Below are 65,947 nucleotides of genomic sequence, written 5' to 3' on the forward strand. Positions count from 1 at the left end.
GACCACGCCGCGGCGGCGCGCGCGTACGTCTCTTTCTCCACGTTTCTTTCTGTGTAGTCTTGTACTAACCAAGAAATGATGCATCCAGGACGTACTATGGACACGAATCGAGCTCCGGGACCGGGAGGAGGAGAAAAATACCGGCCGCCAGGAGCACGCGCCGCTCAATCTCACAGCTCGGGAGGAGGAGAAGAGAAATACCGGCCGCCAGGAGCGCGCGCCGCCCAAGGGCACATCTTCTCGGGAGGAGGAAGAGGTGAACGCCGGCCGCCAGGAGCACTCGGCGGCGACTGGCACTCATCGGGAGGAGGAGGAGGCAAATACCGGCCGCCAGGAGCACGCGGCGGCGGCGACTACGGGCACCAACCACAACCAGAACCAGGATTGCATCCACCGGAAAGAGGGGGGAGCACCTACTTCCGAAGGCCAGGAGTATCAGGAGGAGGAGATTGGAGAAGCAAACCGGAAGGACAGACAACAACAAGGACATGGTACAGCCTCTTCCATCTTTGAGTGCAATCTTGCTCTTGAATCTTGAAGCATGCACGTACTCACTCGTCCGGGACGTCAAGGATGCAGCTTTGTTTCTTCGTCTTAACGTTGGCCACCTCTTTGTTTGTATATGCAGGGATGGGTTCTCGCGGCGACGGGACGAGGAAATGGATTGGCGGCACAGTCACAGAGGAGAAGGGATTGCCAATCCTACTGAATCTCCTACCGCCGACATGCCTCCAGGTTCATATGCATTCCTCATACTCTGTCGTGCATCAATGTTCACATGCGGATCCATCGGTCTGACCCGCGCAAACTCTCTCCCATAAAAAACCAACCTAGTAACACATTACTTTTTCCGTCCTTGAAAAACCAACATAATATTGGATGTCCAAATTCATAGTAATACTATAATTTGTCATATCCGACACTAGATTGGTTTTTTATGGAACGAGGGAGTATGCGCCGCAACCGTAAGCCGCTCAGCCCCCGCGCAGCCTAGTGCTTAGCGTTTTAATTTAACTTTTATAGTAAAACGATAAATAAATTATTAATTTGGAATTTTGAAAATGAGTTGAATGTTCTAAGTTGGAGTTGAAAGTTTGAAATTTTGAATTGAAAGGACTTAGTTGCAAAAGTATATTGATGTTATATATATTAGAGAAATGCTACAGAACTGTACACCTGCTTCAAATGCCAAGATTGGATTGTTCTTAATTGTTATGATTGTGTGTGTTAAATGACTGGTGCTGCCTTGAACAACTATAAACAAAAGTTGGCTGTTGTACTCTGTGTGTAATAGTAATTCAATTTTCTTATTGCCATTTGGTTATCAACAACAAATGCACCCTTTTTCTGTTGTTGGTTGGTTAATAATCTAGATCTACATTTTACTTATGCAGTTTCCTATGCAACAAATTAAAATCTGATAATTTTGTCACAATATATGTTGTTGTATAATGCAGTTGATCTTGGCCTACTAGGGGAAACCAAAAAAAATACTGTTCACTGCTGTTATCATTTTTCTTTGGTAGCCAGAACTTTGATGATGTTGTTAGGCTGCGTTCGTTTGTATTAGATAGGGTGAGAAAGCACCTCGTTTTCCGTGCGCACGCTTCCCAAACTACTAAACGGTGCGTTTTTTACAAAAATTTTCTATAGGAAAGTTGCTTTAAAAAATCATATTGATCCATTTTTGAAATTTAAAATAGTTAATACTTAATTAATCATGCGCTAATGGCTCACCTCGTTTTGCGTATCTCCCCAATCTCCTACTCCTCAAACACATTAGTTGTCTAGAAGTGAGATGGGATGACCGCCATTAGCCTGATAACAGTTTGCTCATCTAGCTTATTTTCTTTTTTTTTCCTGTGTTGTTGCCAGTGGCAGAGCATAATGGAGGTCAAACTGCGCAGTGGCCCCTCCAGTGTTTTCAAGTTGATGTAGATAGTAATATGTGCAACACTGCAACATCCTAGATTTGATAGGTAGGTTAGCTGGCGGATGTCTCATCCCTGAGAATTAGGGGTTTGATTCTACTTATTCTTTTTTTTTCCTTTTAGGACGTACATAGATTATTTATTTTATTTTCACGCTACTAATATTTTCTTGTCGACATTATACTATATTTTACACTTTTTACTAAAACGTTTACATTTTTAAATACCTGTCCTATAGTAAGAGAAACTTTGTTTTAACTTTTGATATTTTGAACACTCTTTACATGCTTATATAATGTTTCCCCTCTTAAGTTTATGTCAAGCTCCACCACGGTTGTTGCTATTGATGTTGTTTGTCGGAGAAGTGGGAACAAGGGTTTTCACTTTATCATATGCTTGGGTCACTATGAGCCCCACTTTGTCTCAAGGGGAAGATGGCGCACGGCATCAACCTTTGCCCCAAGCTCACGAAGATGACCTGAGGAAGACAACAGCCCGTGGACAAGTCCTTCAGACCCCGGGGCTGAAACGTCTAACCTGGGTGGATTAGGGCCCCGAGCCCCCGAGGATAGCAGCAGGACTCGAGGTCTCCCCGAAGGAATCTGGCCCATTAAGAGGATTTGACTAGGTCTTGTGCGTTATTTTATCCTATCATTTTGCATTAATTACGGGGTGATACAAATCTTGTGAGCTTATCATAGGCGACATAGGAGATGTGGTTGTGCATGCTGCCTCTCACGCGCCCACGTCACCTTGGAGAAAAAGGTTTGCGATGTGCCACGCCCTCAACTATCACCCCAAGCCCTCCCTGTCAGCTTCGGTGGTTGATAGGTGGGCCTAGGGACAAATAAGATGAAGACTTTGCGGCCTTGCTCCAGATGTTAGCTAGTAGGTGAGCCCATTCCATCCGACCGGCCTACTTGGAGGGACAGCGACAAGACCAAGCAAACCAACCCTTGTGTATTGGGTCCCTCTTTCATATGCATGCATGGGCATTGTGGATAGGCCTGCTAATAGGTTGGGTGGGAATTGGTATAATGGATTGGTTTTCATTTTGGGTAGAAATGGTCTAACGAAGCTGTTGGGTTGGGGCAGTTTGGACTTTGCTGAAAGTGGATTGGATCGATCTGGTTTTCGGTCATATACCTTTGGGTCCAAAATGGGTTCAACCCATGGATTTTCATTGAATCGTCCCCAAATCCTCTATGCTAGCTTGATGGACACACTCATCTTCCTCGTGAGCACAAGGATGCCCAAGGCATGCCCGTCGGCATGCGTCGTCGTCGATTCGGGCTTGGACGCCATGCGCGTTAACTTCAAGCACCTTTCAACCATGAGGTAGTTCGAGGACCTCGCGGCGAAAATCTTAGGGAGAAAGGAGATGGTGCGTTCGTAGGAGATCTTCGTTGGCGACAAGTACAAGCAGCAATAGTCCGCCGCCACACTCGCTTTCCTCATGGATGCAACTAGGTCGACTATGACGAACATCCGAGAAAGGAGAGCATCGACTATGACGACATCCGAGAAGTAGCCTCGAGCGGCCAGAAATCATCTATTTGCTGGGAATCAGGCGCCGGCAAGGACAACTCCTCGAAGATCTACCACTTGGTGCGTCATCCACAAGACGACCAATCACTCTTTTACGGACTGCAAGGTGGTGCAACACGTGAGAGCTGAACTCGAAGCCTGCAAGGAACGGGGTATTCAGCGTGCTTCACCAACCAAGACCACCTGGTGTCTGATCCATAAGTCAAGACTCAAGAGGACATGAGCTCTTAGGCTGCAAAGTCTTCCTTGACGCCACCAAACCTCCACGCCCTCAGATCCAAGAACGACGAGTTCAAACTCGAAGCGTTGCATAGGAACAGAGCCCAGGGAGCTCCTGACCGTTTCGGGATTCATTGGTATGGACCCCCACGAGGCCTCGGTTTTACATAGCTTGGAGGATCTAGAGTCCTCGGCACCTAATACTCTACGAAAGGTGAACGTAATCGAGGGAGTAGTCCGAGTAATCAAAATCCAACTGCTCGGGCGACCACAGATCCCATCTGTACTCCCGCCAAGCATTTGAACACAATCAACTCAATATTAAGATAGAGCCCTTTTGATCCGGTCATGTTCCCTGATGGCGGGTCGAACGACTACGATCCACAATGGTGAATCTCAATAGTGCTTTTGCGGCGGCGACTGGACCTCCGGCTCAAGATCCTCCTCAACTCCCAGCTCGAGGAGAAGAGGTGCACGTCGACGGCAGTGTCGAAGAAGACCCCAACGAACATTCGAGCTGAGATCCTGGTCGTAACCTCCCAATACCTCACCTCGAGGACCTCGTCAGGGGACCCCACCCCTCAAGATAATCGCGATTTACGTGACCACTTGAACGGGCGCCGACGGGAACGACGAGAACAAGACAACGCTCACCGACATCAGCGCCGTTCACCTCGACGCAATAATGACGACAACCGAGCGTTCACTCCAACATTGCGAGAAATACGGTGGATCGAAAAATTCTAACCAGGAGCGATGGAAGCACCGTCCCTGAGGAATTCCTCCATGTTTATTCCACGGTTCTTTACGCTGCTGGAGCAGATGACAATGCGCTCGCAAACTACTTGTCGTCTGTGTTGAAAGGATCTGCTCGATCATGGCTAGTTCATCTCCTACCCTGCTCGATCTCAGTTCGTCGCCAACTTTCAGGGTACATACAAGTGCCACGCGATCGAGGAAGACCTTCACAATTTAACTCAACCCAGGTGAATGTTTGAGGGACTATATTCGGCGGTTCAATGAATATAGAAATCTGTCTCAAAGGAATCTGCCCCATTAAGGGGATTTGACTAGGTCATGCGCATTACTTTACCCCACCATTTCACATTAATTGCGGGGTGATATGAATATTGATAGCAGACCACATACAATGTGAGAAACGTGGCCATGCATGCTACCTCTCACACGCCCACGTCTTCCTGGAGAAAAAGGTGTGCGACGTGGCACGCCCTCAACTATCACCCCACTACCCCCTCCCCCTTTGTTAGCTTTGGTGGCTAATAGGTAGGCTGATGGACAACTAAGATGAAGACTTTTGCAGCCCTGCTCCACATGTCAGCCGTTTGGTAAGCCCGTCCCATCTGACCAGCCTACTTGGAGGGACAGTGACAAGACTAAGCATAACAACCCCTATGTACTGGGTCCCACTTCCGCATGCATGCATGGGGAGGATCCATGTCTCTGAGAAAAAAAAAAGTTCGACTCCCTGGAGTAGACTAAGTTCATACACTCCCACTTAGCACATTCCCCCTACACCTGTTGTAAATCTTGTTCATCATCACATAGAGTAAGAACATAAGAGTAGGGTATTACGCTTCTCAGCCCGAACCTATATAAACCACCTGTCCCACCTTCTTTCTCTTGCATCCTGGCCACAAGCTTAGAACCTGCACCTTGGCCGAACTCTGAAGGGAAGGTATCTTGCATTCCCACTAGAGGAGCTCCGTGCTCCGACACGTTGTCTAGAAGAGGGATGAGATAGCGCCATTAGCCTGATAACAGTTTGCTCATTGAGCTTTTTTCATTTTTTCCCCTGTGTTGTTGCTATTTGTAAAGAGATCTTTTACAGTGTTTGCGAGGTACTTGGAGGTGGAACAACGTGAACCATTGATAAGAGAGGGGCAAGGTACGGAACAAAAATATTGTAACATGATGGCAGTGGAGTAATTAACTTGTAAAACATGGGCATTATACGTTAATTGAATACTAACATCCATCTGTCAGTATTCAGATCGGTAAGTCAGTATCCAGATCGGTAAGCCATCAGAGAAAAGAGTAAATCACGGATATCAATCCGATTGATCCGTAACAGATCGCATCTCCATTCTTCTTTCCCTTGGGTTCGTTCTTGTTCTAGGGTTTGGATGTTTCACTGGAAGGAGACAGGTTCGCCAAAAGGAGACAGAGAGAAAAGTTTTGGCATGGTTGAGGGTTGAAGAGGAGACTAGATCGCCTGGTCAACGTCAACCTAACGCATCGGTAAATTATCCTATGCTTATTTACAGAGTTGATTAATTATTTATGTATAGTTCATAAGTTCCTTATATAAGGGATTTAGAATTTTTGTCAATTTGTGGTATATTAAACGAGATCTTCTCCAATGGTGTTCTTCTAGTGTTTTAACGGGTGTACCCACGAGGAGACACGGTTGAGGAAGAAGCTCTGGTATGGTTGAGCGTTTGAACAGGAGGCAAGATCTAATTGACATGTACAGGTGTGTGTATAAGTAAGATATCCTATGCTTATTTACGTAGTTGATTAGTTATTTATGTAGCTCACAAATTTCTTCGTACAAGGGATCAAAAAGAGATATCCTAATATGTTCTTCATATTAGGGTTTGAATAGGTGAACTTGCTTGGTGACATAATTGAGGGAGAAGCATTGGCACTGTCTTGTGTTTGAATATGAGACATAATCTGATTGACACGTACGTAACAAGTGCATAGGTAAGATCTCCTATGCTTATTTACGCAATTGTTATAGTTTTTACCGAGTTCATGGATCCCTAAGTTTACTTGGGTAGGGCCTGAATTGACACATATTGAATTTTCTTATTTACATAGTTTAGTTCTTGTTAATGCAGTGCACTATTCTTTCGTATGTACCGCATGCAAATTAGTTGTACACTAAATTAGCTTTTGTAGATTTGTTTATACAAAGCAATTTGCTATGTACAATTTGAGTTAAAATTATAAATTAACTCAAGATGGTAAAGGGTGTTCTAAAAATTAAATGTTGTTTCTTGTAGGTTTTAAGCTCTGATGGAGGATACAGGGATATCGGTTGAGGAATTGTTGGAGTACCAACAAATTGTCAGCAAGACATTCAATAGTGAGGATGAAGGAATTCACTTCTACAACAAGTACGCTTGGGATAAAGGCTTTAGCATAAGAAAATCATATGCTGAAAGAAGAAATGCCGCAAAAGAGGTCAAACGGAAAAGAACCTATGACCTTTTGTTGTAAAAAGGCTGTTGTTGATGAAGTTTGTCTGACATATTTATCTAGCGGGTATGATATTGGTGTTTGTGAGCATGCTCACCATGAGTCAGACTACTTGTGTTGATATGTTGTTGGTTAACTTGACATAGCATGTTCAATTGGAGGCAAGTATCATAAATTGATGAAATGTATAATTTAAATTGATGCTAACCTTGGGTGATATTTTAACTGGTCATGTTTCTGAAACACAATATAAATATCTTGCTAGAAACAAACTATAATTTTTAACAGAATTAAGGTATGAGTTGTCATGTGTTCGTTGGAACAAAATGTAAATGTAGAAAAAATTCACATAATTAGGCTACAAACGTATTATAACAATACAATGTAAATCTAGAGAAATCTACGCAAAAGAGAACATCAAAGAACACTACGGTGACTTAACTCGAATACAACGTAAATCTTCAAGAAACCACGTAAAAGATACGCTGATACCGTGTAGAGCGTACCTATGCGGTACCTATTATAATTTGGAGGACAATTCTACCCTTTTCACTCTACTAGCAAAATTATATTTTTACCATTAGTACCTAAATACCTATATTAATACTTAAATACCTTTAACATGGTACCTGTGATTGAGGAGCGTTGGATCTTTACCCTTTTTGAAATGCAAACACCGTAAAAGTTCTCATTTGTAAAAACTTATAGTTTTTGTTAATAGAAACAGGGGGAGGTCATCCCTCTTTTCTCTTAAGAAAATGTTGATCAGGGTAGAGGTAGGGTAGAAGGACCAGATGCCCTACATGTTCTCTAAGTATCTCTTGTAATTTTCCAATGAGTAACGCTAATAAATCTTGCTTCGTGACACTTGTCTGTGAACTATTTTATGATTTTATTAGACAAGTTAACCCATATATCTAAAACATTGGGTTTGCCCTGCAGTTGATCCAGAGAAGCCATGGCATGTCCAAATGCTGGAGAAGGAATTCATTGAGTGGAACGTGCCACAACACTTACGTTCCACCAATGATCTTGTCGTTGGAGGAGTTCTAATAGCATACACAATAGATAAAGAAGATGACAAATCTGAAGAGGGTGGATCTGCAAACCTCATTAATGGCAAGATGTCCTTCCTGGTAGAAGATAAACCACATGACATTCTTTGCTCTTTTCTGCTCGTAGACAGTCTGGCTACTGCAGAAAGTTATCAAAGTTGCTCACTAAAAGTTAACCACAAAAGAGTTGCCAAAGCATATTTCATAGGCTATAACAGAAGCTTATGCAAGTATTTTGTCTGTTATGAGCGGCTGAACCGCTTCTCCTTTAAAGAGGATAGAATAGATCACCAACAATCTAGCAGTGAAAAAAAACAACAGCCAAAACAACGCTGGAGGAAAAATATCAGGTAATGTCTTACCCATAGATTACATATGATAGATCTAGCTCAGGTAAAAAAATTTAACATACAATCTATTTTGTAGTGAAATATTTGAAGCCTTGGAAGCACTTCATGTGGCGGGATATGGAAATAACTATATGAATTCAACCATCACTTTTGCTTATGGTCAGGGTAATGATCAGGACAAGCTACTGAAGATAGTCGGTGGATGTCCCTTGCCATGTGATGATACTAGAACCAAAAAGTCTCAGCGAGTGAAATTTTGCACATTCCTTCGAAAAATCGGGGCAGAAAATACACTTGGCTATCAAGCATTTAAGGTGACCGTACAATACGGGTTAGTAACTAATTACTCCAAATTTCATTTTTGTTAAAAAAAATTAATGCAAGGGCTAAAGAAACCACTTATATACATTCCTAACAAGTTTAACAATTAAAATTATTAGCTCTAATCACTACTCAGGATAAAAGAGTAGAAGGTGTATGCACTAGAGTATTTATTATCATATATTACAAAATCAAAGACCTTTTTTTATAGGAGTATGGCTGTGTTTAGTTCCTCCTCCAAATTTTTTTTGACGTATACAGGCGTACATTTGAAGTATTAAACGTAGACTAATAACAAAATAAATTACAGATTCGACCTATAAACCGCGAGATGAATTTATTAAGCCTAATTAATTCTTTTTAGCAAATGTTTACTGCAGCACCACATTGTCAAATCATGGCGTAATTAGACTAAAAAGATTCGTCTCGCAATTTACATGCAAACTGTGCAATTGGTTTTTCTCTCGTCCATATTTAATGCTCCATGTTTATATCCAAACATTTGATGTGATGGAATTTGTAGAAGTTTGAAGGGAACTAAACACAGCCTATATGTTCTTTTATCGGGCTAGCCACTGACCTGCTACAATAACACGTTTTTACATCTCCTGTTACAAATCATCTAATAGCTCAAAACTAGCTAAGCAGTTCACGTAGCATGCATGCACTTCACTTTAGTAAATCCAACTTGACTACTTTCTCAAGAAAACAACTAAGTTTTTCATATATCTTGCACCTTTTCGATCGTTTCAAAACCATCCATGTCTTCGCTTTGTTGGCAGTGATGACGTCGAGGTAATCATGAAACATCCATATATCTTGGCCTCGGATAAAGAAAGAGTCGCTGCTATTGAGCCCATGAATGAGAGATTGTATGACCTTGCTGAGAGCAAACGTGTCGATCTAAACACTTCTCTCAAGCAAAACTTTCGAGACTGGGTGTGGCAGTCGATGGTAAAGAAAAGCACCAAATTTTCTGTTTTCCTCTGCTCAAACCAGATTAATTGGGACGATTATGATGACAGCCTGGTCAGCTTGGTGAGATTTCTCAGAAATTTTGTTGAGCATCAGCGTGACATCGCCATAGGACGGCATCGCTTTATGTATGCTGGTTCGAGCCAGACTCGAGACAGAGTCACTCGATTGTCTCTCTCACCACTATTTTCTTTCACATCTTCTTCCCTGTTAGAGCAAACAACATGTAAGATGTTTGTTTATCACTGGCCCAACCTGTAAGATGTTTTGTCACTTCATTTATGCTACGAACCTTGTTATTTTCTGTTTTAACTAAAATACATCTTTCCAATCAAAATGCCATGTCATAATTATCATCCTCCAATGACCGTGTACGTGTACGTCCGGTTTGGATATAATCCGGTTATTGGAGGACGATAATAATGGCATTGTCATTTAGAGAATCTTTTAAATAAAAACAAGGGTCATGAATAAAATCGGTTTTTTAAATAAAAAGAAAAAAAAATAAATTAAAAACCAGACTTCATTCATTACCCTTGTTTTTATTTAAAAGATTCTTTCATTTAGTAGTCGCTCACTGTGAGACACCTTTCATCATACTTGTCTGTTTATTCCGCTCAAGACTTTATTCAGTAGAATATACCGTTTTGGAGAAAATTTGCAGAAATATGTGTAGGAATAGAATAATATACTTGGTATTTTGGTAGGTGGCAAAATCCCAAGTTGCATAAACAAGTTAATTGATACTCCATGCATTTTACTCTCTATTTTTTGTACGGGACGAAAAAAACATATGGCAATCATATAGTCTCGTTCAGGAAGCAAACATACAAGCCCAGTTCAACAACTCCTTGAGAGCTTCATGGGATGCTAATATTTCCTCCTAAGCCAAAACGATTTATTAGGAGATAAAATTTTTATGTATTTGTTTGTAACAACTTAAAAGCCAATGTAAAAAGAGATTATGTTAAAAGTATTATAAAATCAACCTTAAAAATCAAGCTTGAAAATTTAAATTTTGGTTTTCAAGAGTCGGTTTCGTACTGGCTTGGCTGGGTCGGGCTCGGGCTGGGCCATGAAAAGCAGACGTCGCCCTCCAACTCCTCCTCATCGTAACCATCCTCAGTAAAAGTAGGGCATCGATCAGCCGCGCCCACCCCAATCTCGCTGCCGCCTCCACCGATCGCCGGCGGCGGCCACCCACACCCACCGTCACCCCCAACCCCAGGCACTCTCGCTCCACCGGTCACCGGGGGCGGAATTTGCTCGTTTGTTTGTCCGATCCGATGGATCTCTTCATGGAGCTGAAGGAGCGCCATGATTACGTCCCTCCAGAAGATTTCATCACCCGAGTGTTGCCGCCCGAGGCTTTCGCCGACAGCCGTGACATCCCGGAGTATGAGGTCGCGTTCATCAGAGTGCCCCTGTACGAGCTCCGTGACCCCGTCGACAAGGGCCTCATGAGGAAGCGCATTGAGGAGCAGCGGCGGCGGGAGGCGGAGAGACGGCGGCAGCTTGAGAAGGATATGCGGCGGTGGGAGGAGGAGGAGGAGGAGGAGGAGGCATGGCCGTGGGAGGACGACGACGACGACTTCCTGAGGATGTCACAACAGCTGTCAGTAATCTGTTCAGAAAGCCGTGGGAAGAGAGGGGATTGGCCTAATATGAAGGCAACAAGAAGAGGGAGAAGAAGAACACATGCATTAACCCCAGACAATGAGGAGGAGGAGGAGAATTTGAGTGAGCTGGAGCTAGCCGTGGAGAACACACGGCGCAGGATACATCACTGCAACTGCAACCACATCCCGCGTCACACCCTCTTCACGAGCCACGCCGATGTGGAGGAGCTCTTCCTCCCTTTCAAGCTGGAAGAGCCTTACCTCTGCTTTGCCTCGCGATGCCAGAAGTCTGCGCCCTCCTACGCTCACTTCTTCCCCGACTTCAACCGTTCACCGGTAATTCAATAACTTCCCTCCCAACAATTTTTACTCTTGCTGCCTGACATTGTGCATAAATATTTGACTAGCATGTTATTGACACTTGCAAGCATTGTTTATATCTCTATTTAAATCTTCTGGCTTGATTTCGTGCTCGCGGCATTGCAACATATCTCAAATAATTAAATCATAGGTTCTGAGTTTAGAAAAGAGAAAATTCCAATATATATTGCTGTATCATCTACAGCTAGTAGTTGCACATACACATATGCAAACAATATAATATGTACTTAGCTAAAATAAAATACAACACTCCCATATATCAAGAACCTAGGACTGGATGAGACATTTCCTAGTAATACGAATCTAGACAGCTTAGGAAATGTTCCATCCAATCCTAGATTCTTATATTTTGGGAAGGAGGGAGTATCATTTACTCCCACTACCTTGTCCAACTAATTAGCATATATATTGCTACATGTCAACAATTAATAGGGGTGAAAATGCTACTGAATTACCCTTTTTATCAGTATACCATTTTCATCTAGAATTTCTGAAAAAAAACATATTGTACTGATAACCCATGAAAATAATTACAAAAAAACATAATTCCGATAGTTCTGTTCTGCTATATTCTGATGTTCCGGTAACACTGACATCGTTTTTGTTTCTGTCTCTACTCTTTTGATTTCGTTTTTGAGGAAAAAAATGTTTTTCCAACTGTTTTCATCCTCTTAACAATAACATGTGTTCCCTACTATTGTAGCGTATAACGTCTGATTGGCTGCGTCCTTCTACGTTTGAAGGGGACCTACAATATATCCTATTCTTTCACAAGCTGATGGATACCGTGGAGTGTGGTAACACAGAAGATACAGTTCTAGCCAAAGCCATCACCATTGCAACACAATCTTATCAGAAGATGCTGTACTTCCAAATTGAAGCTGCTGTGCAAGATTGCTTGGAGCTTCTTAAGGAAATGGAGAGGATGAATGATAGATACGACTTCTATCATTTCATTGCATCTGAGATCCTCTTCAACAACAAGTCATATGAAGATGTGCTCAAGCTTATACGCGATGGGCATGTAGAGTTACACTACACGCTTAAAGAGTTCAGCACTCCCCATGCTGATCACCACATGGATGATTTGGTTTGTGCTATTTTCAAATAGACAATCTAATGCTCTTGTGCCTATAATATTCATATTTGTTTGACATTTGTTTGTAGGTTCATCGCCTTGTGGGCAGGACTCGTGCTTATGTATGTATTATTGTATCTAAATATTTCCTTTTTTTATTTTTTTTCTTAGGAGTATAAAATTTCGTCTCCTTTCATTCATCCAGATGCCCACAGATGCACAACGAGAGTGTGGAATGTTCAAGGACTGGGTGTGTCAGCAGGTTGATAAGGAGGTAACTTCGTTTTATGCCAAATCTATTGTCTATTTTTGTCGCATAATGGTGTCTAATTCTTTTGTTTCTTCTGTCCACAGTATGGATCTCTTGGTTATCTTTACATGCATTTTCTTGATAACAAGATGAGAGCTTGGTTTGCCCCATTTCCTGAAGGTAAAATTCTCAACTAAATTTCATCCACAATGAAAAAGTAAAATCTATTCCCTTTTGAAAGTATACGATATTCCTTTTTGAGGGAATTCTAGGATATTCTGTGCCATTGGATTGGGTGCAATAGTCTCAGCCACCACCTCTTTTTCACTGCATGAAAAGTAAAAAAATTGCACCTACAAAGGTTCTTGCTATGCCATCTTTGTTGATGCTTGTTTTCACAAGCATAAATTTTCCATCTTGTGATTGGATAACAACTGCATGCCACTAGGCTCTTCTTGAGTAATGGCAAATTCTTGTTCTTGAGAAATTGGCTATTATCCAATATATGATTGGAAATAATGATTTATTTTTCTGTTTTCATATATACAAAAGGCAAAAAAATTACATATTGGACTCTTTGCAGACCTCAATTCCAGTTACATTTGGCGTGCTACAGTCACATCTATAAATCGAAAGTAATTGCGCACAATAACTGAGCCAAGGGAAGAGCTTATTATCTAGATATGCAAAAGTAATTGGACAAATGGTGATACGCAGAAGCACCCATAAATTTGTTTCAGGGTGCCACTAATTTGAATGGTTCTAGATTTTTCATTTGCATGGTTGAGCTTCATTGCTGCCTGTCAAAACACAGCTGCAGTTACTTATCTTTCGTGTTTTCCCTTTTTCAGTGCTGAAGGATCTGAAGTACTCTGAAACTCATGAATGGGTTAGTGTTGAAGGCGATTATGCAACAATTGGGATTTCAGATCATGCCCAGGTACATATTTAGATGTTCTATCACTCTGAGCATTTTTTTTTTTATTTTAGGGCCTCAGTGTGTTGAATGATCCATTTGCTTCACTCTATGCATGTACACAGAGCATGCGTTCTATTTCTTAAACGTTATTAGGTCCAACATATGTTACCATATTCAGCGTATAGAATAAGGGCTTGTGGTTCTTAAGTTTATTTTATTTTATTTTATTTTGCTCTCAGGACCATTTGGGTTATGTTGCGTCTGTGGAGCTCCCAGAAGTTGGCCAAAGTGTATCCCAGGGAAATAAATTTGGTGTTGTTGTAAGTGTGAAGGGAACCACCAGGGGTATTAACTCACCAGTATCTGGAGAGGTTGTTGAAGTGAATGATCAACTAAGCGATTTACCTGGATTGGTAAGCTGTAGAAGTTGAGTATGGTAAAAAACGCTTTAATAACCTGCTAACTGTTTTTTTTGTCGTTACCTGCATAGGTAAATGCAAGGCCATACGAGACAGGGTGGATTATCGTGGTCAAGATCAGTGATTCAGGCGAGCTCAATTCGCTCATGAATGACGAGGATTACTCAAAATTTTGCAAGGGAGAAAAAGACAAGTATTGAACAAATTGCAGTGAGTCTTGATCCTTGTCAATGCTTGTGATGTGCCATATCACTTACCAATCTGTTGGTCTGTATCATGTTGGCATTCGCTAACACGTAACGTGATGCTCAAACAGACTCAGGAACATGTTGGAATCCCTTCCCTGTTTATGTTGTTTAGGATGAAACTGTTGTCGCAAGTGAACATGCAAGTATAGCACCCCTAATTAAGCTATAATGATGCCAATTCTGCCAAAACCGGTGTGCATAATCAATCAATGATAGTTACAGTTGCTGTCGAGTTTTTGTCCAGTTTTTTTTTTTAGAGGAAAACTGACTGTTTCCATTAACCCATTGTCCAGTTTTTCAAGAAATAAGCTTGCAGTTCTGACTCCATTTTTGTCCAGTTTTTCAAGAAATAGCTTGCAGTTCTGACTCAGTTATTGGTTATGTTCTGGAGGTGCAAAACAAAGAAAATGTTTGTGTAATTTTGTGCGGCACAGTTTTGTCATAGAACATAGACGACAAAATAGATTAGGGAAAACTTTTGGAATGCATAAACTTGGCAATTCAGAACTTGGTCCTCCGATAAAAAAAAACAAAAAACAAAAATAAGGTACTTCTGTTTTATATTTAAGTCGTTTTGATTTTTTCTAAACTTATTCACCTTTGACTAAGTTTATAGTTTATAGAAAAATATGGCAATATTTTCAACCTAAAACAAAGAAATTATCAAAATATATTCAATGTTCAATGTTAGGTTTAATAAAATTAATTTGGTATTATAAATTTTATATTTTCTATAAACTTGATCAAATTGTCAAGAATTTAATTAAAAAAAAAGTTAAAGCACCCTATAACATGAAACAGAGGGAGTACTCCATTAGGATATAATTTATGATAAAACTGATGTTGTTAAATTCACCTTCAAAATACTTAATAGTTATGCTTTTATATTACATAAATAATACAATTGTTATATTAGTAAAGTAATTACTAGTCGGTTGTTCCAAAAAAAAAAGCACTTTATATTTTTGTGCATCACTGCATTAGGAAGGAGAAAAAGAAAAGCGCTACCCCATGTAGAAAATCTCACGAAAAGATTGAAAACTAAGGCAAGGGAGCTTAAAATCTTAAGATTTTGGTGATAATCTGAAAAAAATATATATCTGATTTTCCAACTACTAATAACTTCTAATTTATTTTATGAATTGCAGGACTATATATTCTTAAAATCTAAATGAAAATCTGAGTTTATTGGGGGAGTTTTGACAACTAAATATTCAGACATTAAGATTACTCCTCAATTGACGCTCCAGCCGACCGCCTCGGTGTTGCCTCATCTTTTAGCCTCCAGGTTGCTGCTGGCCTTGGATCAAAATTCAATTATTTTACTCTTTATAAATCATTCGAATACGAGTCTCATAACATTTTTAATTTTTATTTTACTAACTAAGATGCCACATCAGCGAAACCATATATCCATACTGTCGAAGGATCGAAATTGCATGATTTTGTTTAGTCTAGGAGTAAGGATTTCTAGTACTATAGAGATTATTTCTAGTACTAGAGATTAAGGGTCTGTTTGGTTGCTGCCCTAAAGCAAATTCGCCTGAGCTGAAGCATGCCTGACATTTTCATTGGTCTGTTTGGTTCAAGTCCTGAGAAGGTGCTGGACACAGGCGTGGTTGCTCAGGCTCAGGCGCTTGAATTGGGTGGCCTGACTCAGGCAACCGAATTAAAGAAGGTAGATTAGGTGAGGTTGGAATATTCTAGTTGCATGGCGTCATTTCACAATGTTTACTTGTACTAACCGGTTGAGATTGCAATATTTTATATTTTCTTGTTTGCTTTCACATGGTTTCATGCTCTCATGCTTGTTTCTTGTCCAGGGTACCAACCAAACAACAAACCCTCTTATATGCCTGACCAGGGAAAACATTTTATAGATTTTCTTCCACCTAGGCATGCTTTTTTCTTAGGCTCATCACTCAGGGCACCAACCAAACAGGCCCTAAGGTCTAAGGAACTTGAACAAAGTCGACGTAAAGTTGAGGGACGTCAGGTGATTATACCATTGCAGGTTCCAAGTACGGCCCACATAATACAAAACAGTTTTCGGGATCCGACACGGGCTGAATCCGGCCCATCCAAACATGTTCTAGACATGGATGGGCCGCCGAATGGTCCGGTAATGGGCTCAATTTAAGACTGCTAACATGTGGATTAAACCAAACATCCTCCTCGTCGTCGGCCGTGTCATTGGCGGCGCCGGCGCCGGCGCCCCAGGAGTTCTCGACGCCGCCGGGGAGGCGGGGAGCTCGTCGTCTTCTCTCCTCCTCCTTTCTCCGTCCCCCGACCCCCGACCACCGCCACCCTTCCATCCTCGTCAGCGCCCTCTTTGCAGTGCCGGGCCCCTTCGGCATCCGCTGCCGACCCCGCGACCCGAGCACATCCGCCGGCGGCGCCTCTCCGCCACCTATCTCCGACTACTCAGTTCACGCTGGTTGCGCTTGCGCACATCCTGACTAAGGGCACCTGATAGGTAAAATATTTGGGACTTAAGTCTCAGTTTCCCCCACCTGAATTTCATTAAGAAATGAATTGTACAGGATTTTCCAGATTACATAGAGAACGGATTTCCATCTTGCATTTTTCCCCTCATATGTAGCATGGCAACATATCCTATGCACACAGGCCCTCACGTGTACACACGTGCACACCAACTAAAAAATGTCACCAAAAAATCTAGAAAAAATCATACACATACTTTCAATTGTATTACACCTAGGGTTAAGAGGTTAAAATCTTAACGTCAAATTCATTATATTTTAGCCGTAACAAAAAAAAAACAAAAAATCTGACAGTTTTAAGGTTGCAATTTTGTCAGAATTTTATCTTTTTTGTTATTCTCTATGTAGAATGAATTTGAAGATGCGACTTTGCACGTAGATGTAATACTATTGAAAGTACATGTATGATTTTTTCTAAAATTTTTTGTGATAATTTTTAGTTGGTGTACATGGTGTGTACACGCGAGGGTCTGTGTGCATAGGATACGCTCCCATGTAGCATATAGCTCATGTCAAATGTAAAGTTTGTTTTGATATGGAGCATGTCAGTATAAATTTTTTTTGCACCAAAATCCAGGATTTGGGACGTTTGAAGAACAAATTTTGTGATATACATGACATGACTTTACTATTTGCGTCATTTATGCAGCTTCAGCAGAATATTGCAGTTTGATAGTTTAATCTGTTTTCGTTTCATTATACCTGTATATTTCCAATTCTGTGTGTTACCGTAGATCTAGCAGAGAGCAGGATCTTTTGTTTCCCGAAGTGGGGCAGAATAGAGCACACCACACCATCACGCCCACCTCCTCCTTTTTAAAGGAGGGAGGTACTGGGGATTGTCACTGTGATCGTGAGCTGGAGTTTTGCATCTGTGTCAGCAAGCAAATACTCAACAATGTGTACAATGTGTGTTGTTTACCTTGTCAGTAATGGAACTTAATCTCATTATACTCGATTTTTATTATTTCCACCAGGGCAACAGTGATTAGTTCCGTGGAAAAGGACTTTTGGATACGGTTTAGCTAAAATGGCAAACATGAACATAACCACCATCTTGGAGAAGGTATGGGTTTCACTGATCTGCATGTGAACTGTATACCTGAATTTTGCTCTTTATTTATCTATGATTTGATTTTAACATCGTCGTGTAAAATTTGCTTTCAGATGACAGGGAAAGATAAGGACTACAGATATATGGCAACTTCAAATTTGCTTAGCGATTGAACAAAGAGGGCTTCAAAGCTGACCAAGACATTGAGCCAAAGTTGACTACTACCGTTCTTCAACAACTGGAAGATACTTCAGGAGAAGTCTCTGGTTTAGCTGTTAAATGGTATGCATTAAGTGCTTTCTCCCTTTATTGAGAGCGGTATCGTCTTATTAGCATTTTGTTTTGTTAATGGTGATCATCCGCTCCTTCCTGCAAGAATTCGCTGTAATTTGGATCTCGCTACTTTTGTAATTTATGTTAGGTGCAGTTGCTATTGTTAAGGATTTGCACTGCCTCATTCAATTTTCTGGATTAATATAGGACATTGATTATTACAGTAGATGTTATTTTTTTCTGTATCTCTCTAACTGCTGTTTTTTTCACTGCATCTTCATGTCTCAATTATTGCATCCATTGAAGCACATTTAGTATAGCAATTTGATACCCAATTGTTCTGTTATGTTTTCCACATTCCTGTGTTCTGCACTTCATGGTTTGCTATGTTAATCTGTATTATTACTTCTCTTGGTTAGCTTGGCTCCACTTGTCAAGAAGGTTGGTGAGGATAGTGTGGTGGAGATGACCAACATTCTTTGTGATAAGTTACTCAATGGAAAGGACCAACATCGAGACACTGCTAGTATTGCTCTGAAGACAATCATTGCGGAAGTTACGACAACAACACTTGCTGAAAAGATTTTGGTGTCTCTTGCCCCACAGCTAATCAAGGGCGCCACTGCTGTAAGTTCTTAATTCGTCTCCTAATTGTGGTAAAACATGCTTCCATATTAATCTTGCGGTGTGCGCCATTCGTACCATGTAGTTTGTATTTGCCGTTACAATTGAAAGTTTCAGCCTGCTAATTAAGTTTACCGCGTTTCTGATGGTGCATTCTACTTTTGTGAGGTGTAATACCAAAGAACACATTTACAAACCTTGTAACTATGTATTTATTTTTACCTCCCTATTCATCCAGTCTGGTTAGGTGTGCAACCATGTTTGCTTGCCATATTCAATTTAAGGCTGTGTTTGTTATTGGGGGTTGGGAACCCTTCTCCTCCGCATGGAAAACGGAGCAGTCCATTAGCGCGTGATTAATTAAGTATTAGCTATTTTTTTTTCAAAAATAGATTAATTTGATTTTTAAGCAACTTTTGTATAGAAACTTTTTGCAAAAAACGCACCGTTTAGCAGTTTGAAAAGCGTGCGCGCGGAAAACGAGGGAGAGGGGTTCGGAACAGGCTGAAATGAATTCAGCCTAAGTCATTATATGCTGGCTAGTATCATAACTCCAGAGTTATGTTATCAGCACAGAGAGCCAAAAAGAAAGTGTGTTTTAACATTTGTTTCTAGTTTGAGAGCCATGATAGTAAGTGGCATAGTACAGTACCTTCCGCTATTGCAGAAAGTTGGATAGTTTTCCAGACCAGTCAATATTGCTAGATTTTTCTAGCCACCATAAATTTCAAACCGCAATTTTAGCTACTGCAGCAAATACAATGCAAATGGTAAACCACGAGCAATCTTTTATTTGGATAAATTAATTAGGAAACTGTGATATCCTTCCTAACACAAGACAGATTTTAGCTGCAAATCTGGCAATGTCTAGCTATCCACATAACTATAAGAACACCTTTCACCTTTACGTCTTTACCTTAAAAAAAACAAGAGCGGTTTATTGAATTACTTGCCTTTGCCAGCACATCATGTTTAACACCTGCCTATAATAGATAAACCAATATACGGATTTTGGGGCTTAGTAGCACCAATATACGGATTGGGGCTTAGTAGCATATAACTGGTTTTGTTATACCATGGGATGTCTTGGGTAGGTTTGATAACTCTTCTTCTGTTGACAGGGAAAAAGTGCGGAAGTGAAATGCGAGTGCCTTGATATATTGGGGGATGTACTTCATAGATTTGGCAACTTGATCACAAAAGATCATGATTGCATGCTGACTGCCTTGTTATCCCAGTTGAGCTCTAACCAAGCAAGTGTTAGGAAAAAGTCTATTTCTTGCATTGGTAAGTCGAACTGATGTGCTGTGCTATTATATGTTGTTTTTTGCGTGGCTTGAGTTTGTAAAGGTGTTTACACTGACTGTTAACATGCTATTTTTCTTCAGCATCACTTGCTGCATGTCTGTCTGATGATTTATTAGCCAAGGCAACTTTTGAGGTTGTCCAGTTGCTTAAAAATAGAAGTGCAAAATCTGAAATTGCCCGAACAAATATCCAGATGATTGGTGCTCTAAGGTACTTTGGCTTTCAACTGTACATGTATGCCTTGAGTAGTTCTTTTGAGGAACAGGGCACACTCATTTGTTCGCAATAGCTTAGATGAGATCATGTTCACACTTCAAATTTATCTAGCAAGTTGAAATCCAGATATTTACTACTTTTTGGCGATTTAGTGGTTCTTATCTGGTGTGCTGCAATCCAAGTTTTGATTCAATATTTGTTTCATTTACAGTCGCTCGGTTGGATACCGTTTTGGGCCACACCTTGCTGAAGTTGTTCCTTTGCTCATAAACTATTGTACAAGTGCATCAGAAAATGATGAAGAGCTCTGTGAATACAGCTTGCAGGCTAGCAATTTTCTTCTTTCCAATGTTACATGACTAACGAGTGTTCTCTTGTATGACTCCTGTGGTTTTTCCCATAATGTAGGCCCTCGAGAGTTTTATGCTGAGGTGTCCAAGAGATATATCTCCATATTGTGAGAGTATTTTAAATCTTGCATTGGAATATATAAGCTATGATCCTAATTTCACCGATAGTATGGAGGAGGACACTGATGATGAGGCTCAGGATGAGGAAGATGATGAGTACTTAATTGATGCTCTTACAGTAATAGATAAATGTTATCTGTTTACTTGATCAAAATATGTTTTCGATATTTTCTCCAGTGAGAGCGCAAATGAATACACAGATGATGAGGATGCAAGCTGGAAAGTCCGGAGGGCTTCAGCAAAGTGCTTATATGCAATTATAGTATCTCGTCCTGAAATGTTGTCTAAGATGTATCTGGAGGTATATTGACATAATCATGTTAAACCAACATATGATTATCTGAAAAATGTTCTGTTTGATGGCATGTTTAAATTTCTCCCATGTTTCAGACAGTGTTTCTGTAATGATTTTTACCCATTTAACTTTGAGTGCCCCATTTAACTTTGATGTTTTTATTTTTTAAAATATATGCAGGCTTGTCCAAAGTTAATTGAATGGTTTAGGGAAAGAGAGGAAAATGTAAAGGTAATTGCTTTGTATCAATAATTTGTCAGTCTCTGAGTTGTCTCTGAGTTGTCTTTCTGTTTGTCAATCTGATGAAGCTTCTATATGATTCTAGATCGACATCTTTAACACATTTATTGAGTTGTTACGCCAAACTGGTAACATGACAAAAGGATAAGGTGACATTGATGAGTCTAGGCAAGTCTATTGTGCTCTTATTTGCATCATTATTTTCAACTTTTCCAAGTTATAGCATCTTATGCAGTTTATTGGTGAAATACTTTTACATGCTTGAAGTTGATTCTACCATGTTTAGAGCACTGAGCCTATGTTGGCAATCCTTTTGCTTTTCAGCCCTAGATGGTTGCTGAAACAAGAAGTACCTAAGGTTGTCAAATCCATCAATAGGCAGTTGCGTGAAAAATCAATCAAGACAAAGGTGAGCTCTTTGACTGCAAATCATGTCTATCGACCTGGTTCTGATTTTAGATAAAATTTCAGGTTGGAGCATTCTCTGTATTGAAGGAGCTTGTTGTTGTACTGCCAGACTGTCTTGCTGATCATATTGGGTCACTTGTTCCTGGGATTGAGAACGCTTTGAATGTTGGTGATTCCCATTTTGCTAAAAAAGATTATGTGCAGGACTTCTACTTGTTGCTAACTTGTTTTCTTTTTCATAGGATAAGTCATCTACCTCCAACCTGAAGATTGAAGCCCTTGTATTTACAAGACTTGTTATGGCTTCACATTCCCCAGCTGTGTTTCATCCATACATACAGGTAACTGTAACATATATCTTCAGTAAAATATACTTATGGCATTTGTCATCATTGTATTGATCGTAGTGAAATTCCAGGCTCTTTCTGGCCCAATATTGTCTGCTATTGGAGACAGATATGACAAGGTCACCGCTGAGGCTTTAAGAGTCTGCGAAGAGCTAGTTCGTGTACTTCGTCCAAATTCTGAGGTCAATCTTGTATTTCATATGTTGCTGAACAAAATCTAAGTTCTGTTTCTTGAAGCCTTTGTTTGTTTGTGATACAGCCACACTCTCCAGATTACAGGCCATATATTGGTCCAATCTATAAGGCTATCTTGGCCCGCTTGGCAAATCAGGATCAGGATCAGGATCAGGTTGAGCAAAATTAACACCTCCCTATCCTCATCTGTCTCTTTCTCTCTCAGGTCTCTTATGGAAATATTTGTTTCAGGAAGTTAAAGAGTGTGCCATATCTTGCATGAGCCTTGCGCTATCCACGTTTGGTGATGGTCTCCAAAGGGAACTGCCGGCATGCCTTCCCGTTCTTGTTGATAGAATGGGTAATGAAATAACTAGACTTACAGCAGTTAAGGTAAGCTACCGACTGCACCTTTACTGACAGATAGCATTGCTAATCTCCTTATTGATTCATTACTTATGAGCACTACTTGTTTTCTTTAACACAATTATGTTTTAGTCTTACTTTACTTGTTTTATGGAACACAATTTTGTTTTAGTCTCAGGTTGAAGATTTTAGTAGGAAAGAATAGTTAACTAAACCCACACCCCCAAGCGTATCTCAATATTCTGGTCAATGATGTTAAAGGAACTACGAGTGTTTTGATCAATGCTGGTTTCACATATCGGTAGATTGCCTGAAAGAGAAATTGTGTTGTAGTTGGTCCATTGTGATGCAAACTTAGTTGAAACGTATTTCACCAATCTATTTGCTCAGATCATGTCCTCAGAATTTTAATGATATAACTTATTATCACTTGCTTAATGAAACAAGATGGATTCATACTATCGGCGCAGCTGCTACTTCTGCCATCTCACCCATCTTTCACCTTGCTTTGATACCAATTGTTGGTAGGATCACTTCTGAACTACACTATAGTAAGTTGAAACTGAGACTGAACATGAGCTTAATATATATACACTATATGTATGTATGTACACACACACACACATACATACATACACACATACATATACATACATACATACACACACACACACATACACACATACACACATGACTACTTGGCTTACTGACAAGGGACTTATAGCTTATTGACCAAGGAAAAACAGACTTGACTTACTAGCAGGTCTTAGCTTATTGGAGAAGGAAAAAATCTATTGACCAATACAATGCTTACTAGCTAAGGAAGAACTACTACTAGTACTGATTCAGAGATTATATGGTAACACTCCATGCCATTTTACCTAACCTATTTTCACCATGTGTGCACCCCCCTCAATTCAAATTCAGACACCCACATTAGCTTAAACTTAGCAGAGTAAATTAAACAAGTGGCACCCCCCTCCATCTCATTCTAGCTCCGCCCCTGGGAAGAAGCGACATCAGAGGCGACGCTGTGATAGGAGAGACGCACCTGATGCGGGTGTTACGCTTGTTTCTTTGACCTTGGGCTAGTATGAAGGTTATTGGGCTTTTGTGGGATGGCCTACTAGGCTAATTTTCTTCCTCTCCCTTTTCTAATCGCTGCTAATCATGAAGGTTATGGCGTCCCCGCACCTTAGCGCTTTACCCCTATAGCGGTAATGCGTGGGTGGGTTGCCCCAGATCGCCTTACCATCTTGACAACCATGATGTTCGAATCTAATTGTTTAGCCATTTGATTTTGTAGCTGTGAATTTTAGAAGTCACAGTGCAATGTATCCTGTGCTGAACAACCGGCCGATTTTGAACAGTAGAAGGTTACTGAATTGAAGGAACAACTCCATAGGAGGAAGCTATCATAGGCTTGAAGGATGATCTTGTTAAGAAGCTCGCGGAGGCCCTCCACAGAGAGGTTACTGGTAGTGATGAAGAATTGCCTGTGGAGGAGCAGAAAGAGGACATAACTCTTGTTTCAACGGATTCATTAGAAAGAGGACTATGACTACGCACCGACATGCCATTTGAAATTTTTAGCTACTACTATTAGCTAATGCAACTTTAGCAGCTTGTCAGTAGGAAACGCCCTTTGACTACTCATGCATTTTGGTTCATGCATTTAGTGAATAACTTTTTGAAAGTTCCTTATTATAGAAATATGTTTCATTGTAGGATTGATCAACAATATTTTAATCCATACTTTTTTTGTTTTGTAGGAGATAGAACACAATGGACAACCTTTAGGATTAGTGAAATCGCCATCATCAGTAGTAGAATAGAATGAGCAGGTAATTTCTCCAATTCCTTGGAACATGCTATCATATTTCTTTATGATTATTTTTTGTTTATCTCATTATGTAGTAATTAGTTTAGTTTTTATAAAATATATATTTCTTTTGTCAAGTTAGTTTACTTGTGAAATCTCTATTGCTTTTTGTTAAACTCTGTGTTTTCCTATCCTTAACTGTTAAGCAAAATTTACTTTAGGACACTAAATATTTGTGGCTTATGCTTTAGGACATTTTAGTTTTGTGGTGATTTGCCCAAAAAACAATCCGATCATTATTTTAATTTATCTTCTTCAAAAGCTTATGCTTTAGGATATCTTTGTTTTGTGGTGTTTTGTCCAAAAACACTCCGACCATTATTTTAATATATCTTCTTAAAATGGTGAGAAAATATGGTATAAGAGAAATTTAAATTTGGTCCACCTTGCAAGATAATTCTTGAACAAATAATAGGTACATGCAAACATATTTTTGAAAAAAAATAAGCAAAACTTATCCCATATTTGTAAATATGTGAATTGCAAAAAAATTAAAACTGAAAAATATTGGTTGAACTTTAAACGTTTTAAAAAAACAAAATTTAAATTGTGAAAAAATATTAACCGAATTTATTTTTAATAACAAATTTTAAAAATAAAAATAATAAGATTAATGAATTTCGTAAATTTAAAGAACCGTGAAAATAGAATTTAAATGAATTTATTTTAAACAACCTTCAGTAAATTGTTGTTGATTTTTACAATTTGGGACAAGTTTAATTTTGCAAAATACGTTTTGTTGAGTAATATTTGTTATAACTAGATGATGCCCCGCGCTTTGTTGCTTGATATATATGTTAGATATTGTAGAAATGGTGAAATGATTTGGATTGAAATATTGTGAAAATGATTTGAGAATAATGATTTAGCATGTGTATATTTAGTTTTAGAATGAAATAAATTGTATATATAATTACTATGTGCTTGCATGTTGAGCTTTGTATGCTTAGTGGATTGATGTGGCATGCTTGCATGTTAGATTTTAGGAGTGCTAATAAATACTATGCTTGCATGTTGAGCTTTAGGTGTTTAGTGGGCATTAGCTTTATAGATGAATGGATTCTTGCAAAATGGCCTAGGATTACAATTGTCTTTTCAAAGTCTTTTTCTCTCTATTTTAAGAGGATATATGAAGATAATGGTCAATGTGTTTTCTAGAAAGTAGTGGCGGGTTTAGGAATTTTTTACTAAGTGTTCCTACTCCGCGCTCCAAATTCTTTTGACATCATGAACTCAATGTTTTCAGCCCATTAATTTTCTTTTCGTGTTGGTAGCCCCATCACATCCTTACCATCCGTAAGTAAAGTTTGAATCCCTTTCTAAAGGGAAGTAGAGGTGGTACTAGCTATGTGGACTACTTAAAGGAACCGCTCACATACGCTTCCAAGTTTGTTAGCATAACACAAACAAAGAGCTAGGTGTTCTTTTTGTGAAATATCACTACAACATGGCAACGGTGTTGGTCACCGGTAGCCTGGCATGCCTCGAACAGTTGGTCCAATCGACAACGTGTCGGCAGCGAGTAGCATGGCGCACTAGTAGGGGGCTCGCCGACTCGGGGATGGGTGGCACGATGGCAAGCAACAAATCGTGGCTGGGGCGACGTGGGAGTGTGGGCTTCTTTGTTTTTGGGTTGAGGGTTGGGCCGAGGGGTGGTAGGGGGGGGGGGAGTGGGGGGCGGATTGTGTTTGTGGACTAGATTTTTGGGTGGTCCAAGCTGCTCGCAAAAAACTAGTGTTAAAAGTCCGAAAGAGCAAATGCCACAAATCTTAAGTGTTGTGGAGCAAATTTTGTTGAATTGTTTATCTAGTTAGTTTGTTCGTTTGTTTCTTGTTATTACTCATTTTCACAATTCATTATTCATCAATGTTTTCATTATTCAGATATTAGAAAGTATTGATGATTTGACACTAATAAGATATCTAATTAAGTGGATTCCTGCCCAACCTTGGGCCGATGGGGAGATTTATCTGTATTCTCCAGATACACATAGTTGGTCTTCTCAAGGCATGAAGATGAAATTCTTTATCATGGATGAAAAGTATAATATGGAAGCCAAAGGGATTTATAAGAAGATTGATGAGTTGGTCAGCCTGGCTAATCATTCAATGTTTCTGGCTCCAGTGTTTGCTTTGCATGATAAGAAGATCGGTCGTATTATTCTGTGTTATCCAAAATTTGATCAACTGCTTAAAGATTGGCTGCCTGCTCAAGCCTTTTAAAGGCCGGTTTATACCACCCATATGGATGCATCTTATAAAGTAAGTATAATTTTATTCATTCTATTTTTGTATCTCTCTCGGTTGATGTGATACTTATATCTTGCTCTATATACACAAATTCTATTTTTGTATCTCTCTCGATTGATGTGATACTTATATCTTTCTCTATATACACAGAGATGTCATATCTTACATGAGCAACATTGATAACTTGGCTGCAAGCTTAGGAAGTATTGACTCATATGTGTTGGAGACAAAGCCCGAGAGAATAAAGGTCATCCTTTTTCCTTTTGAGTCAAGAGAAGTAAATTGGCGAAAAGATTTTGCTACATTTCTGATAGAACATCTTCGGAACAAATGGAAATCCACCATGTTGGATCACTTCATCAACATCTTACAAAAAGATTTCAAGTACGTAAACAGTCATATCGTTTCTCTTATGCTTTTGCTTATATTAGTAACGGAAAAACTAAGTTGTGAGCAAAACTTTTATATACGTGTACTTATTGATTCAAAAGTAAATATTGTAAAATAAACTATGATGAAAAAAACTACAAAAATCAAATACAAAATTAAGTTCTAGAATTCAAATTTTGGCTTATAAGCATAAGTGAAATGGTAGGGCTGAAAGAGTCCTGTTGTGGTGGCAGCGAATCTGTCACCCACCATTGTTTTTTTGTAGTTCTTACAAAGTGCTCCCATATATTTTTTGATATTATGAAATAGTTTGGTATTTAGTTCAAACAAGTAAATACCATATGTTGATAAGCAAACTAGTGATACTAAGATATTTTCACCATTGTTTTTTTTAGTTCTTACAAAGTGCTCCCATATATTTTTTGATATTATGAAATAGTTCGGTATTTAGATCAAACAAGTAAATACCATGTGTTAAGGTAAGCAAATTAGCGATACTAACATACTCCCTCCTTCCCACAATATAAGGGATTTTCAGTTTTTGCTTGCAACGTTTGACCACTCGTCTTATTCAATTTTTTTTTGCAAATATAAAAAACAAAAAGTTGTGCTTAAAGTACTGTAGATAATAAAGTAAGTCACAAATAAAATAATTAATAATTTCAAAATTTTTTGAATAAGACGAATGGTCAAACGTTGCAAGCAAAAACTCAAAATCCCTTATATTATGGGACGGAGGGAGTATTTGATAAGAAATATATTTTTCTATGACATACTCCATTATAATATATTTTCTCTTATCCATACCAAAATATAGACATTTAGCTAATATCTCTAAATATATCATGTGTGGTTTCTTTTTATAGAATTGGGTACATTCAACATCATCCGTTGTTGCAAGATTTCAATCAGCTTTCTAACATGATAAGGATGACATGGAAAGAATCTAAGTATTTAACTGTTGAGAGGAGAGTATTGCTATCTTCAACATTAAATGCTATTAGGAACAACATTCCATGGACATCAGTGACAACTATGGATGCTGTTGTGAATGAATACATTTCTAAAGCAACAAATGACTCCTTGGGCCTCTTTATGGAAATTAAGAAGATAGCAGCACATTACATTGAAAACCGCCGAAAACTGAACAAAGAAAAAGGGGTAAGTATAAAAAACATTATATGTCATAATATAACAATGCATTATATTAATTCCAAATAAGTTTAATTTTAGAAATTAATTTATAATGTCATAAATGTTTGATTCTAAATGTGCATTTTTTGAGTGATTGTAGATATGCAATAGGAAACAGGTACATCCAATTGAGATAATCGAAGAAATCTGGCCAGGTGCTATTGAAGAAATTTATGAGCTTAGTTTAAAATCTGAGTGGCTCATGACTTGACTTGTGAATGGTGAGAGTGAAAATATCAGGTAAATGCACAGAACTATCTATGTGTTGAAAAATTCTGCAGGAACTTTCAACATAGTACCTACAGATCTTGATGGCCTAATTACAACTATGTGTTTTGTCCCACCTAGCATCTTGCTATACCCAATAGCAGTTTTCATTGCAAGTAATAGTATTCTTGTGTTCTTTTTGTCACTTAAAAATTAAAATTAGTTTTGGGGCTGATTACAATTGACTTCTTTTAGTACGTACAATTGTATTCTTTTTATACTACATAAGTGATTTTACATTTAACTGCATGTGCCTTTTGGGGGGCAACATACGATTTGCTTTAGTAGCCCTTATAAATGCTTGTAGGAGTACGCAGAAGCACCCATAAATTTGTTTCAGGGTGCCACTAATTTGAATGGTTCTAGATTTTTCATTTGCATGGTTGAGCTTCATTGCTGCCTGTCAAAACACAGCTGCAGTTACTTATCTTTCGTGTTTTCCCTTTTTCAGTGCTGAAGGATCTGGAGTACTCTGAAAATCATGAATGGGTTAGTGTTGAAGGCGATTATGCAACAATTGGGATTTCAGATCATGCCCAGGTACATATTTAGATGTTCTATCACTCTGAGCAATTTTTTTTTAATTTTGCGTAAACCTTATTTTGCTTCATGATACTGTCACCTTGCATAAAATGGATTTACCAAAATATAAGTCAGATATATAAGGATGATGATAGATACTGGGAGGGGCAGTTCCAACACTTACTACTAGAAGGGTAGAGGGTATCCATGACTGCAAGTGGGACCCTTTACATACAGATATAATATAAGGAATAAAATCACTCACTTGTATATGTGTGCCGTATAAAAATCGTGTCAACCATGTCCTTGTCGCAAGGCGAGCAACGCTTTGTATTTTATCAAGTCCTTACACTCCACATGGTGCGTAATGATAGATAGTGGTAAGATGGAAGATGATTTTACCCCATAGAACGTTAGTACTTGGATTTGGATGGGAGATGATATAAACCCCATCAAGATAGTAGCACGTGGTGGACTAGAGTGTAATGTGCTGAAATAAGAGAAGTGCATTGTACTCTAAATATTACAAATACGCGACTTGTAATATATAGAGTGAATATGGGTACAGTGATACAAGCCTACACAGTGCTCAATTAAATCGTGATTCACGCATGTCTCTTGGATTAGAGGCTACGGGAGCCTATTGTGGTCCTTTCTCACTATGCAAGTGATTAGTAGTTTTTCTTATAAATTAAATATGGACTCTTCTTACAAGAATATTTTTTTTTGAAGAAATTATAATTGAGAAATGATGAATTGATATGATTTATGAAATCGCATGCCATACATCCTTGCAATTAATACTGCTTGCTGAGTGCTTGTACTCACCCTTGCTACTAACCCTCCTTGTTTAGATGCAAACACGTTCGGCAAGCTAGCGAGTTAAATGGTGGGTTGGAAGAGCTCTACAGGAAAGATGAGGCAGAACTAGCTCTACAGCAAAAGATGAGGCATAACTTGGTTGAACGTTTTTTTGTTTCTCTTTTTTTTGGGTGAGGGGATCGCCTTTTGTTTCTATTGCATGCTATGTAACGGTGGAGAGAATCATTATCTTCACTATTTGAAAAATGATTCTACAGAAGATGATTGTTTTTTATGGCAGTGCTTGAAGGGCTCTGCTTCGTGGTAAAAAAGAACACTTGCGAAATGTTGGATCATCCTTGAACCATTTGAAACAGATTTGTTTTTTTACTGCCTAAAATCACTTGCAAAGTTCTTGAGCAATTTATTTTGTTTGTTCAGTTAAATCACATAGTTGGCCTTTACTGTTGTTCAAGTTTTTTTAATTGGTTACACATTTTTTTTCCGCTGAAAGTGCTAGATTGATCAGACGACTGAAGCATAATCACGCATGTTTTGATCCCTTCTGCTTCCATGAGCTTGCTAGTCGGTTCTATAATTTGTGATCAGATTGTTATACACTCACTGTATGCTACAAGGTTTCTGTGTATGTATTCAAATTTAACATTCATCTACTAAAAAAATATGTTGCAATGTGTAGGTCTCATCTAGTAGATTAAAAATCAATGCTAGATCACTGGAATTTTACCTCAAATTTTCATGGAAATCCATTTTTCACTCTGAGCTACAAAACCGGTTCTTTTTCACTGTTAACTTTTAAAACCTAGCATACATGCCAATATGCGATTGAACCATCGTGTTAAACCTGTTAGTCAAAACAGCACAATCCTATTCAAAAATGACAACGTTATTCTACTCCTAAAATGATTGTCACAATGAAATTTGATCAAATGTGATGAAACTACAAAGGTCATAAAATTACACCCACCAAAAATATCACGTATTTTTTTCAAACTAGAAACCAAATTTGTATTCTTCAATCAACTACAAACAAGTCGGGAAGAGAGGTGAACCTGTCCAAATCACCGAAAAAAATAGTCATTTTTACCCAAAATTTGAAACCATTTTTTATTTTTTAGTGAATTTCAGCCTAATTTGGTGTCCACTAAATTTGATTGAATTCATATGAAGGTTTCACTTTTTGTTTTCAAATTTGGTTGAAAATTTGGAATTTAAGTGATTTGGGTAATTCTCTCCATAAATAAATCATACAACCAACAAAAGTCGATGGCTGAGTCAAAGGACTTCAATAAACAAATATTCAGTCAAGTACATGGCATTTTAACATAAGATCCTCTGTTTTTCTCTTTTCTTCTAGTAGTATAAAATAGCTCTGGGTGAGGAGTTCAACTTAAAAGTCGGTAGGGTATTTGTCGGGTTTAAACCACAAGGAGAAATCAATTCCTTTCTTCTTAAGATCTTCTGTGGCAGGGCCAATCCGATCCAAAAGCTGCAAGTCAAGTAACAGGGTTGATCAGCAACTCCATAAAATTTCTCCAAAAGACGACCAAAAATTATCATTACTCTTGGTGATGCATACTACTACCGTCTCACAATAGGTTCATTTTTCACTAGTCCCACATATATCAATATAAAACCAAAAAGACTACAATAGCCCCACTTTATCAAATCCCAATACGGTTATTCTTCTTTTTATCTACTCCGAATGAATTTATCTCCTACTTTCACAAACTCCAATACAATGATTGCTCAAAATAAATGAACTTATTTTGAGACAAACGGGATGGGCAAAAAATAATCTTATTCTGAGATAGAGGGAGTACAGCATATACACACTGAACAGGCAGCCTAAGCCTGGAATTCTCCTACAACTAGTATGATAAATCTTTCGGTTGGAATTCTTAAGTTCGCACGGTTGGAATTCTTAAGTTCGCACAATTGGCCCTTTAGTGGTATGACAATGAATGCTTAAGATATGAGTATTGTGATCTTTAGCATGAGAGAACAAACTACTTGTTAAGACTTAAGAACAAACCTGATCATGTACAACACCATTGGAAACAAGGACAGAACGATCAAAGACGGTAAACTCCCCACCATCCATGCGTGACACCATCCCACCAGCTTCTTCAACTATCTGTAGTAAAAAAAAATGCCGAATTCATCAAGTAATTATACTGAAAGTGTGCATAACTTTAGCCCAACTATCAGGATTTGGACGATATGAAAAGGAACTCATAAAAATGGATTATATGACTGAAAATGTGTATTTAAGATTGAACAAAACAATCAAATCCTTGTTTTTACTGAACTTGGATATCTTTTCTTTTATCAAAGTTTAATTCCAATCATGAACTGCGGGTTCTGATAGGGTAAAAAAAGATTACCAGAACACCAGCAGCCATATCCCAAGGCTTAAGTCGGTATTCCCAGTAGGCTTCTGTAATGCCTAGGGCAACGTGGGACATGTCAGCAGCAGCAGAACCTAGTCTTCGTACTCCCTGAAAAAAAATAATAAAGGAGGATAAAGCAAAAGTCAAAGGGGGTAAATTTGTTGTGTAATAATGAAGGGAGAATTCACTTTACCCTGCTAATGTCTGTGTATTCCTTGAACAAATTTATGTTGGTCACCCATGCATCATCATGTTCATAACCAAAACCAGTTACCAGAAGTGATTGTTCCACCTAGAGAATCAATTAGAGACAATATCTTTCTTCAGTCAAATATTCTGACAAAATTAAATCACAAGAACTCTGGTTGCATCCAGAACCACTACAATCAATAGATAGATACACTGAGCGTATGATCAAAGAGAGATTCTTATGGCTTCATAAAAAAAGAGCTATTATGACACGCATATGCGTGCGTGCACATAGCAACATACTTGTATAAAAGAAAAAAAAAGTTACCTTGTCTGTCTTACTGACATGAATCTTTTGCCCATTACAATAAGCACCACCACCTTTTCAAGGAGAAAGGAAAACCTTAAAAATAATTCTGTAGTGTTCTATAAGGAAAAAAAAAGCATTGCAACTACAGTGTTTGACCAAAGATTATACCAGATGATGCTGAAACCGTACGAGTGCTCCAGCACATAGGACCACCACAAAATTCGACCTAAATAAGGGTATATGAAATGTGAATAATCCAGAGGGATGCAATGAACTAGCATGGGAAGTTTGATGATCCAATTGTGTCTCCGGCGTTTAATGAATCATATGATTCAAGAAAAACACATGCACATACATACCACAGTGGAAGCAGCAGGCTTTCCGCGAAACAGAACTCCAATGGATACAGAAAAGCTAGGGTAACCATGCGCAAAGTTTGTTGTTCCATCTAAAGGGGGTAAAATCACTGCATTAGATCCCCCAATGAAGAATACTACAGAAAAAGTCTAAGTTTCCACTGCAGTAATACAAGTTCAGATAAACCTTCAGTTAAAAATTAAAATCAATGTGATCCCAATCTTGTTTCAAATTTATGAACAGTTCAAATACTCTAACATCCATTTATATGAAAGGCTTTTTCCAACATCCATTCTCCTACCAATAATACTATATACTAGAACTAATAACATCCTGTTCAGTTACCAGCCCATGCAATCGAGCATGTTGCCTCTACTAAATCAAATATTTCAGATACTTAATCAAGAGAGCATATGGAATCACCCAGTATTCTTAAATGATTACTAAATGATCAAACTCCACTACAGGAACAATTGGTTAATGACTTCATCATAGTAGAATTACAAAGTACTTCCTCCGTTTCACAATGCTAGAATGACTTACGTTGTGAAACGGAGGGAGAATAAAGTGGCCAAACCTAAAGGATCAATGCACCAGAGATACTCCGACAAGGCATCTCCAATAAGTCCACCTTCCTCCCCAAGTATGAGGTGGTCTGGGAAGGTCTTCCTCACAACTTCCAGAATGACCGACTCACTCAATTTGTCTGTGCTGAACAAAAGTAGAGAACACACTAAATTCAAATGCTAATGTTTTATTTAGATTATAGAGATACATAGATCATAAAATATGATATTAGCAAGTAGCGACATCAAGTTCCAATTTACAAAGCATTTGGAGATTGTAGGATGATAACTTTTTTCTTTTGAAAGATCAAGAATGATAAATAACAACCAAGTTAGCATCAGATGGGGAAACAACAACACAAGTAAGAAGCATCCTTACTCTGTGACCAGGTCTGCAACTCCCTTGTAGTGAATATTGCGTGGCTTATTAACAGCTTCCATTATAACCTAAAATGAGGAGAAGACAATGTAAGCTGCCTTGAGAATTGGCACATCAAAAAATAGAGTTAAAAGGAAATGAGCTTAGCTCACTAGGTGAGATGTGTACCGGTGTACAACCCCACCACCGAAGTCCAATTTTTTTTTAGAGCTGGGATGATTACATTTCAAACGCCTCGGCCTTTGCAAGAAAGCCCAGAACACCTAAGTTTAATTTTTGTTTGGCTCGATTCTTAATTAAATAGATACCTAATTCATTCTTTGTATCCCACCAAAAAATTATAAGAAGGATAAAATGCACTAGCATGGAAACTCGAGACCACGGTCCATATTTTTTCCTTGTAGAGAAGGCTACGAAGATTCGATGAACCTTGAGCATTTATAACATTAGTGCATTACGAACTACCGTGATCTCCATATTTACTTGTAGAATAGCCAATATTTCAATCCAGTTCTCAACCTGACCTCTCTAGAAACCAATAGAATCACTAGTTCCTCACATCAAAGAACATTAACCATAACGGAAATTTCTTATAAGGTTTCACAGAAATATGCATCTTTTGTCGGAAATAACAAGATTAAGCCTGAATTTTATTACCCAACTGCTCAACCGTTCATCACAACCTCTGAAGCTCCAATTTTCTGTCAGAAACCAACCCAAGAAGGGAGAGCTACCAAGCAAAGAACCTCGAACGCACCTCGGCTCCGGCCCTGGCTGCGTCCTGGATGACGCCGAGGAGCTCCGCGGCCGGAATCGGGCCGGTGGTGGGGGCGGCCACCTTGGGGCACTTGCCCCTCGCGGCGGGCTGCTCCGACGCCACCGCCATCACGGGGCGAGCTTTGCCGGCCCTGGAGGCAAGCGCCCGGAGGCCAAGAACCGGTCCCCGCGGCGAGGTTGTGCCATTCCTGCGGTGTGAAGAGGCGGCGGCAGCGGCGGCGGCGGCGGCGGTGGGAGGACGGAGAAGATACCGTGCCATTGGTGCTCAGGCCTTCGAGAAGATGTCTCTGCTTTTTTTTTTTCTTTCACCTCTGCTTCGATTCCACATGTGTGTGCTTTTCACTTGCAAATGTACTCCATGGAGTAATAGTTGCTTTCATTTGGATTTGAAAAAAGAAATAGAACTTCTAAAAATAAAAAAAAAGTCTTTTTCTTTTTTTTTTAGAATTACACAGTACAACCTACCACTGCCATTGCCTCGCTGGCGAGGACGTGTCGACGGGTACGTCGCCTAAATTCGCTCCCATGAGGAGTCGAACCCAGGACCTCGGTGCTACTGAGGCTCTTATAACCACTAGATTACAGGTCATTTCGCAAAAAAAAAGTTTTTTTTCTAATAAAAGGGTAGTATATTTTTTTGCTGCTGGTATGGATAATGCCTATGCTGCATGAATCTTAATTTGCGTACGCGTGTGGCATTATCTTAAGGGCCTGTTTGGCATAGCTCCAGCTCCAGCTCCACCCCTCCTGGAGCTGGAGCTCAGCCAAACAGTTTCAGCTCCACCAAAACTAGGAGTGAAGTTGGGTGGAGCTCTCTCACAAAATGTACTAGAGTTGTGGAGCTGGGTTTCGGCAACTCCATAACTCCACTCCAGACTCAACTCCTGGAGTTATATTTAGGAGTTGGAGCTGTACCAAACAGGCCCTAAGATTCATGCGAGCTTAATTTCACTTTCGATCTTAATTATTTTACCTGGTTCATTTGATGATTTGCTTACTGAATGTCTCGGGTATTTAGTTCCAAGAGAACATCTCAGTTCTATTGGTAACCTTCAAGTAAACTGATATGCTCTTTTCCACCATTTTGCAGGTTAAGGATAGACCGCATGAGGCTCAAAGGGCACGCCAGATAGATATTTTTCAGTTTTGTCCTCTTGCAACTCCTGCACCTCTCTACTCACTATAGTAGCAGTGACCACACAAGCTTACCTGAGCTTGAGAGCTCAGCATTATCTTCTCAGTCTTGTTCTCCCTTCACAGTTTCAGATTTATGCTCTTTGGCTGTCAAGACTCGAGCAGTCTGTTGCCTTCACCTTGTGCTTATGTGAGTTAGTTTCTGTCTTCTCTCAATTATTACTAGTACTTGATTCTTCAGAGGTCATGTGGGTTTGACCAATTAGCACATTGCAGTTTTCTGTTTGATGTCCATGGTGAATTTGTGGATACACCTTATGGTTTTCAAACTAGTGTTTTGGAAACAACTTACATGCTACGCATTGAAATGTTTGCTTTCTGAATATCTTGGGTAGAAGTTCTCAAAGAACATACACCAGCTCTATTGATAACCTTCCAGTATGCTGACATTCCTTCTCCCACCATTTTGCAGGTTGAGGATAGAGGCTCTGTTGTATTATCCTGTCACAAGGCCAAGATGGAAAATTAATGCTAGTCAAGATGCCACGCAAGAAACTGGCCTGATTGATGCAGAAATTAATTCTTATGCCTATAGTGAAAGGAAGAACAGGAAATACAACGGCGCCTACATCGATAAAGATGGTGTATCAAGGACCTTCGATCGAAAGAAAATATCAAGAAAAAGGGGTAAATGCTAAATATATTATCTTTCCAGTTGTTCTTCCCTTTGTTCTTTTGTTCAGCACTTCTACATTCCATGAAGTATCTAATCAGTATATGTTTGCAAGTAAATTGTTTTCCCTCCTTCAAAATGATCTAATGTCTTCAGGTTTCATGCAGGGGGTGCTATGAGAGGCCGGGGCTGGAAGTATGGCTCTGGTTTTGTAGATGGAGTCTTCCCTGTGCTCAGTCCAATGGCACAGGATATCTTAGAATTTGTTCAGAAGGGAACAGACGTTGCAAAAATCTGGGAATCTTTGGATAACATTCCTTCCACACACAATCTTTTTGATGATCTTGTGAATGTCGCTGTCCAATTCCGTATGAACAAGAAATGGGATCTGATCATTCCAGTAAGTCTGAACCCTGCACATTCTCATCATTAACTAATCGGATATTCACATCTCAATGTTTCGGTTACCTTTGATCAGTATTTTGATGTTTAATTTGTCAAAAGTGGATATAGGTCTGCGAGTGGATCCTGTACAGGAGCTCATTCCGTCCTGACATCATCTGCTACAACCTGCTCATAGAATCCTATGGCAAGAAGCGTCAGCTGAACAAGGCAGAGTCAATCTACATGGCTCTTCTGGAAGCTCAGTGTGTGCCAACTGAAGACACCTATGCTCTTCTCCTGCGCGCTTACTGCAACGCTGGATCGCTGCACCGAGCAGAAGGCGTGATCTCGGAGATGCGCGAGCACGGGATTCCTCCAAGTATGCAGCTCAATTCCCCTATATTGCCAAGAGAAAGAAGCTTGTAGGTTGACATAGTTGCATAACTCATGTCAAGAACAATCTTGCAGATGCTACTGTATATAATGCTTACTTGGATGGATTACTGAAGGCAAGATGTACCGAAAAGGCGGTCGAGGTGTACCAAAGGATGAAGAGAGAACGGTGCAGAGCTAACACGGAGACATTCACCCTGATGATCAATGTGTACGGGAAGGTCAGAATTCAGAGCACAATATTGTTTTTCAGTTCACTGTAAAAATCTTTTCATTTCTCTTTCTTTGAAAACTTACCTCTGAAGAATTTCTGACATATATTTTTTCATGGTCAATTTGAAAGGCAAAGCAACCAATGTCATCGATGAAAGTTTTCAACGAGATGAAGTCGATTGGGTGCAAGCCTAATATCTGCACTTACACTGCCCTGGTGAATGCATTTGCGAGGGAAGGCCTGTGCGAGAAGGCTGAAGAAGTGTTCGAGGAGATGCAGCAGGCAGGGCACGAGCCTGACGTGTATGCTTACAATGCCCTCATGGAAGCTTACAGGTGAATATCAAATTAGCATATCAGTCATCCATGGCTTCACGAGCCCAAGTTTCTGATCACAAAACTCCAGTGAAATTTGATCAGATTTTTTTGTAAGTTTGAATTAGCAATTAATAGCTTGCAACCTTTCAATGCACCCATAGCCGCGCTGGATTGCCGCAAGGCGCATCGGAGATCTTCTCCTTGATGCAGCACATGGGGTGTGAGCCTGACAGAGCTTCATACAACATCTTGGTAGATGCATATGGAAGAGCCGGCCTTCATGAAGGTACATTTTGCAGTTGGTGATGGAAAATTTTGGCCAATTTTGTGGTCAAAGAAACCAAGAACATGAGTTCCATGATGCTACTATGAACTCTGAAAGTGAAAGCCTCCGAATATATATAATTTTGCCCCTGTCTGAACTCTGAATATACTCTCTCCATTTCAAAATGTACGACGCCGTCCCAAAATAAGGCAACGGCGTTATACATTTTGAAAAGGAGGTAGTAGTATAATTTTGCCACTGTCTGAACTCTGAACTCTGGAAGTAGTGACAGCTTCTTCTGAGAATGTATAAATATTCGGTGTTTTCAGATGCGGAGGCGGTGTTCGAGGAGCTGAAGCAGCGGGGGATGTCGCCGACGATGAAGTCCCACATGCTGCTGCTGGCGGCGCACGCCAGGTCCGGCAACGCGACGAGGTGCGAGGAGGTGATGGCGCAGCTGCACAAGTCCGGCCTCACCCCGGACACCTTCGCGCTGAACGCCATGCTCAACGCCTACGCCCGCGCCGGCCGCCTCGACGACATGGAGCGCCTCTTCGCCGCCATGGAGCGCCGCGGCGACGCCGACGTGGGCACGTACAACGTGGCGGTGAACGCGTACGGGCGCGCCGGGTACGTGGGGAGGATGGAGGCGGCGTTCGCGGCGGTGGCGGCGAGGGGGCTCGCCGCCGACGTGGTGACGTGGACGGCGAGGATGGGGGCGTACGCGAGGAGGAAGGAGTACGGGCGGTGCGTGGGGATGGTGGAGGAGATGGTGGACGCCGGCTGCTACCCGGACGCCGGCACGGCGAGGGTGCTGCTGGCGGCGTGCTCCGACGAGCGCCAGGTGGAGCAGGTCACCGCCATCGTCAGGTCCATGCACAAGAAGCCCAAGACACTCTTCACCATATAATAATAAAAAAAAACCCAACACTTTGCATATATAATTGCATTATTATTACATGTATAATAATACAGTATAAATGTACATTACAATACTACCTTAGTTTTCTTTTAATGTATGCCGCCATTAATTCTAAAGTAGCGGCTAACCATTCATCTTAATTATTTTAAAAAAATATTGTAAATATGCTACTATCTCTGTTTTTTAATATAACTAACCAACGTCATATATTTAGGGATGGAGGGAGTAAATTGTAAGTCATAAAACATGTGACAACAAAATAAATAAAATTTATATATTTTTAATAGCATGAATTGTCAAACGTCATATAAAAAATCAACGGTGTTATTTATTAGAAAATGAAGGGAGTATATTATAGCATAGAGTATAATAGATTGATTTAGCATCAACTTTGTTGCTGTAGAGTGTAAAACGGTGTTGTCTTGACAAATATAATGTAAACAGGATGTGTATGCAATCAAACCTTAAACTTTTAAATCATTTTATGTATAAAAATATATGTGATTTGGTCAAAAAGATTACTGTCATGTGGTTAGGATAGGAGTATATTTTTTAACAAATTATGAATACATTGGTCAGATAAGACAATTATTAAACCGCACATTCTTTCTATTCCTTAGGGGGACTTATTTTAGTCCCTCTCAAAAACCATAAATGCTTGTCCCTACTAACAGAAACTATTAACAGTAATAGTTTTGACTCGGCCCACTAACAATTTTTGAACTGTTAAACTACGATGAACGAACGAAAGTAAATGCTTACAAAACACTCAGGCAACTGATCTTTTTAAATATTTAAAAAAGTTTCATAAAAACAAATAGTCTAAATATAATCTCTAATACTCCCTCCATTCCATAATATAAGGCACAACCACTTTTTTTTAGATGTTCCATAATATAAGGCATGCATGTATGTAGGCAATTAACTATGACCCCTTCTTCATTAAATTATTACTTTTTTAAATCCTCCACTCTCATGTTCTTTAATTCTATTAGATACATGCATTATATTTATTAGGATGATCCAAACTACAATATGATAATAAATATTTTCTTGGTCTTTGGGTTAGGGGTGTGTCGGTGACATGGGACCGGGAGTATCATGACTTAAAGACTTGAGGCAGACGCGATCACCCACGTGGCCTAACCCCCTCGGGGGGGGGGGGGGCCCGAGGGTGATACGGCCGCCCTTCTCTTTGTCTCCCCGAGGGGTCGGACCGCTCCCGTCTCGGCCCCGAGGGCCGAGGCGCCCCGACCCCTTGTGGGTTTTGCGCCGCGTATATGGGGTAGGTGAGCATAGCGGGGCTCACCTAACCACATTTATTGCGGTTTGGACGAGCGCGTCACGCCACATGTAACGCAGTGCAGCGCACTCGTTTATCCGGTCTGTGACCAGTCACAGACCGATCAGATCGTGGGTTAGGTGGCGACAGGCGGTCTGACGCACGCCTCGCCCCATCCCGTCAGGATGAGAGCCTCCAAGCACTCGTCCCTAGCCGGAGCCGGCGTGTTAGCTCCTGGAGATGGCACGTTGGTCCCGGTCAGATATATGCCAGGCTTCATCCTAACCATTACAGGCAAGATATTGTATGAAGAAGGGCGAACATGCAGATTGTTAAACTGACACGTGGTGGACAAGAATGACCGATTTGTGACCGGTCTGACAATGGTCATGTCGTCAGCAGACAGCCATGTTCCCACGTCGCGCCTGCTTCCGGCGGAAGTGGAGGTAGGTATGGGCCGTCCCATCAGAAGGTCATTCGGACGGCAGCCATACAAATCTCCGTCCATTAATGAAGAGAAGTCAAGTTGGAGGGAAGAGAGGATGAGTCCCCACACAAAAGAAAGAGAGGGAGAGATGGTGCATGTGGTATCCCCTTGAGATATAAAAGGAGGACCTTGCCCACTTAGAGAGAGGGGAAAAACGATCCCAGAACGATCGGGGGCTGGCTCGCACTTTGTAGCTTCTTCATACATAGATCCACCAAAACACAGGAGTAGGGTATTACGCTTCTCAGCGGCCCGAACCTGTATACATCGCCCGTGTCTTGTGTGTTTCCATTCTCGCGAACCTTCCACATACAGACTAGGAGCTTAGAATCTCACCCAGGGCCCCCGGCCGAACCGGCAAAGGGGGGCCTGCGCGGTCTCCCGGTGAGGACCCCCACGCTCCGTCATCTGGCGCGCCAGGTAGGGGGTTCTGTGTGTGTTCTTCTAAGCTCTCGCACTCTTTCGTGTGCGCCAAGCTTTTCCTGTTCAGCCCAATGGCTGAACAAGCAAAGGCGCACAACCTCTCTCCGAGTGTTAGCGGTGACGACGGGGAGCCAAACCCACGCCGTCGTGCTCGTACTCCACCGCCCCCTCCACGCCAAAGTCCTAGACGGGAGGAGGCGCTCGAGAGGGTCGAAGGATCCGCGACTTCGACATCCACGGGTGATGGAGGAGGGCGCCGAGATGGGGAGCGTCGCCTCCTCGTCTATGGCGACGGCAGCACGCCCCAGGGCGCGCTCCAAGCTGCGGGCGCGCTCCTACGTCACCCGCCCGTTGTCCCTGACCCGGAGTCTCCAGTCCAACGTTGGCTGGACGACGTGGCCAACTTGGTCATGACGGCACGGCAGCGCCTAGGTGCTGGTGGGCGGTCCTCCGCCACCAAGACCTCTGGCGCTGCTACCACCGGCTCCGTGTCGTCAAGGCGGAGGGCACGGCGAGCGGCGGCTGTTGCTCGCCATTCGGCCGCCACTCCTTCGTCAGCACCTCCGACCCAGGAAGATCTGCGTGGGGGGCCGGATGCCCGCATCAGTATCGAGCGCCGGCGTAATGGCCGACGTGCTGCCCATGCAACGGAGGGCGCCTCCTCGTCCGGAGTGTCACATCAACACGGACGCGGGGATCAGCCCTCCGTGCCCCCGGTTGGTGGTGTCGGCTGTAGAGCCTTTGTGGCGAGCCTTCGGAACGTCCGTTGGCCCCTAAGGTTCCGGCCCACCATCGCCGAAAAATATGACGGGAGCGTCAACCCCGCCGAGTTTCTCCAGGTCTACACAACCGGGATCGAGGCCGCCGGGGGTGACGACAGGGTCATGGCGAATTTCTTTCCCATGGCCCTGAAGGGACAGGCACGGGGTTGGCTAATGAACTTGCCACCCGCGTCCGTCCACTCTTGGGAGGATTTGTGCCAACAGTTCACCATGAACTTTCAAGGCACATATCCGCGCCCAGGTGAAGAAGCGGACTTACATGCAGTCCAGCGAAGGGATGATGAGTCACTTCGCTCATACATTCAGCGGTTCTGTCAAGTCCGCAACACCATACCATGCATCCCTGCACACGCGGTGATCTACGCGTTCAGGGGGGGTGTGCGGCACAACCGCATGCTCGAAAAGATCGCCTCCAAAGAGCCCCAGACTACCGCGGAGTTTTTTCAGCTCGCGGACCGAGTGGCTCGTAAGGAAGAGGCATGGACCTGGAACCCCTCCGGTTCCGGTGTGGCAGCTTCGGCCGCCCCCGGATCCGCTGCTCGGACAGGGCGGCTGTCACGCCCAGAAATTTAGCCCAAATTTCCAGACTATTTTGTGTATTAAATCCCTGTCCAGGACCAGCCAGGGTACACAAAACGACAAGTAATATACAGTTCCAAACGTAAATAAAGCGTAAAATACTTACAAAAGAGGCACTTAGTCCTCGCACCGAAACGAAAACAGCAGCAGCGGAAAAAGGCGATCCTAGCGGGGCTTCAGCTCCACTCCACAGGCAAAACTCAACTGGGGTCTGAGCCTTGGTCCTCTAACTTCGTCTTCAGCTCAGAAGCACTACACTTCTGAAAAGGGGGAATAATAGCAAGACTGAGTACAACCACCGTACTCAGCAAGCCACACCAACGATGCAGACGTGCAAGGGGAACACAAGGACGGTTTGTGGCTATTTGCATAAAGGCGGTTGTAAAACATTTTATTGAGCAAAACAGTAAAACTGTTGAGTAATTAAAGTAATATTGAATCTCCACTGATCAACGCTACACCACGTTGAACAGGCCCAACCAACCCACCTAAACTACAGTGTATTGGGTCGATTTATTAAGGTGGGACTAATCACGGTGAATCTGGTCGACCGCCCATAACCGCGGGCACGGCTATTCGAATAGTTTTACTCTGATCAGAGGTGTACAACTGTACCCACAAGACACAGCCCCACGACACGTTTCCGTGCGCCGACATGCCACCACGACATACCGGAAAGAGGCCGTGACAGGACCCTTCGCATAACCCCCTCTAACCAAGCACACCACACCTCAGGTTTCACCCCCACTCCTCGCAAGGCAGCGGGCAGTCCCCTCTCGTGCCTAGGTGAATCCGGAAGCCGCATAGGCCGTCGCAGGGCCCATCCAAACTCCATCACGCCCACCCTTGCCTGGATGCGTCGGCTAGAGGAAAGCTACACTACAAGCCCAGCCGTTGCCCACGCTGGCTTGTGGTAAGTACGATAAGTTCTTCCAGGGCATCCCGCGAACCGGTCCTTAACTGCCATGGGTGCGACCAGCAAAACCATGCACCCACAGCCCACCATTCAGTCGCATTTTAGTTGGATACTTACGACCATGAAGCATGGCCAGATGTCTCGAGCACGCAGCTCACTCTGATACTAAAAAGGTCTAATACTGCAATTATCCCATCAACTGAGCTAGTGGTAATTAAGCATGGCTAAGCATAAAGTTCTAGCTAGGTCATCAAAGTAACACAAGCTAGGTGATTTATTACCCAAGGATGACAAAGGACAGATATCAAGTAAACATGGCACAAGCGAGCAGATAGGTAAAACCCTGACCCCATGTAATTAGCAAAACATGCATATTTGTTTGCAAACAGTAAAACATTTGTAAATTAGGATCAACATGCTCAAGGGGAATGTGTGACTTGCCTTGCTTCTTCACTTTGATCTTCCGAACTCTTTTCCTCGCGACCGCGGACTTCCGAAACGACGGAAACTACACGCTGGCACGCAAAACGAGAAAAAACTCTAATAAAAACCAAGGAAACAGTACATAAAAACTAAACAAACATGTAGAGCTCAATTTTAGATGAATTTTGCAAGTTGAATGGCTCAATTCGGAGTTCGAATGAATTAGATATGAATTTTAGAAGTTTTGAGCCATTTTAATGGATTTCTATAATTAAACTCGATTTATTGCGCAATTATTATTTAATTTTTCAAAGGAAAAAGGCTGCCGCTGACGTCATCAAGTGAGGCCGGCGCCGACAGGCGGGCCCCACACGTCAGCGGGTCAAGGGAATCGGTCCACCGTGGACCGGGACCACGGGGTGGTCCACCGCCGGTCCACGGGAACCGACGGCCCAGATCAGCCCGAGCTGATCGGGCGGCCACGAGGCAGGGCGCCCAGAGCACGGGCACGGCTCAGAGCCGGCCCGACCGAGCGATGGCGCGCGGCAGCGCGGCCATCGGCGACGACGGCCGGCGACGGCGCGGGGAGGAGAGGAGGGATGCTCACCAAGGGCGGCGACGGCGAGACTGCAACGGGGAAACCGGTGGCGGGCTCCTCGGGGAGGCAACGGTGGTCCGGTGGCGTACCACGGCGCGAGGCGGCGGACGGTGACTGGGACGACCGGGGCGCGGAGAGGGCGATTTCAGTGGTTCCCGGAGGCGAGGAAGCGGTGGCCGGGGTGCGGCTCGGAGTTGCCGATCCGAGGGAGGAAACGGCGCAGTCCGGCGTCGACCGGGGAGGCGGGGCGACACAGATGGAGACGGCAAACACGGCGGCGATCTCGGGTTGGTGGTGAAGTTGGTGCTCGGGCAGCGAGGGGCGACAACCGAGCGGCGGCCGAGCTTGACTTTGAGGCGGCGAAGGTACCGGCAGTGGTGGCGCATTGGGGCGACGGCTAGGGCGGCGGTGGCGCGCGGCTGAAGGCGGTGAAAGGGGCGGCGGCCTCGGGTGTACGGTGGGAGTGGTGCTCGAGGGGTGGAGAGGGGGAAATAAGAGGCGGCCGGACTTCCCCTTGTGGTGGCGAAGCTGGCGGTGGCGGTGGCTCGGCGCGGCGACGGCTGTGGCGGCGGGAAACGGCGACCGAAGCTCGCCGGAGTGTGGCAGCGCGTGGGTGCGGCGTGGGGAGAGCGAGGGAGAGTATGCCGGGCTCGGGAAAAAAATGGGGAAACGGACGAGGGGAGCACGGGGATGCTTTTTATGGGCTCGGGAAGGCGGGATCGAGGCCGGACGTGGCGGAATCGGCCGGCGAAGTGGAGCGCCGTCGTGGGGTGGTGGAGGGGTTAACCGGCGCCGTTTCTAGCGGGGTGAGTGGGGGAAAAGGTGGAGGACGTGGAGGGGGTCGTGTCCATGTGGTTGGATGCGAGCTCGGGTGCGGGAGGTCGCCGGATTTTGCGGCGACGTGGGGCGGCTCAGGCGGCCATGGCGGTTGCAGCCGGCCAGCCAGAGGAAGGAGGAGGAGCTGACGGGTGGGACCGCCGGTCCCACCTGTCGGCGAAGGGAGAGAAGGAGGGACGCAAAACAGACTTTTGCAAGCGGGCCAAGGAAGAAGGGAGCCGGCCCGAGAGAGGGAGGAGGCGCGCGGGCCGCGGGAGAGGAAGGAGGGGGAGGAATTTGGGCCGAGCCCGAAAGGGAGGAAGGGGAAGTTTAATTTGTTTTCTTTTTATTTTAATTGATACAATGATCTTTGTGTTATTAAAACTATTTCTCGAGCTCCGAAAATTCACGGAAAATTCCGGAGAGTATTTTAGGGCACAAAGAATATTGCAAAATATTCCCGGCCAATGATTTTTAAGGGAAAATTTTAATTCTCCCATTATTTCACTTGATTAAATTGATTAACTTTTTATTCAATTTCTAGGAAATGCATCATTAAATGATTTTTAATCCCGAACGAAAATCGGGGCGTTACAAATCTACCCCCCTTACAGGAATCTCGTCCCGAGATTCTGGGATGGCTAGAAAGAAAGCCGGTGCTGATGGGCGGTCTGACTGATCTGCTGACACATGCTGCCTCTTTCTGATTCGAACTGACTGACTGACTGGTTTCATCGGATTAGATCCCTGGAGTTCTGGTACCCAACACGACCGATTAGCTGATGAAACCTATACGAGCGATCTGGCTGGATTCAACACTGTTGTCCCGTTGCTTCCCAAACCTGAATTGATTGGTTCTGCTCAAACTGACGCAGACTAGGACTGCCTGTACTCATAAAACTTACTTATCTTGGGCTGAACTGTCAATACTAGCAATTTGATAACCCGACAATTCACCAAGCTGGTAGAAGAGGGTGAAACTTGCATCTGGCATTTGTAACTCATTGATCCTACGTCCGCTTGAACGGGTCCTGACTCGAATGACACGTAATTCCAGGAAACCTGCTTGACAAGTCTTTCGTCTGAACTACAACCGTCCCTGATGCTGCTTCTCAAAGCTGAGCTATTGACCTAGCCTCACCGGTGTACCTCAGAATTCAAACGGATGCCCTAAGATCGGCTTAGCTCTTCTGATACCTTGCAACAGGCTTCTTCAAGTGCTACCCGGATTGTTGCAGTGGGTTGAACCTTCAACTAAAACAGCGATGAGGTGAGCCAAAACTCATCTCCGAGACCTACCCCCCTTACAGTGGGTAGTCTTACTTTCGCCTGACTGAGAACCTTTGAACTGTTGTCCTTGAAAAAATGACCAACATTTCTCGGATTTACAGATGCCCTGACTTTGAAGACTAAAACTTCATCGGTCCATCAAATTGAAGCAATGGCGATGCACTTTCATCCCGACAAGATTTGGAACTTAAGCCTTAGTTGATGATAGGAAATTCCACATAAAAGTGACTCTCATTTAGCTCATGGACACACTGACTCTTGACTGCAACACACTACTGCTGGAGTTCTTTCCGCTACACTTGACCTTGCATCGAGCTTTGCATCTCCCGCATCAATACATCCATCATCTAATCTTGGACACCAAATGTTGATCACGAGCAGGGTTCTTCTGGCACTGGGATACCTTGTAGCTTTCAACTGAACCATTGATTGGTGACTTTAATTGATCTTATCTCTGACACTGACCATCCGCTGCCAGGACGGAAGAGAGGTGGAAGAGAGGGGTTGCTAAAGATAAGGTACTAAACCACTTGCCTACTGATATGTTGTGAGTAGACTTTTATTCTTCAAGTTGCTTAAGCAAACAACCTAGTATGGTCGCATCCCCACCAATGATGCAAACCATACCCCTACACACAAGCAAACAACACACGATCTAGAAAGCTAACGGAACTACTCTTCTGGGAAAGATTGGGTTTAGGTCATCTCCGAGAAAACTCCACTTGATCTTCGCAGAACGACGACTCTGAACTGATCTTCTCGCTCCTTGCACGAAGCTTGAGGCTCGAATTGACTTGACTTCCGAACAGACATGAAGCTGACAGCTGGTCCTCTAGGTTTGACAACTAAAAGAATTGGAGAGATTGGGAGGAGAATTTTGAAAAACCGTTTCACAAAGAAATGCCGAAGGGCGAGAGGAGACAATTTGCAAGTAGGGTTTTCAGAAAACTTGTCCTTAGGGTTTGACCATTTGGCTCAACCTACAGTCGAGGTGGCTCTGATACCACTTTGTCACGCCCAGAAATTTAGCCCAAATTTCCAGACTATTTTGTGTATTAAATCCCTGTCCAGGACCAGCCAGGGTACACAAAACGACAAGTAATATACAGTTCCAAACGTAAATAAAGCGTAAAATACTTACAAAAGAGGCACTTAGTCCTCGCACCGAAACGAAAACAGCAGCAGCGGAAAAAGGCGATCCTAGCGGGGCTTCAGCTCCACTCCACAGGCAAAACTCAACTGGGGTCTGAGCCTTGGTCCTCTAACTTCGTCTTCAGCTCAGAAGCACTACACTTCTGAAAAGGGGGAATAATAGCAAGACTGAGTACAACCACCGTACTCAGCAAGCCACACCAACGATGCAGACGTGCAAGGGGAACACAAGGACGGTTTGTGGCTATTTGCATAAAGGCGGTTGTAAAACATTTTATTGAGCAAAACAGTAAAACTGTTGAGTAATTAAAGTAATATTGAATCTCCACTGATCAACGCTACACCACGTTGAACAGGCCCAACCAACCCACCTAAACTACAGTGTATTGGGTCGATTTATTAAGGTGGGACTAATCACGGTGAATCTGGTCGACCGCCCATAACCGCGGGCACGGCTATTCGAATAGTTTTACTCTGATCAGAGGTGTACAACTGTACCCACAAGACACAGCCCCACGACACGTTTCCGTGCGCCGACATGCCACCACGACATACCGGAAAGAGGCCGTGACAGGACCCTTCGCATAACCCCCTCTAACCAAGCACACCACACCTCAGGTTTCACCCCCACTCCTCGCAAGGCAGCGGGCAGTCCCCTCTCGTGCCTAGGTGAATCCGGAAGCCGCATAGGCCGTCGCAGGGCCCATCCAAACTCCATCACGCCCACCCTTGCCTGGATGCGTCGGCTAGAGGAAAGCTACACTACAAGCCCAGCCGTTGCCCACGCTGGCTTGTGGTAAGTACGATAAGTTCTTCCAGGGCATCCCGCGAACCGGTCCTTAACTGCCATGGGTGCGACCAGCAAAACCATGCACCCACAGCCCACCATTCAGTCGCATTTTAGTTGGATACTTACGACCATGAAGCATGGCCAGATGTCTCGAGCACGCAGCTCACTCTGATACTAAAAAGGTCTAATACTGCAATTATCCCATCAACTGAGCTAGTGGTAATTAAGCATGGCTAAGCATAAAGTTCTAGCTAGGTCATCAAAGTAACACAAGCTAGGTGATTTATTACCCAAGGATGACAAAGGACAGATATCAAGTAAACATGGCACAAGCGAGCAGATAGGTAAAACCCTGACCCCATGTAATTAGCAAAACATGCATATTTGTTTGCAAACAGTAAAACATTTGTAAATTAGGATCAACATGCTCAAGGGGAATGTGTGACTTGCCTTGCTTCTTCACTTTGATCTTCCGAACTCTTTTCCTCGCGACCGCGGACTTCCGAAACGACGGAAACTACACGCTGGCACGCAAAACGAGAAAAAACTCTAATAAAAACCAAGGAAACAGTACATAAAAACTAAACAAACATGTAGAGCTCAATTTTAGATGAATTTTGCAAGTTGAATGGCTCAATTCGGAGTTCGAATGAATTAGATATGAATTTTAGAAGTTTTGAGCCATTTTAATGGATTTCTATAATTAAACTCGATTTATTGCGCAATTATTATTTAATTTTTCAAAGGAAAAAGGCTGCCGCTGACGTCATCAAGTGAGGCCGGCGCCGACAGGCGGGCCCCACACGTCAGCGGGTCAAGGGAATCGGTCCACCGTGGACCGGGACCACGGGGTGGTCCACCGCCGGTCCACGGGAACCGACGGCCCAGATCAGCCCGAGCTGATCGGGCGGCCACGAGGCAGGGCGCCCAGAGCACGGGCACGGCTCAGAGCCGGCCCGACCGAGCGATGGCGCGCGGCAGCGCGGCCATCGGCGACGACGGCCGGCGACGGCGCGGGGAGGAGAGGAGGGATGCTCACCAAGGGCGGCGACGGCGAGACTGCAACGGGGAAACCGGTGGCGGGCTCCTCGGGGAGGCAACGGTGGTCCGGTGGCGTACCACGGCGCGAGGCGGCGGACGGTGACTGGGACGACCGGGGCGCGGAGAGGGCGATTTCAGTGGTTCCCGGAGGCGAGGAAGCGGTGGCCGGGGTGCGGCTCGGAGTTGCCGATCCGAGGGAGGAAACGGCGCAGTCCGGCGTCGACCGGGGAGGCGGGGCGACACAGATGGAGACGGCAAACACGGCGGCGATCTCGGGTTGGTGGTGAAGTTGGTGCTCGGGCAGCGAGGGGCGACAACCGAGCGGCGGCCGAGCTTGACTTTGAGGCGGCGAAGGTACCGGCAGTGGTGGCGCATTGGGGCGACGGCTAGGGCGGCGGTGGCGCGCGGCTGAAGGCGGTGAAAGGGGCGGCGGCCTCGGGTGTACGGTGGGAGTGGTGCTCGAGGGGTGGAGAGGGGGAAATAAGAGGCGGCCGGACTTCCCCTTGCGGTGGCGAAGCTGGCGGTGGCGGTGGCTCGGCGCGGCGACGGCTGTGGCGGCGGGAAACGGCGACCGAAGCTCGCCGGAGTGTGGCAGCGCGTGGGTGCGGCGTGGGGAGAGCGAGGGAGAGTATGCCGGGCTCGGGAAAAAAATGGGGAAACGGACGAGGGGAGCACGGGGATGCTTTTTATGGGCTCGGGAAGGCGGGATCGAGGCCGGACGTGGCGGAATCGGCCGGCGAAGTGGAGCGCCGTCGTGGGGTGGTGGAGGGGTTAACCGGCGCCGTTTCTAGCGGGGTGAGTGGGGGAAAAGGTGGAGGACGTGGAGGGGGTCGTGTCCATGTGGTTGGATGCGAGCTCGGGTGCGGGAGGTCGCCGGATTTTGCGGCGACGTGGGGCGGCTCAGGCGGCCATGGCGGTTGCAGCCGGCCAGCCAGAGGAAGGAGGAGGAGCTGACGGGTGGGACCGCCGGTCCCACCTGTCGGCGAAGGGAGAGAAGGAGGGACGCAAAACAGACTTTTGCAAGCGGGCCAAGGAAGAAGGGAGCCGGCCCGAGAGAGGGAGGAGGCGCGCGGGCCGCGGGAGAGGAAGGAGGGGGAGGAATTTGGGCCGAGCCCGAAAGGGAGGAAGGGGAAGTTTAATTTGTTTTCTTTTTATTTTAATTGATACAATGATCTTTGTGTTATTAAAACTATTTCTCGAGCTCCGAAAATTCACGGAAAATTCCGGAGAGTATTTTAGGGCACAAAGAATATTGCAAAATATTCCCGGCCAATGATTTTTAAGGGAAAATTTTAATTCTCCCATTATTTCACTTGATTAAATTGATTAACTTTTTATTCAATTTCTAGGAAATGCATCATTAAATGATTTTTAATCCCGAACGAAAATCGGGGCGTTACAGCGGCGTGACAGGAGGAGGAAGAAGAGGTCAGCCCATTCCGACGACGAGGGTCATGTCCTCACCGTCGAGGGCGCTTCGCGGGCCACCCGAAAGGGGAGGCCTGCGAGCGACAAAAAGAAGGAGGCCGGCGCTCCCAGTAGGGAGCGCCCAACCAGCAAGTGGTGCATCGTCCACAACACCTCCCTTCACGACCTCGCGGACTGCCGCGCAGTCAAAAGTTTGGCTGAGCGGACGAGGAAGTGGGAGGAGGAGAGGAGGCAGGAGCGCCGAGAGGGCAAGTCCCCGGCGGTTCCTTCTAGCAATCGGCGAAGTGAGGCCAAGCAGAAGGCCCCCGCCGAGGACATCGATGACGGCGATGATGACCTAGGTTTCCAAGAGCCCGGGGCCACCATTGCCACTGTCGATGGGGGAGCGTGTGCTCACGTTTCTCGCCGGAGCCTCAAGGCCATGAAGCGAGAGCTTCTGGCCGCGGCCCCTACTCATGAGGCGACGCGCCGGGCGCGGTGGTCGGAGGTTGCCCTCACCTTCGACCAGACCGACCACCCATCGTGCGTTGCCCGGGGAGGACAGATCGCAATGGTGGTTTCCCCCACTGTTTGCAACGTAAAGCTGGGGCGTGTCCTCATTGATGGGGGAGCAGCCCTCAACATCCTTTCCCCCGCAGCCTTTGACGCTATCAAGGCCCCGGGGATGGTGCTCCGGCCGTCCCAGCCAATTATCGGTGTGACGCCGGGTCACACTTGGCCGCTAGGTCATATCGACCTCCCGGTCACCTTCGGTGGATCCGCCAACTTCCGCACGGAGCGGGTGAACTTTGATGTGGCGGACCTCAGTCTGCCCTACAACGCGGTCCTAGGGAGGCCCGCGTTGGTGAAGTTCATGGCGGCAGTCCACTACGCCTACCTCCAGATGAAGATGCCGGGCCCCGGTGGCCCCATCTCTGTCCATGGCGACCTCAAAGTCGCGCTTGCTTGTATGGAGCAGCGCGCGGACCACCTCACCGCCGTGTCCAAGCCCGAGGGAGGCGACGAGAGGCTTGGCACCTCCGCCCCCGCCGCCCCGAGGCAGCGGATAGTCACATGCGACGAGGTCCCGGTCAAGGAGGTTGCCCTGGGCGACGGCCCGTCCAAGACCACACGGATCGGTGGTCTTCTGGACGGCAAATAGGAAGACGCGCTCGTCTCTTTCCTACGGGCAAACGCTGACGTCTTCGCATGGAGACCGGCGGATATGCCCGGGGTCCCCAGGGAGGTGATTGAGCACCGTCTCGCCGTGCGGTCGGGCGCAAGGCCGGTCCGGCAGAAAGTACGGCGGCAGGCCCCGGAACGTCAAGCCTTCATCCGCGAGGAGGTGGCGCGACTTCTGGAGGCCGGATTCATCCGCGAGGTCATCCATCCGGAGTGGCTGGCGAACCCGGTGGTCGTTCCCAAGGCGAACGGCAAGCTTCGGATGTGCATCGACTACACCGACCTTAACAAGGCATGTCCTAAGGACCCTTACCCCCTGCCTCGCATAGATCAGATTGTCGACTCCACAGCGGGGTGCGACCTTTTGTGTTTTCTAGATGCATACTCTGGTTACCATCAGATTCGCATGGCTAGGGAGGATGAGGAAAAAACTGCATTCATTACCCCCATAGGAACTTATTGTTATACGACAATGCCCTTCGGGTTAAAGAATGCAGGTCCTACTTTTCAACGTACTACTCGAATTTCTTTGGGTAGCCAAATAGGACGTAATGTTGAGGCTTATGTCGATGACTTGGTTGTAAAGACGCGCAACCAAGAGACCTTACTCTCGGATCTAGCGGAAACTTTTGAGAGTCTCCGCTCCGCCCGCATAAAACTGAACCCCGATAAGTGCGTGTTCGGTGTACCTGCGGGCAAGCTTCTCGGGTTTTTGGTCTCTGCCCGAGGCATCGAGGCCAACCCCGAGAAGATACGAGCTATAGAGCGGATGCGCCCCCCCCAGCAAGCTTAGGGATGTGCAATGCGTCACCGGTTGCATGGCCGCCCTAAGTCGGTTCATATCGAGGCTGGGAGAGAAGGCGCTACCCTTATTTAAGCTCCTCAAACGCTCCGGGCCGTTTACTTGGACGGAGGAAGCTGAACGTGCCCTCACTCAGTTGAAGGCGTATCTCAGCTCTCCCCCAGTTCTGGTCGCCCCGGAGCCAAATGAACCCTTGCTACTCTACTTAGCGGCGACCCCGCAAGTGGTTAGTGCGGCGTTGGTTGTGGAGCGCGATGAGGACAATCCTCATTCCGCGCACCCCCACCCTGTGCTGGCTTGGCCCGGGAGAGAGCAGGGAGGAGAGCCCCCGAGCCGAACGGTGGCCCAAGGCCCCCGACGACCGGAGCAGGCCCTCTGCCCGCTTGTCAGACGGTGCTAGGTGCCCCTGACCCCCAGGATGGCCCGAGGGCCACTGCGGGAAGGCCGCACCTATCGCCCTCTGACCCCGAGGCTAACCCTGTGCCGACTCGACCCGGGAGAGAGCAGGGAGAAGAGGCCCCCGAGCCGAACGGTGGCCTAAGGCCCCTGACGACCGGAGTTGGCCCTTTGCCCGCTTGTCCGACGACGCCAGGAGCCCCCGACCCCCAGGACGGCCCCGAGGCCACTATGGGAAGGCCGCCCCTGTCATCCTCCGACCCCGAGGTCGTCGGCACAGAAGACGAGTGCACCCCGCGAGGCCGCTTGGACAAAGAGCGCCCCAGGGATGTGGCCCCTAGCGAAGAGGATCGGCCCCACCGAAAGGTGCAGCGGCCCGTCTACTTTGTTAGTGAGGCCCTCCGGGACGCCAAGACCCGATACCCTCAGGCCCAGAAGATGCTTTACGCTATTCTGATGGCTTCGAGGAAACTGCGCCATTATTTCCAGGCGCATCGGGTCACGGTGGTTACGTCTTACCCCCTCGGCCAAATCTTGCATAATCGAGAGGGTACTGGACGGGTGGTGAAATGGGCAATCGAACTTTCTGAGTTTGATTTACACTTTGAACCACGCCACGCTATCAAGAGCCAGGCCCTCGCCGATTTTGTGGCAGAGTGGACCCCAGCTCCCGAGCCCGTCTCAGTCCCCAAGGCCAGCTCGGGCCCCTCGCAGCTGCCTCACACCGCCCACTGGGTGATGCAGTTCGACGGCTCCCTGTCTCTTCAGGGCGCCGGTGCGGGGGTCACGTTGACCTCGCCGAGCGGAGACGTCCTCAGATATTTGGTTCGCCTTGACTTTCGGGCGACCAATAATATGGCAGAGTACGAGGGACTCCTTGCGGGACTCAGGGTGGCAGCTGGACTGGGGATCCGCCGCCTCCTGGTGTTAGGCGACTCCCAGCTGGTCGTTAACCAGGTCTGTAAGGAGTACCGGTGCTCTGACCCGCAGATGGACGCTTACGTGCGCCAAGTACGGCGTATGGAGCGCCATTTTGACGGGATAGAGCATCGGCACGTGTCCAGACGGGATAACACGGTTGCCGACGAACTCTCACGGCTCGCTTCCTCGCGAGCCCAGACCCCACCGGGCGCCTTTGAAGAAAGGCTTGCCCAGCCGTCGGCGCGACCCGACCCCTTAGGGGAGACGGACGCGCCTGATAGGCCCCCGATGCCCGTCGGAGTCCAGGCCTCGGGACCCGAGGGGAGCGCTCCCAGCTCCCTTAGATTGATTGCTTGGATCACTGAGATCCAAGCATACCTCACATATAAGACTCTACCCGAGGACTGCGAAGGGAGTGAACGCGTCCAGCGCATCTCCAAACGCTACGTGCTGGTAGAAGGGACCCTCTATCGGCGCGCGGCTAACGGAATCCTCCTGAAGTGCATTCCTCGGGAACAAGGCGTCGAGCTTCTTGCCGATATCCATGAAGGCGAATGCGGAGCCCACTCCGCCTCACGCACCTTGGTTGGCAAAGCCTTTCGACAAGGTTTCTATTGGCCGACAGCTCTCAATGATGCGGTCGACCTGGTCCGGCGATGCAGAGCGTGTCAATTCCACGCCAAGCAAATCCATCAGCCGGCCCAAGCCCTGCAGATCATACCACTTTCATGGCCATTTGCTGTCTGGGGGCTCGATATCCTGGGACCGTTTAGGCGGGCCCCGGGCGGGTTTGAGTATCTGTATGTTGCGATCGACAAGTTCACTAAGTGGCCCGAGGCTTATCCGGTCGTCAAGATCGATAAGCACTCCGCACTTAAATTCATTAAGGGCATCACAGCCCGGTTTGGAGTGCCTAACCGTATTATTACGGATAACGGCACCCAATTCACTAGTGAACTTTTCGGCGATTACTGCGAAGACATGGGCATCAAGCTCTGCTTCGCCTCACCTGCCCACCCCAGAAGCAACGGCCAAGTGGAGCGCGCCAATGCGGAAATCCTCAGAGGCCTTAAAACCAAGACCTTCAACATCCTCAAGAAGCACGGTGATTCGTGGATCGAGGAGTTGCCAGCGGTGCTCTGGGCGAACCGAACCACGCCAAGCCGAGCAACCGGGGAAACGCCTTTCTTCCTCGTCTACGGTGCGGAAGCGGTTCTCCCATCCAAGCTCACCCTGAGGTCCCCTCGGGCCACCATGTACTGCGAGGCTGATCAAGATCAGCTTCGCAGAGATGACCTCGACTACTTGGAAGAGCGGAGGCGGCGCGCGGCCCTCCGAGCCGCGCGCTACCAGCAGAGCCTGCGGCGCTACCATCAGCGCCACGTCCGGGCCCGATCACTCTGCGTCGACGACCTCGTCCTACGCCGCGTCCAAACGCGTGCTGGATTGAGCAAGCTCTCACCAATGTGGGAGGGTCCGTATCGAGTGATCGGCGTCCCCCGGCCGGGCTCCGTTCGGCTGGCCACGGGCGACGGCACAGAGCTGCCTAACCCGTGGAACATCGAACACCTTCGTCGCTTCTACCCCTAAAGGGGGATCGGGTGTCAGGTTTCGGGCTCGGGCCAACCCCGCACCCCCCTCGGGCGTGCAGGGTTGGCCGGGGGCTACCACATATGCATATTCTTATTTCTCTTATATCTGTATTTCAATAAAAGCATTTTCGATTTCCTAAAGGCTGTATCTATGCTGTTGTTTCCTTTTGAAGGATTTTGACTTGAAATAGGTCACTCGTGTTCAATCCTGCCCTCGGGGGCTCGGGTCGGCTAAAATCGCCAAACGGGGCCCAGAACCGAGCCGTGCCCCGGGGCGTGGTGAACTCCGGGGGGGAATCGGCAAAAACCCACAATCGGGTCACCCATAACCCTCGGTCACCACGCTCCCGGCCTGGCCAGTCTCGACATGTGGATCTCCCCAGGCACTAGCCCCGACCCGAGCCATTTGAGGGCTAGGACCTGGGCACGAGCCCTTGTTCAAGCCAAGACACAAAAGGACCGCGGCACAGGCATCCTCGTCTCATACACACAACAAATAGAATTGACAAAAAATTTCCTCTTTATTTGATTGCAGATTAAATTAGTCTATACAAGAAGGGGGCCCGAAGGCCTCGAAAGAAGAAACTATTTAAAGATTGGCGGGGGCCTGGGGGCTCACTCCGATGCACCCGGGTCGCCAGCCTCGTCGCCACTGTCGCTGTCACGCCCAGAAATTTAGCCCAAATTTCCAGACTATTTTGTGTATTAAATCCCTGTCCAGGACCAGCCAGGGTACACAAAACGACAAGTAATATACAGTTCCAAACGTAAATAAAGCGTAAAATACTTACAAAAGAGGCACTTAGTCCTCGCACCGAAACAAAAGCAGCAGCAGCGGAAAAAGGCGATCCTAGCGGGGCTTCAGCTCCACTCCACAGGCAAAACTCAACTGGGGTCTGAGCCTTGGTCTTCTAACTTCGTCTTCAACTCAGAAGCACTACACTTCTGAAAAGGGGGAATAATAGCAAGGCTGAGTACAACCACCGTACTCAGCAAGCCACACCAACGATGCAGACGTGCAAGGGGAACACAAGGACGGTTTGTGGCTATTTGCATAAAGGCGGTTGTAAAACATTTTATTGAGCAAAACAGTAAAACTGTTGAGTAATTAAAGTAACATTAAAATCTCCACTGATCAACGCTACACCACGTTGAACAGGCCCAACCAACCCACCTGTACTACAGTGCATTGGGTCGATTTATTAAGTGTGAGACTAATCACGGTGAATCTGGTCGATCGCCCATAACCGCGGGCACGGCTATTCGAATAGTTTTACTCTGGCCAGAGGTGCACAACTGTACCCACAAGACACAACCCACCGACATGTCACCGCGTCATCATGTGCCCATGATGCACACGTCACCGTGTCGAGTGATTGTGACGAGACCCTTCGCATAACCCTCCCCTAACCATCCACACCACGCTAAGGTTTCACCCCCACCCCTCAAAAGGCAGTGGGCGGTCCCCTCTTGCGCCGCGGTGAATCCGGCAGCTGGACAACCGGACACCCCGGCCGACCCAACTCCATCACGCCCACCCTCGCCACCGGTGCCTAGGAAAGGGTCGAGCTATACTTCAGATCAAGCAGTTACCCATTCCCGCTTGTGGCAAGCGCTGTAAGTCTTCCAGGGTTTCCCGTGAACCGGTCCTTAATTGCTATGGGTGCGACTCGCAAAACCATGCACCCACAGCCCACCATTCAGTCGCATTTTAGTTGGATAATTACGACCATGAAACATGGCCAGATGTCTCGAGCACGCGGCTCAACAAGATACTAGAAAGGTCTAATACTGCAATTATCCCATCGACTGAGCTAGTGGTAATTAAGCATGGCTAAGCATATAGTTCTAGCTAGGTCACATAAGTAACACGAGCTAGTCAATTTATCACCCAAGTTTGACAAAGGATAGATATCAAGTAAACATGGCACAAGCGAGCAGATAGGAAAACCCTGATCCCATGTAATTAGCAAAACATGCATATTTATTTGTAAACGGTAAAACATTTATAAATTGGGATCAACATGCTCAAGGAGAATGTGTGACTTGCCTTGCTTCTTCACTTTGATCTTCCGAACTCTTTTCCTCGCGACCGCGGACTTCCGAAACGACGGAAACTACACGCTGGCACGCAAAACGAGGAAAAACTCTAATAAACACCAAGAAAACAGTACATAAAAAGTAAACAAACATGTAGAGCTCAATTTTAGATGAATTTTGCAAGTTGAATGGCTCAATTCGGAGTTCGAATGAATTAGATATGAATTTTAGAAGGTTTTGAGCCATTTTAATGAATTTCTAGAATTATTACCGATTTATTGCGCAATTTAAATCAATTATGACGTCATCCGACGGGGAGAGGTGGCGCCGGCAAGCGGGCCCCACCTGACGGTGACTCACGGGTGGCGGGCGCACCGTGGACCGAGTCCACGCACGCGCTGGTCCGCGGGCGCACCACGTGGCAGACACGTGGCGGCCACGACGGACGGCTAGCGGAGGTGGCGCCGACGTGGCGCCACAGAGGCACCGACGCGGGCGGCACGGGAAGGCCACGTGGACGGCCCAGATCGCCCCGAAGGAGGATCGGGCGGCCACGGGCGAGCGGGAGCCAGCTCACCGGTCGGCCGGCCGGGAGCGACGGCGCACGGCCCGATGGTCGCCGGCGACGACCACCGGCGCGACGGCACGCACGGGAGGCGACGAAAAGAGGGGAAAGGGAAAGGAGATGAAGGGGGTCCTCACCGAGGAGCGCCGGCGACGGGACGACCATGGGGAGGCGACCGGCGGCGGAAAGGATGGCGGCGGCCGACACGGGAGGCGACGGGAACGGCGGTCCGACGACGCCCGACCATGGCGGAGCCGCGGCCGAGGGCCGGCAAGACCTAGGGAAATTATTGGAGCGGTTAGGGAGGGAAATAGGCGACCGGAGCGGCGAGAATACCACGCCAGAGAGGAGAGGAATGGTGGGGCTCACCGGCGACCGAGAGATACCACGTTCCGGTGGGTTTCCGGCGATGAACAACGGTGACCGAGGTGCTGCACGGCGCTGCGAGGCGAGAGGTGAAGACGGAGCGACGCGGCGGCGGCTAAGGCGACGGTGGCACACGGCTGGAGGCGGCGTATGGTGGAGGTGGCTCGGGATGCACGGTGGAAGCGGCGTTGCGGCGGTGGATTGGCGAAGAGGAGCGGTGGACGGGGTGCGCACGGCGACTGCGGTGCCGGGGAGGGCGACGGCGCAGTGCGGGGTGGACGGGAGCGGCGGCGCGGCGCTGCTGGAGTTCGCCGGAGAGCGGCGGTGCTTGGGCTCGGCGCGGGGAGAGCGAGGGAGGGCGCGGCGGCTTGGGGAAAATGGGGAAAATGGATGAGGGGAGCACGGGGATGCTCTTTATGGGCTCGGGAAGGCGGGATCGAGGCCGGACGTGGCGGAATCGGCCGGCGAAGTGGGGCGCCGACGTGGGGTGGTGGAGGGGTTAACCGGCGCCGATTTTCGCGGGGAGAGTGGGGGGAAAGGCGGAGGACGTGGAGGGGATCGTGCCCACGTCGTTGGATGCGAGCTCGGGTGCGGGAGGGCGCCGGATTTTGCGGCGACGTGGACGGCTATGGCGGTTGGGGTCGGCCGGCGAGAGGTAGGAGGAGGAGCTGACGGGTGGGACCACCGGTCCCACCTGTCGGCGAAGGGAGAGAAGGAGGGACGCAAAACAGACTTTTGCGAGCGGGCCAAGAGAGAGGGGAGCCGGCCCGAGAGAGGGAGAAGGCGCGCGGGCCGCGGGAGAGGAAAGAAGACTTGGGCCGAAAATGGCCCAAAGAGAGGAAGGGGGAAATTTTATTTGTTTTCTTTTTATTTTAATTGATGCAATGATCTTTGTGCTATTAAAACTATTTCTCGAGCTCCGAAAATTCACGGAAAAATTCCGGAGAGTACATTAGGGCACAAAGAATATTACAAAATATCCCCGGCCAATGATTTTTAAGGGAAAATTTTAATTCTCCCATTATTTCACTTGATTAAATTGATTTAACCTTTATTTAATTTCTAGAAAATGTATTATTAATTGATTTTTATTCCCGAACGAAAATCGGGGCGTTACAGTCGCCCACTCCGCCGTCATCGTCCTCCTCGTCGGAGTTGAGGGCGAACGCGAGCCGAGGGGCCGAACCCTCGAAGCTGTGGACGATATGGTCGGCGGCGTCCCGGACCTGCGCGCGCGCGCCATCCTCGGTCCCGGGAGGGAACTCGTCCAGCGCCGTCCATGGGGAGAAGTCGGGATCCCTGGCTTGGTAACTCGCCAGTACGAGCTCCACCGCTCCTCGGGCGAGGTCCCTCGAGGATGACTTAATCGTCCTCTCGAGCTCCTCGGGGAGCCGTTGGAGAGTCCCGGCTATCTCCGAGAGGCGCTGGGCGAGGCCCCCCTGGTTGGCGGCGTACTTCGCAGTCCGCCCGCCCCAGAGGCCCGCCTGCCGGCCGGCGCGGTCTAGACGGGAGACGGCGTCCCGAAGCATGCCGGGCCCTACCTCGCCTGCCAAGCGGAGGGCCTCGACCTCCCCGGCGGACGAGTCTAGCGCGCCCTGCAGATCGGCGATGGTGTGTTCGGCAGCTGCGAGGCGGGCGGTTAAGTCGCTTTCGCCCGCGGCCGCCCCGCCGCTACGCGCCCTTGCATCCAGCTCCCTTGCCTGCGCCTCGAGTTCAGCGGCCCGCTGGTTCAGTGCGGCCCTCTCGGCGCGGGCACTTTCCAGATTGCGACGCGCTTGTTCCTCTTGCGCAGCCTCGCGGAGGGACAGGCTGTCCGCCAGCCATTGCGCCGCGGCCTCGGCCTCCTCGAGAGCTCGCTCCCGCTCGGTGAGCGCGTCCTCGCGGAGGCGGAGCGCGGACTCTTCTTCGGCACAGGCGGCTTCGTGCACCGCCAGTGTGACCTCCCGAATAGCAACGGCGGCCTCGCGATCCGCCAGGTCCCTCTCCACGGCGCAGGCACGCTCTTCCAGCGCCATGGCACGGGCCTCAAGGGCTTCTTCGCGCCGCCGGGATGCCACCTCGGTCTCCGCCGCCCGCCGTTCTCGGGCAGCGGCAGCGTCAAGGACCCCCCGGGCGGCGTCGAGCTTTTTCCCTAGCTCCGCCTCCCAGCTCCCGTATTGAAGACGGAGGGTGTCCTGCGCCTCGTTCATCATGGTGGTGGCGATGAGGGCAGCCCCCCGCTCCTCCTCCACCTCCTTGGCGATCTCCCCCAGCACCTTCCGACGGGCTTCGAGCTCTGAGACGTGCCGGCGGTGTGCCTTGCGGCCCACCTCCACCATGGCCTCCACCGAGCTTCGCCCCTCTTCGACACGCGCCCATGCGGCGTCAAGCTCCGCCCGCTCTGCTTGCAGGGCCTCCACCTGGGCACTTAACCCGTCCAACACCGTGGTGTTTGCGACGGCCAAGGCCTGCAGAAGGGGTTCTGCGCTCAGTGGAGCAACGGAAGGCGTGGGGAAGAGCCGCCTCGGTGAGGATGCCGCGCGGCTCGGCCCGCCGATGGACGTGCCGGACTCAGGGATGTCCCCCGGACCTGGCTTGTCCTGAGCGTCGCCCGAGGGAGTGGGCCCAAGCGATGCGCCCGCGGCCTCGTCGCGAGCTGCCTCGGAAGTCGTCGCCGCCTCGGCCTGGCGAAGTCTGGCCTCCTCCCGAGCGGCTTCTTCAGCTTGGCGAGCTCGGACGGCCACCTGGGCGGCCTCCCCGGCTTCCCGTAGGCGATCCGCGGCTTCTCGCCGGTCAGATTCCCGCCTCCGAGCCTCTGTGGTCGCCGGGTCCTCGGCCTCAGACTGGCCGGACTTGGAATGGCGGGAGGAACGCGACGGGATCTCGCTGAAACAGAAGAAAGACCAGAAGACAAACAAGATGGATGAGTGAAAACTCGCGTTGAGGGAATGAATACGGCCACGATGGGCGTGGGACGAACCTGCGAGGGGGTCGGTTAAACGACCACCTTGGAGGGGAAATGAGGTTTCCCCGGGATGGTTCTGTCCCCCCCATCTTGCGGAGCCGTTTCTTCTTCCGCTCCCCCTCGGGCTGCGACGTCGGCGTGGCCCCCTCCGGGCGCCTGCTGCTGGCACGCGCCGCCCCGCCCCCTCGGGGAGGAGATGGGGGAGGGGTTCCTTCCTGCTTCCTCTTCCCCCGGGCGTCGGCAGGGCGACCGCTCCCCGGGCCCCCGTCACGGGGCCCAGAAGCACGACCCCCTCCCGGGGTAGATTGTTCCCCCCTGCGGCTCCCGCCCGCGCCATCGTGGCCTCGAGGAGCCCGCTCCTCCGACGCCCCGACCGCCTGCATGATGGTCAGGATGGAGGCGCGGTCTGGATCACTGCAGAGGGGGAGGACTCCTTGAGGAATGAGGGATGCCTCCACGGAGCTGAGATTCAGCACCCGTTGGACCACTATCTTGAAGTCCTCAGGAGCCCAGTCCCATCTGACCCCCTGGTGGGTCCTCATACAGTCCTCGGACCCGGTGTACTCCCAGGCGCCCCGGGCGCGCCGCTGGAGTGGCGCGATCCGGCGACGAAGATAGTCGCCGAACACCATGGCCCCTGTGAGCCCCTGGGATCGCAGGCCCGCCAGGCGGTCGAGGACGGCGTCGTAGCCATCTCCCAGATCTACCGGCGCCCGCCAGTTGGAGGCCTGCGCTGGAGGCTGGCTCGGAAGTCGGAGGCGCGCTTCGTCGGCGAGGGGGGTGTAGAATCAGTCGCTCTTCCAGTCATCCCACTTCTTGCGGAGGACGCAGGGAATGTAGCGGTTCAGCACCGGCCCCCGCGGCTGGAAGTAGCAACCACCAACCACCGACGGCGGCGACACTGGCTGTACGGTGAAGAACTACCGGAACAGCCGAAGGGATGGGCGCACCCCGATGAACATCTCGCACAGGTGCGCGAAGATGGCCAATGTCATTACCGCGTTGGGGGTGAGGTGCGCCATCTGGAGATCGTAAAACTCCAGAACATCCATGAAGAAAGAAGAAAATGGCGGAACCAGCCCTGCCATAGCAAAAGGGAGGAAGAAGACGGACCGCCCCGGGTAGCGTGGCGCCGGGCATCCCTCGCCCAGCCAGACTATCTCCCGGCCGGTGGCAGATTCCGGCATGAAGCGGCGCGGCAGCCCGGCCTGTCTCTCGCTCACGATGCGGGAAGGCGGCAGCACGCTACCGTCAAGCGGAGCGGAGCCCCGTGCCATGACGCCGGAAGAAGAGATGTTTGAGAGCGAGCGCGTGTGGCGAAGGTAGGGCACAGGAAACAAGGAGTTAGGGCGCAAGCGGCGAAGACAAGGGGAATAATGGCGAAAGGAAGGAAGCAAATCTCTTCCTCGACGACTTTATACCCTTGCCAACGCTGTGCCCGGCTCCTCGTTTCTCGCGCCCACTATCTTGCCCCCTCGTTTCTCGCGCCCACGCTTCCACTAATCCCATTCGCCCGTTTGCGGTGCATGAGGTGGATATGCGGCTGTGGCAGTCGAGATGGAACATCTCGTGCGCGCGTTAATTACGCTCGCCGACCGAAGCGCCATCACCATATCTCCAGGAAAAACGAACCGGCTTGTCCCGATTTTTAGACCGGCCCCACCTGTCACCAGGCCTTAAGAAGTGGCGTCACGCCCGACCGCTTCCCTCGAGGAGGGCGATCGCCCTGGCATAACGCCGGGGGCTACTGTCGGTGACATGGGACCGGGAGTATCATGACTTAGAGACTTGAGGCAGACGCGATCACCCACGGCCGCCCTTCTCTTTGTCTCCCCGAGGGGTCGGACCGCTCCCGTCTCGGCCGCGAGGGCCGAGGCGCCCCGACCCCTTGTGGGTTTTGCGCCGCGTATATGGGGTAGGTGAGCATAGCGGGGCTCACCTAACCACATTTATTGCGGTTTGGACGAGCGCGTCACGCCGCATGTAACGCAGTGCAGCGCACTCGTTTATCCGGTCTGTGACCAGTCACAGACCGATCAGATCGTGGGTTAGGTGGCGACAGGCGGTCTGACGCACGCCTCGCCCCATCCCGTCAGGATGAGAGCCTCCAAGCACTCGTCCCTAGCCGGAGCCGGCGTGTTAGCTCCTGGAGATGGCACGTTGGTCCCGGTCAGATATATGCCAGGCTTCATCCTAACCATTACAGGCAAGATATTGTATGAAGAAGGGCGAACATGCAGATTGTTAAACTGACACGTGGTGGACAAGAATGACCGATTTGTGACCGGTCTGACAATGGTCATGTCGTCAGCAGACAGCCATGTTCCCACGTCGCGCCTGCTTCCGGCGGAAGTGGAGGTAGGTATGGGCCGTCCCATCAGAAGGTCATTCGGACGGCAGCCATACAAATCTCCGTCCATTAATGAAGAGAAGTCAAGTTGGAGGGAAGAGAGGATGAGTCCCCACACAAAAGAAAGAGAGGGAGAGATGGTGCATGTGGTATCCCCTTGAGATATAAAAGGAGGACCTTGCCCACTTAGAGAGAGGGGAAAAACGATCCCAGAACTATCGGGGGCTGGCTCGCACTTTGTAGCTTCTTCATACATAGATCCACCAAAACACAGGAGTAGGGTATTACGCTTCTCAGCGGCCCGAACCTGTATACATCGCCCGTGTCTTGTGTGTTTCCATTCTCGCGAACCTTCCACATACAGACTAGGAGCTTAGAATCTCACCCAGGGCCCCCGGCCGAACCGGCAAAGGGGGGCCTGCGCGGTCTCCCGGTGAGGAGCCCCACGCTCCGTCAGGGTGGTTATGCCTTATATTTTGGAATGGAGGGAGTAACAAGTACTCTCACTCTCTCTCAAGATAAATTTATCTTTAATCCCTTCCATACATATCAATTAAGAAAAATACTAAAATACCCTCACATTATCAAATCCTAATACAATTATCCTTCACTTTCTCTACTCCCAATATATCTGTCCCTTGCTTTTACAAACACTAATACATTGATTATTCAAAGATAAACTTATTTTTTTAAAAAAAGTAAAAATAATCATATAAACTTATTTTAAGAACAAAAAAGGGTAAAAATGATCATGTTTTAGTAATAGGATGAATATATATAGCATTTGGAAATCGAGAAAATATTAAAGACGCCAAATAATAAGAACGGAGTGATTAATCTCGCTAAGAGCAAGTACAATACACTTTTTTAAAAAAAAATTATTTTTGTCCTCTTTCAAAATAAACCTAATTTTAAGTAATTATTGTATTGGAGTTTATAAATTTGGGAACAAATATATTAGAAATAGATAAAATGAAAACAATTATTCTAGGATTTGATAAAATTAAGATATTATACTCTCTTTTTTTTTCTTTTATACTGATATACTACTAGTTCGTGGGATGGGCAAATAAATAAATAAAATTATTTAGGAACCGACGTACTGCCCACTAGAACCAATTGTTGCCGCTGTTGTGCCTAGCTGCACTCTGTCTGCATCAGCCACCAACCCCTCATTGGCATCAGAGATCAGATTCAGAGTCACACAGTATTTGTACTCGCCATCAGGCCCATCAACAGCACCATGCCAGATTGTTAATTACTCACGCACGAATTCCTAGGCCATATACTAGTACACATCTCCAAGCCCGTGATGGCCAAGCAGACAGCAGATTAAGAAACAGAGAACTCATCTGATTTGTGGGTTTGGTTGGTAGTAAGTTGTTGG

At 46.3% G+C, this 65,947-nt stretch overlaps 3 protein-coding genes and 1 pseudogene across 5 annotated transcripts; 3 read left to right on the plus strand and 1 right to left on the minus strand.

Moving 5' to 3' along the window:
• The first annotated feature begins 10,750 nt into the window (after positions 1 to 10,750).
• On the plus strand, positions 10,751 to 14,770 carry LOC9269154 (uncharacterized). Its single transcript, XM_015769435.3, has 8 exons — positions 10,751 to 11,579; positions 12,328 to 12,714; positions 12,792 to 12,824; positions 12,908 to 12,976; positions 13,057 to 13,132; positions 13,804 to 13,892; positions 14,111 to 14,284; positions 14,362 to 14,770. The coding sequence occupies exons 1-8, from the start codon at positions 10,911 to 10,913 to the stop codon at positions 14,488 to 14,490; spliced, it is 1,626 nt and encodes a 541-aa protein (XP_015624921.1). The 5' UTR covers positions 10,751 to 10,910; the 3' UTR covers positions 14,491 to 14,770.
• A 2,094-nt stretch (positions 14,771 to 16,864) lies between these two features.
• On the plus strand, positions 16,865 to 30,522 carry LOC9271684 (cullin-associated NEDD8-dissociated protein 1-like; annotated as a pseudogene). Its single transcript, XR_010739553.1, has 24 exons — positions 16,865 to 17,014; positions 18,020 to 18,108; positions 18,210 to 18,378; positions 18,789 to 18,996; positions 20,115 to 20,280; positions 20,382 to 20,511; positions 20,729 to 20,843; positions 20,926 to 21,083; positions 21,165 to 21,288; positions 21,463 to 21,513; positions 21,608 to 21,690; positions 21,847 to 21,931; positions 21,994 to 22,095; positions 22,173 to 22,271; positions 22,349 to 22,459; positions 22,537 to 22,626; positions 22,704 to 22,844; positions 24,590 to 24,661; positions 26,583 to 26,960; positions 27,099 to 27,332; positions 28,205 to 28,499; positions 28,633 to 28,772; positions 29,251 to 29,339; positions 30,176 to 30,522. The product of XR_010739553.1 is annotated as a cullin-associated NEDD8-dissociated protein 1-like (transcript).
• An 888-nt stretch (positions 30,523 to 31,410) lies between these two features.
• LOC4328439 (phosphatase IMPL1, chloroplastic) lies at positions 31,411 to 35,427 on the minus strand. The gene is made up of 10 exons (XM_015767854.3): positions 35,095 to 35,427; positions 34,338 to 34,405; positions 33,970 to 34,103; positions 33,395 to 33,483; positions 33,204 to 33,261; positions 33,054 to 33,106; positions 32,730 to 32,828; positions 32,531 to 32,644; positions 32,179 to 32,280; positions 31,411 to 31,632 (listed from the first exon to the last, which is right to left on the minus strand). Exons 1-10 carry the CDS (start codon positions 35,371 to 35,373, stop codon positions 31,534 to 31,536), a joined length of 1,095 nt encoding a protein of 364 aa, XP_015623340.1. The 5' UTR covers positions 35,374 to 35,427; the 3' UTR covers positions 31,411 to 31,533.
• An 869-nt stretch (positions 35,428 to 36,296) lies between these two features.
• Positions 36,297 to 39,581, plus strand: LOC4328440 (pentatricopeptide repeat-containing protein At2g35130). Of its 2 annotated transcripts, none has more exons than XM_015768065.3 (8): positions 36,297 to 36,438; positions 36,721 to 36,935; positions 37,089 to 37,321; positions 37,435 to 37,684; positions 37,774 to 37,919; positions 38,042 to 38,247; positions 38,391 to 38,515; positions 38,824 to 39,581. In XM_015768065.3, coding segments are annotated over exons 1-8 (1,758 nt in total). In that variant the 5' UTR covers positions 36,297 to 36,436; the 3' UTR covers positions 39,405 to 39,581. The 2 variants fall into 2 exon arrangements, with proteins under 2 accessions (XP_015623551.1, XP_015623552.1); XM_015768066.2 differs by having other exon boundaries at positions 36,326 to 36,438; positions 37,078 to 37,321.
• The last annotated feature ends 26,366 nt before the right edge of the window (positions 39,582 to 65,947 follow it).

The sequence above is a fragment of the Oryza sativa genome, chromosome 2, assembly GCF_034140825.1.
Source record: "Oryza sativa Japonica Group chromosome 2, ASM3414082v1".
Classification (NCBI taxonomy): domain Eukaryota; kingdom Viridiplantae; phylum Streptophyta; class Magnoliopsida; order Poales; family Poaceae; genus Oryza; species Oryza sativa.

Coding starts and splice junctions, on each gene's coding strand:
- LOC9269154 (XM_015769435.3), top strand. CDS start 10,911: ATGGATCTCTTCATGGAGCTGAAGGAGCGCCATGATTACGTCCCTCCA. Junction 11,580..12,327: donor CCGACTTCAACCGTTCACCG/GTAATTCAATAA, acceptor CTACTATTGTAG/CGTATAACGTCTGATTGGCT. Junction 13,893..14,110: donor GGATTTCAGATCATGCCCAG/GTACATATTTAG, acceptor TTTTGCTCTCAG/GACCATTTGGGTTATGTTGC.
- LOC4328439 (XM_015767854.3), bottom strand. CDS start 35,373: ATGGCACGGTATCTTCTCCGTCCTCCCACCGCCGCCGCCGCCGCCGCT. Junction 32,281..32,530: donor ATATGGCTGCTGGTGTTCTG/GTAATCTTTTTT, acceptor TTTTTACTACAG/ATAGTTGAAGAAGCTGGTGG. Junction 31,633..32,178: donor ATGGTGTTGTACATGATCAG/GTTTGTTCTTAA, acceptor CTTGACTTGCAG/CTTTTGGATCGGATTGGCCC.
- LOC4328440 (XM_015768065.3), top strand. Junction 36,936..37,088: donor GAAAATATCAAGAAAAAGGG/GTAAATGCTAAA, acceptor GGTTTCATGCAG/GGGGTGCTATGAGAGGCCGG. Junction 38,248..38,390: donor GCCCTCATGGAAGCTTACAG/GTGAATATCAAA, acceptor ATGCACCCATAG/CCGCGCTGGATTGCCGCAAG.